We start from the raw sequence: 71,723 nt of genomic DNA, 5'->3' as shown, positions 1-71,723 counted from the left end.
GAAACTCTTACAAGTGTAAAGACCCTTGTACTGATCAGTATCGCCCAAACCCTTCAGTCCACCTGTACTTGTTTTTTTTAAATCTTTGTCCTTCACTTTCCCATTATGTTTACACTTTTCACTGTTGTATAAATGTACGCTCCTTTTTGGAACAATGCATATCCTTTTTTTGGGGGGTGGGGGATCATGCCTCTTATAACATTTCACCTGTGACCTTTGCACTCGTGATGACACCAGGCCCACAGATAGCTGCAGGTGCCTTGTTGTCACTCCAGGGTCACCTCGCATGGTGGTCAGCATGAAAAGCAAAAGGCAGTGTGTGCTTTATCATAAATAAAACAGTTTGAGGAACCACGGAGAAAAAGATTGTGGCTAATATGTATTATAATTGTGTGTGTGTGTGTGTGTGTGTGTGTGTGTGTGTGTGTGTGTGTGCGTGCGTGCATGCGTGTGTGTGTTCATTACTATCTGAATTAGTGAAGCCTTGGAGACAGAGGACCAGGAATAGGGACAGGGCTGAGATGGTGTTGAGAGTGTAGTACCATTCCTGTCCAACAACTGTCACAGGCACACACACACACACACACACACACACACACAATCATGTATGCTGAGCCTAGAATTTACATGTTTCTTTCTTTATAACTACATTCATAGGCACTTCTACAGACACATGTGCATGTGGTGCACACACTTCTATAATGACACGATGCACAGACTCCTATAATGACACAGTATGCACACTCCTATAATGATGCGGTGTACACCCTCCTATAATGATATGGTGCACACACTCTTATGATATGGTGCACCCACTCTCCTAGAATGATACGGTACACACACTCCTATAATAATATGGTGCACACACTCTCCTATAATGACATGATACACACACTCCTATAATGATACGGTGCACACACTGCTGTAATGATGTGGTGCACACACTCTCCTGTAATGATACAGTGCACACACTCCTGTAATAGTACTCCTGGTGCATACACTCCTACAATGGTGTTTGTGGTGCACACACTTGTATATAACATCTACAGTGAAAACACTGACCTGTTCATAACATCTACAGTGAAAACATTGACCTGTCCAAGACAAGAGTATGTTGAAAAGCTTTTAGTCACACCAAAACACAACTGTGTATTAATAATTCACCGTTACCGTTACCATATTTATTAATAGAATGTGATTGTATTTATTATTATTTTTGTGTTTTTTACTACTACTAAGAGCTACTGTATTTATTTCATAAAGGACATGGCAGCAAATCATAAAGAGCAACTTGGATTAACAAATAAAATTTCAAGTCTGAGAGTACAGTGATAAACCAAGAAAAGTAGACATTACATTGGCAGCTAATGCTGTTTGGTAATTACACTGATGTCAGAAGGCAGCCACAGATCAGGTGGTTCAGCTGAGCGCACAGTTGTGTAAAGGAGCATGTGGGTGAGCAGATCAGGTGTGTGAGAGGTGGATGAAACACTGTTAGAAGCTCTTAATAGTATGAGGGCCTTTCTGATGGAGTAGTTACTAACACCAGCTAATTATAGGGAGGGATGTCCTTGGGTATTCTTGAAAGAAGAGAGGGTAGAGGATATCCCAAACATTAGCCCCCCCCCCCACTCCCTGTATGTGTCTCTCTCTTGCTTTCTCTCTTTGTGTGTTATTTTTAGTTTGGCTTGGCAGGTTTCAGCCCCTTTGCTTTGCTCCCAAGCCTTACAAGGCCCAGAAAGTCTGTTGCCAAGTAACTGTTCATGTATTGACCCAAACACAGAGGACTCAGTGATCAGTTCACACTGACGTCTCCCAACGGTGATAATTAGCAGCTCATCTCCACTTTGGAACTTCAAGACCAGCACAACCTTATGATCAGAACGAGGCTTGGTGGTGTCGCTTGGTGTCAGAACATGGCTTGATGGTGTCGCTCAGTGTCAGAACAAAGCTTGATTGTGTTGCTCAGTGTCAGAATGATTCTTGGTGTTGTCGCTCGGTGTGAGAATGATCCTTGGTGTTGTCGCTCGGTGTCAGAATGAGGTTGGTGGTGTCAACCAGCATCAGAATGAAGCTTGGTGGTGTCGCACATTGTCAGAACGAGGCTTTATGGTGTTTCCATATCTCAAAATATCTGATGTATCTTGGGTGCTTGGGTGTGTGTGAAAGAGAGAGAGTGAGAAAAAAGAGAGAAAGACAAAAGAGAGAAAGAGTATTAAAGGAAGGAGGATGTGTGAGAGACATGTGGGGGCCAATGAGGAGTGACAGCTGCAGCAAGCAAACCCACACAGAGAAAACACACGTGATCATCACTAACTCAAAACACACGTGACCATCACTAACTCAAAACACACGTGACCATCACTAACTCAAAACACACATGACTGTCACTAACTCAAAACACACAGACAGGGAAGACATTAGCTCAAAACACACACGTGAGTGTCACTAACTCAAAACTCACACACGAGATAGTCACTAACTCAAAACACACAAACGGAATCATTAACTCAAAACAGAAAGCAGTGCCACTTATTTAAGTTGATAAATCAACAAATCATCATGATTTTATCATTAACACACAATACATGTATTAGTTGTGGCTTTATGTGATTTATTTGACCGGGTGGTAGACGAACACCATTAGTACAAGATATTTAGCCATGCAAATAGTACAGGAGAGATGTTGATATCGGCTTTGCTGTGCTGTGTTCAGAGGATGGAGGATGTAGTCCAAAGCCCTGAGGGTAGATTATGCATTCAGACGTGTGTAACATTACTGCATGGATATGAATATCCAAACTATTTTTCTAATAATAATTAGAAGACCAAAACAGAGCTCTATTGAACTTCTCTCTTTCTCTTTCTCTCTCACATTGGTGTACATGCCCATTCTCTAAAGGGAGGGGTGTGTGTGTGTGTGCGTGTGTGTGGGTGGGTGAGTGTTGGGTGTGGATGTGTGTGTGTGGGGGCATGTGTGGGTTTGTGTGTGTTGGGGTGTGGGTGTGGGTGTGGGTGTGTGTGTGGGTGTGCGCGCACGCATCCAGGCTTTAAAGGCTTGTGTGGACACACTCGACTCCCCAGGCATTCAGCAGAAGAGAGGGCGGGGCTTGCCGGCCATGTTTATGGCTGTCCTGTCCTTGGGCTGGTGCTGGCGTTGGGATTTTCATGGCTGCATTTCATGGTGGACATTCCTGGGACCAGCAGACAGAGAGGGACAAGACCTCTCATGCCAGACGGCCCCACTGTAAAACCCTATTAGACACACGGATGGTGTGAGGGTACAGGAGGAACACAGAGAGGCTATAAGTCACAGCCTCACATCTTTATACACATGCACATATACACACAAACAGGCAGGAGACTGATCATAGCATCTAAATACAAGACAGACACACCTGTGGTTACTCAGCTGACTTTTAATCAGCCTCTCACTGTAAATCTGTAGCATACTTAGAATGTGAAGAAACCCTCTGAAGGGAGATGATGAAATATTCTTCCAGCTAAAGTAGCATTCATGGAAATTAGTGGTAAATGGTGAAGACTAAGCCAGATTTCAAAGACATGTAGAAAAGAGGCAAAAAGCAACACAAACAACCAAACAAGTAAACCAAAACAGACATATGACTTCATTGAAAAACACTAAACATTCATGATTAAAGAAAGTAATTAATGTTTTGGTGCGAAATAAAAAAATCCTTACTTTTCACATACATTTATATAAAAATAAGGCCATGTAACGTTTAGAATCCCAAGTATCTCATCTTGAGGACAGCTCCAAAGTCAAACTAATTTATGACTTGTGAATCATGCAATGAACGTCTCTGAACCTGATACTTAAACTGTGAAGTGACCATGGGTTACTGTGGATAGTAACTATAGATGCTGAAAGTGTTTATATGAGAAAAAATGAGAAAAAAGGAGGTTTTAGATATCAGCAGGTTTTAGATATTCACAGTAGATCAAGTCATTTGGTTAATACAAACATTAATTAAAATAATTTGCATAAAACAGGTACTAATAAGGCTCGCTTGTGTTTTTGCATTCTCCAAGAAGAAGCCAACTAATTAGTACCAGTGGGTTTACACCAAGTTCTCTAAATGTGGTGAGGATGATATCACCTCTCCTTCTTTTGCAGGCTCACTGGGCCGTGTGCCAGAGAAATGCACATAGCAAAAGGAGTTCAGTGCACATTCTGAGAGCTCCCCGCCTCTGTAGTTGTTAACATACAAATGTTCATGCTATACTGTTAAAAGACAAGGATCAACTTGCTCAGAACAGATGGTGTGAACAGGTTCAAAATAGACTTATGCACATTTGATACTCATCATAAACTTGCCATGAACGGTGAGAAAATACAAAGTATGGCAGGGGTGCCAAAGCTCTGGAGGGGAAAGTTTGGTGATTGTTCTGCTCAGTCACACCTACTAAACCTGGCGATTGGATGATCAGTTGAATCAGGTGTGTTTAAGCAAGTCATTCACCAAACCACCCTAGACTCCAGATTTAGTGTGTGATCAAGTCCATGTTACTACTCACCAAGTTTTGCTGCAGTCTGGCTATCTAGGACTGGACTTTGACACCCCTATAAAACATTTTACTGTTATACCTATAAGTTATAGATTTTTAAAGTTTTGCCCAGAACTAAAAGCCCTGAGTAGGTACCTGTGAGGAATCTCTTATATTAACATTTGTGGAAACCTTTCTTATGGTGAAAGAGTGACTGGCTTTTTAATGTATGAGAAAAGTTCAATTTCAGAATCTTTATTGCATTGCAGTTTGTTAGACCTAAGAGTAAAGTTTTTGGTAGTTTAATTAAATTGGGATATAATTGCACAAAATTCTAGTGTCAAAACTACCATATCTTAAAAAAACAAATACAGACTGCAGAAGCATATGTGGGCTATTCTGTGGAACTGGAAATCCAATAGTTGTTTTCTGCACTAAATCTAAACGTCAAATGGTTTTCCCTAATTACACTAAAAACTCCAGGTTTCAGGTTTCCATTCCAACCAAGCAGAAGTGCATCCAATACAAATATCAACTGTTGAATGTTGAACCCAACTGATTAAACATGTTACATAGGTCAGTGTGGTCCTGGTTGAGATGAACACTGGCTGACACAATTCCTTTGTACATAACACTTTAAATCTCCTTAAATTCCTCTGTAGACACTTGCTCTTAGACGTCACTTTAAAAAAAATGCCCTTCTTGGCCAATGGAGACAAACGCTGACATCTGCTGGCCAAAAGTGTAAGTGAAGCTAAATAACTTGATCTACTGGTCAATAGTCTCCGTGATTTTGCTATTTTAATTCATTCAGTTTCATTCATGGCTTAAAGCTCCAACATGTGATATGCTACACCTACGATTTTCAATCTGTAGGGCACACCAAGATCTCCCAAGCGGAGGCACTCAACACTCATGTGCAAATAAGTAAACAGCAGTGAAACTGTTCTGTGGCTAAGCTTAAGCAATTATTTTCCAGCTGGAGGGTGCTAACTTCTTCTGCCTTCTTCTATAACAGGTACATTTTTTGATTATGGTCTCCCTGACAAAGCAGGCTACCCATCTACATCCTTTGCACATTTCATCTTAAAAACTGATGGTGACTGGCAAAACTTGATTATGTCACGGCCTGCTCCGCTTTCCACTGGTCACGTGGCTCGGCCTCGCCGCGTGCAGTGGAATTCAGTGTAATTGTTTTGGTTTGTAGCCACGCCCCTGCGCACACCTGCAGACGGTTTAGCGTGTACATTGTATTTACATCGACGTTGGTGTGTGCTGTGTTGTCAGTCGTCGGATATGTAAACCCAAACGTGTGTGTATTGTTAGCGTTTGTGTTTCACGTTGTTGCATGTACTACGTTTACACCGCTTATATGAATGCCCTTGTCTTCTGTGTTTCACAGTAAACGTCCATCACCGTCGAGGGAGTCTGAACGTCCTGCTCCTTGGGCCGTAACAGAGTAGGGATAACAGTGAAGATTTTTTTTTCTTTTGCAAGTAAAATGAAACACATTTTTTGAACTTGTTTATACTGTGAACAACATCAATTTCTTTGAGCTTGTCAAATATGTTAGGGCTTGTATTTACAAAAACATTTACAAAGTGTGTTTTTGGGTGGTGTGTTTTTTGGGTGGTCAAAATAATTTGACTAATGAATGATGGCACAAGGGTTGACTCCTCTGTGTGATCACTCACTGGAATCAAATCAAATCAGGTCTTACTTGTCACATCATTTTCAAAGTCTTTATTTACATCTGACTTTAGTAAAATAATACACGAAAAGGAAAAAGCAGATATCAACTACTTGTGTTGATAAACAATAAATACATAAAAAATCTAAACTATATTGGCAATGTGTGTTCAGTAGTTATTGAATGGTTCAGTAATCACAGATCTTGTTTCAATAAATTTGCCTTCTCCCATAAAATCCTGTCACGCATTTTGGACTTACGTTCACTAAAGTGGTTATATGCCAGCGTTTCGCCAGGTAAGGACTTCTGATCATCCCGAGGGATTTATAAGTTTGTTCTTCCTGTTTATTTATCTATTTTAAACCAATCTAAGTTGCTTTAGTTTTGATATTCATTTTAATTCGCCTGAACATAAGTCTTAAGCCTTGAAAGAATGACGTGCAATATATTAACTAGAGACTGTGACTTTAATATTTTTTACAATGTAGGAGTAGGCTAATTACAATTATTAATGAATTCAACAATGAAGTGGAATGTACCTTTCAAAACATATGTTCTTCATCTAATCGCAATGAACCAAGAGATTTTATTTTTTATGAACAATCAGTAATGCACTTGATTTGTGGGATGGCATTGGAATACACACAAAATATAAAAAGCATTCACACGTGTAAAAATATTTATTTCCTTTCCAAAGACTATACAGTCTATATAAAAATACAATTTTTAAAAATGTTTCGAAAAATTAGCAAAATTACATGTTAGAAAGCAGGTGCATTGACCATGCATCACAGCAGAAATGCACGAACACGCCATATTGACAGGGCTGATTCACTGATTCATGTCTGAGGGCCAGAAATGTCTCAGAACCAGAAAATTAAACTCATATGTTGGTGCCATTCCAGGTATAAATTAGGGATAATTAAAATGGATGTCTATGTAGGCGGAGGCACAACACCACCATTTGCTTCTGCACTTGTCTGTACATTTTAAATGCAGTTCAAAAGGTGTGAATGCAGGTAAACTGAATATTTGCATTTGTAGTGTGATTCCCTGCACATCCTGCACATATGGAAAAGCATGGCTGTTATTTTCTCAGCACATATGGTATTGCTTTTGGTATTGCAAAATTGTTTTGGCAAAATGTCTTTCTAACTGGCTTCGTTGATAAGCCTCCTTCCTGATGAATCAGCTCATCTTCTAATAAGCGCAGGCCATGTTGCAGTATGAGAACTCAACACTAGGTGGCCTACAAGCACTGTTCAGTTATACCAGAGAACAGAATAATGTGTTAGGCACACCAGGCGTACAGATTTAGTCCAAAAGCAACATTTAAGTACTGTAAATATGACACAAAAATATTTCGCATTTCTGAAAACGAACAAATCCCATCAACAAACCTTCCCACAAGCACGACTCTCATATGGGAGCTGTATAAAGGGGCGCTCCTGTGTCCCACTGGGCTCTATTTGAAGTTGATCTCGAAGCAGAGGCAGTTGAGGGAGTCACACTGAGGTGGCTGGCAGGTGCATGTACAGTCCCACCTGACACACTGCATGAGAGGAGATGAAGCAATGAACTCACTGGATAGAAGAAACTTCATTGGGCAGAATACATTTTTTAATTTGTATGACCTTTGTATGTGAGTATATATGCAGAAGCTCAAATATTTATGATGGCTGATATCAAAAACACCTTTCATCAGGTGATTTAAAAAGGCAATGACGCTAAAAGGGTTTGGGGTAAAGATACACATTGTACACTATCACTGCACAAACATGTAAAATTAGTAGACATGTAAGAGTAGTAGATTTTAATTTTTTTTTACTTTACCTCCGCAGAAATAAAGTAAACAAATGAATAAACTTTCCACAAGTGCTTACGCTGGGAGAGGGGCAGTAATCGAGACAAGAGTTAAGGGTAGGTGGGCGGCAGTCACATGACTGCGCACACAGGTAACAGTATTCAAACGGGGATACACTCGGGCAGCAGTCTGTACACTGAGACTTGCACTGGGCCTGTAAAGAAATATAACAGTCAAATCACGGACAAAGCGCAATTATTCACTGCTTTGCAGTTCCATTTCCGTTTAAATCATAGACCTTTACCGGGTCGGTCTGAGTCACCACAGCACCAGACGTTAATGACGCCTACCTTGAGACAGTAATGGCACCACAGTACGGCCGCAAGGAGCAACATATAGAGGCCAATCGTAATGATGACAATAGCGGGGAGAGGTAGGGAGAGAGCCCATAACGGGGCTGTCTGGAAGGGGGAGAAATGTCCAGGTAAATTACAGCTAGAGGTAGATTTATTGCACAACGAGGTCAAAAATAAAGTAATTGGAACAGTTTAATTATGCTTTTTCGACTGCTAGTAAAAAGTAAACATACAGGTGAATGTACAATATTTGACAGGGCTTTGGGATATAGACTAGTTAGCTAGCTAGCTACAAAACAGATTTGCCCTGAAATTATAGGTAGCCATGATAAAATCAAACTGGGGATTAGCTAGCTAGCAAGTTAGCTAACGCTATATTTACGAATCATTAGCCAGGTAGGGTTAGTTATCTTATCTCGTTGACTTTGGGTACGATAGCATTTAGCTTATAACGAGATCTCCCGTTTAATTGGTAGTGCTCATAGTGAAGGAGAAAATATAACCTAGCTAAGATAACTAGGTTAGTTGACAGAGCAACTAGCTAGCTTTAGATAGCTAACGGTAACTTTAGTGTTATTGGTGAGTGATCATACATACCATCGTCGTTACTCATGTATCCCTTCGTCTTTTAAACCAATTTATAGCTAACTAACTACATTAAGAATCTCTGCGTACAAAACAGAAAAAATAATCAAACAGTTAGATAGCCAGCATAGCTACGTTTCATACAATCATCTGGTGTATTCTGTTGAAACCTACATAGATAACTAGCTAGCAATGTTGTCATAGAAACAAGCTAAAATACTACTTCCTGTAAATATACGGCCCGACGAAAGGACCGATAACCGTCTCAACCATACATAACGGCTCCGCAAAATGTGATGGTAAACATCAAAACTTGTCATAAATATATTTATAATTCATTTTAGTCACAATTCATTTCAAAGATTCAAAAAATATATGTATAGTCTCAAATGATCACAATTATGTCATTGTCAATTTCCCCCTGGGATTAATAAAGTGATCAATCGATCAATCTGTCGATTAAACACTTTTATATTCTTTCAGTTCTCTTTCATAAATGTGAAGACCTTGCCATGTTTTTAACATAATCAGCTAGATAAAACAAAGCAGAAATACAAACATGCAGTCTTTTTATTAATTGATGGAAGCTAGATAAGAGGCTGCGGTTCTTCTTGGGCATGAACAGAGTAGGACACAGACAAACGCAACTGTAAACCGGTTGTGTGTGAATCTACAGCTTGGGACTGGATCAAATCATCCTATTTTAGAGAATTCATATTTTTCTTATGAGCTTTAGGTGGTGCTATTGCTCTTAGGCCCACAGACATCTAAAATAAACTGTTTCAAGGTATTTCTTAACAGCAAACAAGATCATATGGATGGCAAAATGCAATTATTCTGATGTTTTTATTAGTTGAAAGTCAGGGAGGGCTTAAGCTCACTATCTTTCCCTACCAAAACCTAATCCTAACCCTCTCTGGGAGATAATAATGCCCAAATCAATATTATTAATAAGAATGACTGTAATATTGTACCAGGCAATTAGAAAATATAGGCTATTAGCAGTTTTTCACCTTCATAGTAAAGCAGTAAAACTATTCATAGTAAAACTATTCATCAACATAAAAAAAAAATAGTTTTTAGCCAGTCCTGGTATGTGTATATCTACACAGCTGTGTTGTATCTGATTGCTCTCCAGTCCTGGTATGTGTATATCTACACAGCTGTGTTGTATCCCCAACTTTCATTTTTCTGAGTTTGTTGCAATTTTTTAAGTTCATGATACATGGTTTTAGTACTCGCTTACTAATTAAGACCATTTTTACATGCCAATATTTTTCTCCCCAAGTGTCATTCATACAAAATGTCATGATCTAAGACAGTAGTTGTTTGCAGGCCAGCTTGCAAAGGTCAGGTCATCCTGATCTTTTTTAGCCTTAAAACGGTATGAATGAAATACAGGCGGATCACATCACCGTGCATCATACCACCATGCATCACATCCCATCCCATCCCATCAAATCCCATCCCATCACCATAGAGCTTGTGGAAGGGCAGGTCATGGTCATGGTTTTTGAACTGTAGGGCTTATATGGTAACATATGGGTTATTTGTTTGGGTTACTTTTCCACTGAACCTGCATGGTCATATTCCTACTCACATGTGTGCCAGTAAAACCCAGTAACTAAAGCTTAGGTCCTTGCTTATTACTAATAACACCTGGCTGGCTTTACCTTGTCAACAGCTTTGGTATTATCCAAAGCAATTCACTAGAGTCAAACCCAGTCTGCATTTCTCAGGGGTGATGCATTGTGAACAGGTTTCTGTTCAGTTCAGAGCAGTCTAAGGCTCTGACTGGGAACAGCTTAGTCCAGAGGAAATCTGACTTTAATGAAGAGCTGCTCTCTAATCACCTGCCAACACAACACAGTCTATTATCCATGTACCATGAGTCACGCTGACATCTAAAGTTTCTTTCAGGTCTCAAATGTCACATTTTGAAATATTTGTTTTTTGTATTGTTAACTTGACACTAAAGTTAGTTTTCTCCAATGTAATCACTGCGAGAGTTGTCTGCTTTATTACTTGCAAGAGATGTAATGAGCTTTACATTGGAGAGAAGGCTTGCTGTTTTGTTTGTTGAACACCTTCAGACCATCATAATTACGGATTTGTCGTATCCAGTGGCAAGGCATTTTTATGGTAATTGGACACTGCATTAATTACATTTCTGTTTGCATTGACAGTTGTTGCTATGGCAGCAATGAAATTAGGAAACTCAAAGAAAAAGAACTCATCTACACTCTTGTAACTTTAGCACGGCATGAAATGAATGTTATGATTCATTCATGATTCATGTTTTGGCTCCTCCTAATTCAGAAACACTTTGCTTGCACATCTGATGAAGGACCTCTGTCTGAAACGTTCTGTTTCTCTGGAAACTCTGTCATATACAAGTGCATTGCAAGAGTACATAAATCATGTCACACATACTGTGTATTTATTATTATAATAAGTTATATATTGCAATGCTTGATGCTAGTTGTCTGTTCATGTGTTTAGTGAAATGCCCCATTACTGTGTCACTCGACAGCTGCCAACTTCCTGAAAAACAAGTTAGACACCATTAAGAGGAATTAACAATTTTGAGAAGAGGGAAACGGTTGTGTTTGCACAAGCATTCTGTCAGGTCTACAAAGGCATACATTAATAAACAAAGGCACAAGCTCCCATGACCTTAATGAGGGTACACAAGGCACATAACAGACACAATAGAGATGATCAAACAATTTGTCCTTCATTCCTTCTTATGTACAGTTTTTGGTCTGACTACAGAATCTACTTTCAATCGCTGACACACCAAATTCTAGCTGCTTGTTTGCTGAAAGCAGGGACTTCCTACTGACAAACCTAAGAAACCGCATACAATTAACAAGTTAGCAATAAAAAATCCATCAGAAAAATAAAAAATAAGAATAATGCCAATCTTCTTGTCTTCTACTTGTCTTCTTCTTGAGAGAGACAGCATGAGAGAGAGAGAAAGGGAGAGAGTACGAGAGAGAGCGCAAGAGAGAGAGAGAGAGGTGACAAAGCTGCTAGTCTCTTTTTTTATGTGCATCTTATAACTCATTTAAAAATCCACCACTTTAGGAACTCTATTTCAGCAATTAAGCTTTTGTACTCTGACTTTCTGTTTGCTGTGGTTTTTCCAGTCATGACTCACTGAGTTCTGTTACTAAGTTCAGTTTGTTCTTTTGTTTCATTTGACATTCTTAAACAAAAGGTTAAAATAAACCAACAAACCAACAGAAGGTTATTTCAAAAGTATTTTTCTGCCATTTAAGTGAAAGTACAGTCATTAGACATCTAAATAAGTTAGTGGTTGCTCAGTGGATAAGGTAATTGGCTGGTTGCTGGTTCAAGTCCCACCACTACCAAGTTGCCACTGTTGGGCCCCTTAGCAAGACCCCTAACCTTCAAGTTGTACTCGTCATAATTGTAAGTCGCTTTGGATAAAAGTGTCAGATAAATGTAGTGTCCTCCATTAGTTATTTTAGTGCCAAGTTAAACAAAATATATCTATTTAAACATAGAAATGTTATATAGATTTATTTGAAAACTCAAAAATAGCGATGGTATACTATGATTAGTGACGTTGTAGTCCCTGAGCTAAGCTTATTAGTAACAAAAGTAAGGGTTGATTCATGGAGTAAACATTTGTGCTGAAAGACTCTTGCTCTTAACCAGGAAGTGAGAGTAGGATAACTGATGTAACAGAGAGGAACAGATGGGCTGCACCATTACTGGGCTTGGTAGGGGTGGCCATAGTAGTCGTAGCAGATGTGGTGCTTGGGAGGGAGCCCACCATCTGCAGCAGGAATGAGGTGAAGTCTGAGGTTTTAGAGAAGGTTATTATGCTTGACTTCTGAGTAACCACATCCACCTGCAGGCTTTTGCTGGAGCTGGAGTTGGTGATGTTGGGGTTGGTGATGTTGGGGTTGGTGATGTTGGGGTTGGTGATGTTGGGGTTGGTGCTAGTGCTGTTGGTTGTGCTAGTGAGCAATGTCAGAACCGCTGCCTGGAACCACGACGCCCCAACCTTACACATCAGAGGTCCTCCTCTTTCACGCTGAGAGGGAGAGAGTCCGACAAAAGTCAGCAAGAGATAATAATTACAGGAGAGATAACCACACACACATTATGATTTGGTATCAAACTGGTTTGGGGGCACAGTTTATTTTATTAGCATTATTCCTTTGTGTATTTATCTATGTCTCTTCTGGGTAGAGAGGTCGTGTCACGGAACGCTTCCCTTACCACTGGTCACGTTGTACGGCCCGCTGTGTGCAGTGGGAATTCAGAGTTTGTCTCATTTTAACCACACCTATGTTGCTTAGCACACACCTGCACCTGGTTTAGTCTCGTTATGTCTTTAGTATTTAAACCCCTGTTGGTGTGTGCATCATTGTCGGTCGTTGTTCATGTTCTTGTTCACATTGTTCATATTAGCCATATCTGTATTCATGTCCACTGTTTATGTTATATGTGAGTGCCGTTGTCTTTTTCGTGTGTTAATATATGTCTGTCTCCGTCAAGGGAATCTGTGCATTCTGCTCCTTGCCCTGTGGCACTTGGGCCATTACAGGTCAGGGCAATTTCCATGATTTTAATGAACATCCAAATCCCCTGTCCTGGATATGCCTGAATATTTAGAGTAATTTAGAGTTACTGTAAAGCAAAATTCAACACTGAAATCTTGACTTTAGTGTTTTCCTGGAAAGCGAGCCCTACATGTCACAATGCTTAATCTCTGTTAGTAAACTCCTTATAAACTCTCAATATAAACTGGCTTTGGTAGAGATTTAAAGTAAAAAGAATGTTGTTTATGTTAATTAGAGACCTGTTCTAGTGGAAAGGCTGGTGTGCAGATGCTGGTAGATGCAGATGCACTATCACAGCTCACGATAGAAGTGTTGATTTGCTGAAGAGTTTGTTGAGCTACAGCAAGAAAGAAAACAAAGAGACTTAAATTATTTGGAAATGAACAAACAATCTTTAGTTAATTGCTAATTATATGCAAGTTATTTATTTCTCTCTCTCACCCACGCACACACACACCTGCGTGCACACACACACACACCTGCGTGCACACACACACACACCTGCGTGCACACACACACACACACACCTGTGTGCACACACACCCACACCCACCCTGTACCTCCTCCTCCTGAGCCCCAGCCAGCTGTCCAGCACTGAGTGTTCACAGCAAAGTTGTTGCTGCCCTGGTCCACGCATATGGGCTGGATGTAGTTGGACAACGTTGGTTTAACGGTCAGCTGCAGCACTGCTATGTTGTTTTGTGAAGTGTTGCTGAACGTGATGTTTGCCACTTTGATGGACACCTCGTTGGAGTTGCTGCCGTTCTGCATGAGGCGGCCCAGGATTACCGTCCAGTCAGAAGCGTTGGTGAAGCTGGAGAGAAATGCAGACTTATCAAAGCTCAGAGCTGCTGCCCATGTGTGTTGATGTGGTCCTGACCAGTGACTGTGGCTTTTGTTTGTTAATTGTTTGGTATTATCTGCATGACTTTTACCCAGAGAAGCAGTCGGCAGAGCTCATGACAAACTGGGTGGTGATCAGCGTTCCTCCACATTGGTAGTAGTGTTTTATTCCATGTGCTCTTATTTTTAATACTAGAAACCGTGCTAGATATTTGAAGGATAGTAGTGTAAAATAAAATAAAATAAAACTAGTATTGCTCAAGTAGTCTTATCCTGATTTTTATTACAGTCCTTCTTAATCAGACTAAAGTCCCTCCTGAAGCCTCTCACAGAGGTTCGAGACGACCCAGTTAGTGCTAATAATAGACAGGACTGTATGCGGATATAATATTTAGGCTCAGTCCATCAGTGTCTGAAGCAGAGCCAGGTCATTGTTCACGATATTTGCATCATAGTTGGGGTTTATGGTGACACTTGTGACAGATCTGAACACCTGATTCATGTTGTTTCCCTGCAGAGTCTCTGTACCCAGATACACAGTAACCTGAGAGGCAGTATATCTGAAAAATGAGAAGAAACATTCTTATCACCATCACCTGAGATTACGGTTATATTACAGTCATGTTTTGTGAATTATGGATTGTGAGCTGCACTGCAAAATGTGTCCTGTGTTTGGTGAGTTTATGTTATGGATGTTTCATTGTTTGCTGTGTTGTGAGCTACACTGCATAATGTGTGTCTTACTTGGTATTTGCAAAGCAGTGTGCTGCTGTCAGAACCCAGCCACTGTTGATGAGGGATCCACCGCAGAAATGGAAATTATCGGCAGTGAGACGAATGCTGACTTGCCAAGGCCAAGAACCTGCAGCAGCATTCTGTCCTCCCACTATCTTGTTGTTCAATGTAGCCACACCACACACTGAAGAAATGGCAGAAAAATTGGTGTACAGCTAGATATTTGACTCTCTCACTCGCTCTCTTTCTCTCTCTCATTTACTATATACTAAGTACACAGTACACTTATCTTGTAGTTAGATAATGTAATAGCTAGCTTGCATAAACATATTAGCATCAGGATTAGCATTTAGCAGTAGCATTAGCCTTATTAGCTGTTCTGTCTATAAGCTTGCGTTTATGGATGCGTAATAAAGAACAGTGTTACTCATTCGTATTTAGCTGTTCAGCTCATAGTTTACATGCTAAAATGTGTTACTGTGTATTTGTTTGTTGTTAGAAGCACACACAGTTCAATCCTCTTACAGTGCAGTTCACCTTTCATGAACGTGTATCTATTTGGAAAGTAACGTTACATTAAGATGGGTTGAGGAGCATATTCAGTCAATACAAGAATAAACTGACCCTGTGTGATCTCCCATTCCTCATACATTGTGGTCTTGTGTCCTTGACCACATAGAAGACGTGACTTCACAACACAAAATTATGGATGTATGTGTGGATAAACTAGTCACTATTTTTGACAAATCGTCATACCAGTCTACTTTTCTGTAAGACTCTGATAGTTTCTCTTGGTGGCAGCGTGAGTGTCCTCTTATAACTGATACGATTCTGATAATGCAGTTGACTCACGTGGGAAATTATAGCCATAGTAATAGATGCATTCCATCTTTATCTTGAGACCTGTATTTGGAAGGGCCTTATTAAATCTAAATGCCTGCATATATGCACCAACAATGCTTGCATCCTCAACAGCAATCGCAATTTCCCTTCCTCATCTCCATCCCCTGGCTTCATCTTGGTTAGCGACTACTAGCGTTGTGTCCACACCTTTATGAGCCCTATTAACACATATATCCACTTAACACAATTTCTCTTTGATTGTGTTTCCATGCTTGGATGTTTATGAAGTAAAAAAAGAAAGATCCATCATGAGATGTTGAAGTAAGGTCAAAAGTTCAACATGTGCTGTGCCCATTGGCTGAATCAGATCACCTGCATTGGCTTCATAGTTTTTAATCTAAAAAACATTTTTAGTTAGTAAAAAAAAAATTGTATTCCTGTTTTTGTTTGCTGAATTTATCAAACAAATGCAAGAGATATTTATAGATCATTTGATGTCACCCCATGTATGACCCTGTGTATCACCCCATCTATCACACCTTGCATCTTTGTAACTGCATGTATCACCCCATGTATCACTCTCTTTATCACCCCATGTATCACCCCTTGCATCTTTGTCACTCCATGTATCTCTGTCAGTTGTTTGAGGATGTTATGAACTGCATGTTCACTAATCCTTGTAGGACACCCACACCTGTAGTAGCAGGCTATGGCAAATCTTTTATAAACACTTCTAGTAACTTTTCTTCTAAGGTCCTCTACCATCTCCTTTGATTGGGTCATAGACAATTATGTTGTGCAGCATATTTACTTGGCAGGGCAGGGAGGACTTACAATTAAATGATAGGACCAACTTACTCAAACAATCTTTTCCCTAGACCTTCAATTTTAAGTACAACTGTTAAAATCATATTTTTAAAAAATATTTTAAACCATATTTTTAAAAAAATGTAAAGTAAAATGATGAGTGTGTTGTATGCTGAAAAGGTTTATTTGTATTGTTTCCACATACAAGATCAGATCACATGATAGGACCCATTCTTGCAAGAATCTGGGAAATTAAAATAATTTTCTGCAGCTGTTCACAGATATCAACATGCAGTCTCTGTTATACCATTTAAATGTGGTTGTGGCCATAATTGTCAAACACACTTTGTTTACTCTTATGGTTATGGTTTGCATATTACATATTCTGTTTTCACCACCTCTCTTTCTCTCCAAACCTTATTTACTGAATATGCTATCATCTATTATAAAGTTTATTACAGCATTTTTATTTATTTATTTTATTTTAGAAAATAAAAAGTAACTTGCCACTCAGCTGTGAGTTACACCCTGGAACAAAGAACAAAGACAATGTCTCATGAAATTAACATAAATAAATAAAATATGTTGCTGTATACTCAAGCAAGATTATGCAAGGATGAAATATAGAATATCGTTTTTTTCTGGATGTTTTCTATTGTTCTGGGGAAGAAAATCACTTTTGTCTTCACATTTCAGCTCAAATACTCAGATGATCACTGCTAGTTCAGTTCACAGGTTGTCAATGACACATTTGCTCCCTCAGCCAGCTAAAAGGTGATTATTTTTATTAGATATGTGTAATCTAACATTGTTGTGAAACCATGAACTCTTCGTTCTTCTTTTTAACATTTTTTTTGTGTTTGTGGTTATGTGTAGTTTAGCAGACTGGCTGGGCAGTGAATGACTGTGCTGGTTCTCCTCTCTGTTATACTCCTATCAGGTTATTGGCTGATTGCTGAGCTGATTAGGAACAATTTTGTTGGGAACAAAATTATTGTGGTTAATAGAACATTTTTTAAATTTGATTATTTTTTACAGCCGTATCACAAAAAAGCTCACACCTTTTGCTTCTTTTGAATAGTTATTTTGTATCAATTCCATGGATTCTGTTTTTTTTAAATGAATAAACTCACAAACATTAGATGTGTTGCTGAGAATAAGAGCAATTTGCAGTTTAACTTGACACCTCGCATATGTCGTCTTATATCTGACATTACCAATAATAAATTCAAACTTGTGTTTGCATTTAAACTTTTTAGGTGAGTAATAATTACAGTCATGTCTGAGGTCTACTTTGGCTTAGCGAGCAGGTAAAAAAACATTCAAAAGTGTAGTGATGTTTATAAACTTACCTTTGGGTAGGAAGCTGAGTAGAAACCCCACACAGAGTGTCCTGAACATCACCATCGTCACTTTGACTGAGGTAACACCATCCCTCACATCACAACTTCCTTACATATACCTGCGTATACACCTCTTGCTCTAATCAGTACCTAAGACACACCTCTCTCCCTCTCTCTGTCCCTCCTGGACTGATCTCTCATCTGTTTGTATACCACAATTCCATCCTGTTAAGGACACTTTCACTAGTTATGCACTTGCCTGTTGTAGCAGATAACAGTTAATCTTCATGAAAAATTGGACCATTTTCTTTTTTTTATACCAAATTCACTAGTGTCACGTTATGGCCCCGCCCCCTCCTCACACGTCTTCGTGCGTGTGTCTGTAGTGCCACGCCCTCTCATGTCATTCACCTGATCCTTGTTGTGTGTAATTGTCATGCGTGTAGATAAGTCTCTTGTCTTATCGTTGAGTTTGTCTGTGTTTGACCCAAGTAGTGTGTAAGTAATGAATGCTATGTCTTAGTGTTATATGTCAAGTAAAACGTCTGTTTCATCATGCCTCGTCCCTGCATCCTGCCTCTCCTCGTAACGTCACAGAAACACCGACCAAAGAAGGATGCCCGAGAAGGGCAAGAAGAAGGGAAGCGACACAAGCCCTTCGTGTTCTCCCGCTATAGGAGAGCGTGGTACGGGAGCGGAAGTGGAGCAGTCACACGGGACTATGTCTGACCATAATGACTGGTATAATGATTTCCAGTCCTCGGAGTTGGACACCGCGGACTTCTCCCTTACCACGGTGAGACCATCACTCATCCTGGCTTTGCTCCATGGGATCACAACAGAGGAGGGACCCGCTGGGTACTACGGAAACCAACCTAAATACAAGGACCAGTACTCAGAGGTGGAATCTGTAGGGTCCTGCATGGACCTTACAGAGGGCTATTCAGAGTATGGAGAGTGAGGGGAGCGCAGTGACATCACTCTGGAGTCGGACCAGGGGTCCAATCGTGAGGAGGACCCGTCAATGGAGGTGGAGTTGGTACCTCAGGGGGATCCCTCCTCCCAGACTGATGTCACAGGCTCTGAGGGTGACGAAACGCCAGCACCTAAGGCTCCGCCCAGGGCAAGTCGCTCTGGGGCAAGCAAGTAGCCTCGGGTGACTATTAGAGAGGCTGTGTCGTCGACAGAGGAGGAAACTCCTCCCCCGAGGACGAGGAGCACCAGAGCGTATGCGCTTACGCCTAAACCTCGGGAAGGTAAAAAGGCAGCGGCACCGGAGCCTGCCAAATTAAACACAAACAGCAAAACATGTTTCAATATATTATATAGATTTATTTGAACAGTCAAAAATAGAGATATTATAAATAATCATGTTTTAGTCCCTGAGCTAAGCTCTATACTAACAAAAGTAAGGGTTGATGCTTTATTTACATGACTTTACTTTGAGTGTACACATGTGTGCTAAAAGGCTCTTGCTCTTAACCCAACATGTGGATGATGGCAGGAAGTGAGAGTAGGATGACTGATGTAACAGAGAGGAACAGATGGGCTGCACCATTACTGGGCTTGGTAGTGGTGGCCATAGTAGTCGTAACAGATGTGATGTTTTGGAGGGAGCCCACCGTCTTCAGCAGGAATGGGGTGAAGTCTGAAGTTTTAGAGAAAGTCATTATGCTTGACTTCTGAGTAACCACATCCACCTGCAGGCTTCTGTTGGAGCTGGAGTTGGTGATGTTGGGGTTGGTGCTAGTGCTGTTGGCTGTGCTAGTGAGCAAAGTCAGAACCGCTGCCTGGAACCACGACGCCCCAACCTTACACATCAGAGGTCCTCCTCTTTCACTCTGAGAGGGAGAGAGTCCGACAAAAGAGATAATAATTACAGGACAGATTACCACACACAGATTGACTTTGCATAAACAAACTGGTTTTGGAGCACATTTTATAAGCTTTATTCCAAAGAGCATTTATTTTTATTTCTGTGGTCCTTGTAGAGGAAATGTGTTTTTCATTTGCTGGGTAAATGAAATAGAACAGTGTGTACTAGGTACCAGATAAAAACATCTATGTCTCTTCTGGGTAAAGAGGTCTGAGCAATTTTCATTAGTGGAATAAACATCCAAATCCTGTGTCACAGGTATTCCTTGTTATTTAGAATAATTTATTGTTAAGTAAAATCAAACACTGTCAGTGGTTTCCTGTCTCATGTCCTTGTTTCATTTTATCCGTTCCTGTTCTGGTCCTTGTTTTGGGTTTCGCTGTTTCATTAGTTTCACTTGTTTCTTGTTTCCCGCTACTTAGCCCTCATTACCCTGTGTATTTATATCCTGTGTTTCACTAGTCTTGTCGCTGGTCATTGTTGGTCCCTGCCTTGGCTCTGTCCTAGCCTATATCATGTTCTCTCACGCTTCCATGTTGTACATTTTTATTTAGCTTGTTCAGTTATTTTCCTGGATTTTGTGTTACTTTCTGTTCTATCATGTTTCCTGGAGCTGTGCATGTTGGTAATGTGACCCTGGACTGTCTGCCTTATTATCGGTCCATGTTACACACTATAAAACTATCCCCAGGAGATGCTGGCAGCTCAGTGGTTAAGGTGCTTGATTTGTAATTAGAAGATTGGCAGTTCAAGCCCCACAGTTGGGCCCTTGTATAAGCCCCTTAAACCTCAAGTTGTAGAAACATTTACATCTTAAAATTAAACTTGATTTGTGTTTTCCTGGAAAGCAAGACCTAAATATCACAATGCTTAGACCCTGTTGGTAAACCCCTTATAAGATCTCAATATAAACTGTTTTAAAAATAAAAAGAATGTTATTTAGGTTAGAGACCTGTTCTAGTGGAAAGGCTGGTGTGCAGATGCTGGTAGATGCAGATGCACTATCACAGCTCACGATAGAAGTGTTGATTTGCTGAAGAGTTTGTTGAGCTACAGCAAGAAAGAAAACAAAGAGACTTAAATTATTTGGAAATGAACAAACATTCTTTAGTTAATTGCTAATTATATGGAAGTTATTTATTTCTCTCACCCACACACACCTGCGTGCACACACCCACCCACCCACCCTGTACCTCCTCCTCCTGAGCCCCAGCCAGCTGTCCAGCACTGAGTGTTCACAGCAAAGTTGTTGCTGCCCTGGTCCACACATATGGGCTGGATGTAGTTGGACAGCGTTGGTTTAACGGTCAGCTGCAGCACTGCTATGTTGTTTTGTGAAGTGTTGCTGAACGTGATGTTTGCCACTTTGATGGACACCTCGTTGGAGTTGCTGCCGTTCTGCATGAGGCGGCCCAGGATTACCGTCCAGTCAGAAGCGTTGGTGGAGCTGGAGAGAAATGCAGACTTATCAAAGCTCAGAGCTGCTGCCCATGTGTGTTGATGTGGTCCTGACCACTGACTGTGGCATTTGTTTGTTAATTGTTTGGTATTATCTGCCCATGACTTTTACCCAGAGAAGCAGTCAGCAGAGCTCATGACAAACTGGGCAGCGATCAGCGTTCCTCCGCAGACATGGGTACCATTACGCTGAACACTTGCCATCCACGGCCACATGCCAGCAGACGCCAAGCCAGTGCCCGCTCCCGAAAGGTCATTCAGGTTGGCATTGCCACATACCACAGCTGCAGAAAGAGAAGAAATGAAGGCAACTGAAGACTGACAGGAGAGTGTAGTTCATCCATGAAGCAGTACTTGTAGCAACAGTAGTGGTAATGTGGGCAGTTGTGGTAATGTTTGTAGTACTTGTAGTGGTGACAATAACAGTGACAGGATCCACAGCCACAGGTTGTATCTTGCATATACTCTGCACTCCACAGGCAAAATATGCCACACTGCTACTGATAAAAGCCTTAGTTTTGATTGTGTGTTGTGGACGGTCTTACGTGGAGCGGTGGTCATGGTGGTTGTGGTCACAACAGTGGTGGCAGGAGGCAGGTTACTGCAGGACACATTCAGGTCTGCGTTGGTGCCACTGGACGTGTACGTGACGAAGCCTGGCTGGTTGCTGGTGATCACCTGGTTGATCCAGTTCTGGTACTGAGACACTCTGGTGAATGCACCAGGGTCATTTGCCTGAGCACAGCCTTGATCTTTACCAAAGCTCACAATCCCAGCCTGGATCCAAATAGAACCTTGTTTGATGACTAGTGCACCTCCAGAATCACCCTGTGTAGTGCAGTGAGATTTTCATGTTCTCCAAATGAACACGTTGTTAAACAGAAAAAGTACTAAAATCAAGCAGAATAAGGTAACATTACATTACAGGGGTCTTTGTTTCCTGGTAAAGCTCCAGCACAAATCATGTTTCCTGTGATTCCTCCACCATATAAGCAGAAACATTGCCTGTTTCCAATAATTGGGACTTGTACTTCCTGTAGGTACCCAGGAGATGGAAGACTTGCTGTAACACATTAAACATTAAATTGGATATCATGGAAATTGGTAGCAGTGTTTTATTCCATGTGCTCTAATTACTAATACTAGAAACCCTGCCATATCATACTGAAGAATCATAGTGTAAAAGCAAATAAAATAATACTTCTCTTACACAAGTAGTCTTATCCTGCTTTTTATAACAGTCTTTCCTAATCAGACTAAAGTGCTTCCTGAAGCCTCTCACAGAGGTTAGAGACTGTCTACCCAGTTAGTGTTAATAGTAGCACACTTCATCCAGAAAATCTTCATAAACCAAAAGTACCTATCTATATTTATAATGCTGACAACTGTAAAATCAATTTGTATTATATAATTTATCTCTTGGTAGAGTCTCTTGGTAGAGCAGGTTCAAGTTAAACAAAGAACTCAGGGTCAATGCCCAGGTTGCACACACATTATCATACAGATTAAATATATGTAAGTCACTCTGGATAAGAGTGTATGCTGATGTAATATAATGTAAATATTAGGCTCAGTTGTTTTATGTAATAGTTATGGCTTGTCATGGCAAAAGAAAGCAAGAGAGGCTCCTTTTCATTGTTCATTTCATAATGTCCTATTAGTGAACTTCCATAACAGACAGGACTGTATGTGGATATAAGATTTAGGATCAGTCCATCAGTGTCTGTTCATCAGGATGGAACTGATGCACCTATACTGATCCCACATCAGTACTCTCAGCTTGATGAGTTTGATAGTTTACACTTGGAGCTTAATTAGACAACCTTTACTGTTTCTCACCCCCAGTGGCGATGTTCCCCCAGCCAGTGACCCAGGACAGGGTTCCATTGAAGAAGGTGCTACCAGAGGCAGCCAGACAGATAGGAGTGATGTAGGGGGTGAAGGTCACTGTGGAAGACAGCTGAAGCAGGGCCAGGTCATTGTTCACGGTATTTGCATCATAGTTGGGGTGTATGGTCACACTTGTGACAGATCTGAACACCTGATTCATGTTGGTTCCATGCAGAGTCTCTGTACCCAGATACACAGTAACTTGAGAAGCAGTATATCTGAAAAATTAGTAGAAACATTCTTGTATCACCTTCAACTGATTTTACGGTTACATTACAGTCATGTTTTGTGAATTATGAATTGTGAGCTGCACTGCATAAAGTGTTCTATGTTTGGTGAGTTTATGTTATGGATGTTTCATTGTCATGTTTATGTTTATTTCATTGTTTGTTGTGTTGTGAGCTGCATAATGTGTGTCTTACTTGGTATTTGCAAAGCAGTGTGCCGCTGTCAGAACCCAGCCACTGTTGATGAGGGATCCACCGCAGAAATGGAAATTATAGTCAGTGAGACGAATGCTGACTTGCCAAGGCCAAGAACCTGCAGTAGCATTCTGTCCTCCCACTATCTTGTTGTTCAAATTAGCCACACCACACACTAAGGAAGAAATAACAGAAAAACTGTTGTCCAGTTTTGACCTCTCTCTCTCTCTCTCTCTCTCTCTCTCTCTCTCTCTCTCTCTCTCTCTCTCTCTCTCTCTCGTTTACGATATACTAGGACCACAGTACCCTTATCTTGGAGTTAGATAATGTAATAGCTAGTTTGCATAAACATTAGCATCACAATTAGCATCTAACTGCAGTAGCATTAGCCTTATTAGTTTATCTATCTATAAACTTGTGTTTATGGATGCATAATAACAAATTGTGTTACTGATTGGTAAGTAGCTGTTCATAGTTTGTGTTACTGTGTATTTGTTTGCTTTTAGAAGTTCAACCTTCTGTCAGTGCAGTTAATGTGGTTGTGCCCATACATTGTCATACACCTTCGCTGGGTTTGCTTTCATGGTTACATTTTGCATATTGAATATGTTGCTTTTACCTGCCTCTCTTTCTCTCCAGACTTTATTTACTGAATGCTGTACCATCTATTATAAAGTCTATTACAGCATTTTTATTTATTTATTTTATTTCAGAAAATAAAACTTAACTTACCATTCAGCTGTGAGTCACACCCTGGAACACAAAACAATGTCCCATGAAGTTAACATTTTTTAAAATTTATTTGGCTGTTTACTCAAGCAGGATTATGCAAGGATGAAACAATGTATGTGAGAATATTTAATAAATAATAAATCATTTTTCCAGGGTATGTTTTCTATTGTTCTTGGAAAAATAACGTTTTTGGTCACATTTCAGCTCAAGTACTCATATAGAATGAACACTTCCAGTGCAGTTCAGAGGTTCTCAATGACATATTTGTTCTCTAAGATACATAAAAGGTGCTTATTTTTATTAGGTATATGTAATTGTAGTGAACATAGATAGACTACACCTTCGTAAAGGTTGGTGCCAGGCCAGGGCCCCGTCTGGCCACCAGAGGGAGGCCTCGAGTCAGGCACACCACTAATCAGGCTTAACATCCAACAACTGGGGTAGGCCTTATATAAGCCCAGTGACGCAGTCATTCAGTGCTGGCTCTTTGCCAAGGTTCTGAGCCAAGTGCCTAGCTGGTAACTTCAGGTATTGAGGTTTGTGAGCTCTTGTGCTACACCTCACTTCTTGTCTGTGAGGGTGTTTGTGTTTTTAATATGTCCCCTTTCCAGTTTTCCCTTTCAAGTCTGTCTCTCTCCTGAGGCTTCCCTTAGCCATTCAAGTTCCTCCCCATTTTCTGATTTTGTTTGGGAAGTTTTAGTTTGGTTTTCCCCAGTGCATCAGGGTTGCTGTTTCTTCCTGTGGCATCCTTTGTTCTTACTTTTTCCATGCTCGGTGTGCTGTATAGTTTTTTCCTTTTGTTTTACCTGATCCAAGATCTAATTGTTCTGCACACGGGCCCACCATTGTTAGAGCGTGGTTGCTGATCCAGTAGGCTGTTGGTGTCATCACCTAGTTGACCTGGGTTTGAGCCCACCTTATGGAAAGACCCAGCTCAACCGTTAGAGCTGGAACAAGTAAAGGTGGCTGACTAATCAAGCGGTGACTGTTGGTCAGTGTGAGCAGGCCTGGCAACAGACCCTCTCTCAGGTGCAGGCCCTGACAGACTTCCTGACATGAACACCAGTGCCTTTGGCTGCCCCTAGTTAGGAGGCAGCTGGGGCTGCAGCAGCAGCAGAGCCAGCCCAAATCCTGCCCACCTCCCGTTTGGAGCCATTGCTACGTGCCCCTGAGTGCTATACCGGTGAGGCAGGAGGTTGTAGGGGGTTCCTCCGTCAATGCTCACTGGCTTCCGAGCAGCAGCCATCTCGGTTCTCCACAGAGTGAGCAAAGGTGATGTACATCATCTGCCTTCTGACTGGGTGGGCTCTGGCACAGGCCACCCCTGGGAGCACCAAACTGATGTAAGCTCCACTGCAGCAGAATTCGCTGCTGCCGTTAAGTAGACTTTCAACCATCTTTAATGTATGTCAGAGGAAAAGAGCAGTGGCTCATTATGAATGCCGCACTGTGGTGGCCAAGAGTGGATGGAACCCTGCTTTCCTTTTCCTCAGCGAGGACCTTAAAGACGAACTGGTCCACCGTGATACTCCTGCTTCTTGATGACCTGATCGATCTGGTCTTGCATGTTGAAAATCGCATGCGGCAGAGGCGCAGAACACGGGGACCAGAGAAGAGTCGAGGCTTTTGTGGAGCTCCGTGCACCCTGTTTATGTGCATGACATACAGGGGGAGTCTGGATCCAATGCAGCTCGGACACACCTGCCTTTCCCAAAGTAGACTGGCTGAGCTAGTTGGTGCTGTCATGTGGTTTAACGTGTCAGACCTCCTGCCTGCAGCCACCCAAACCCTGGTCTGGGGCTGGCCGCAATCCCAACGGTCTGGATCTGCCTCCTGACCTTAGGGAAGCATTTGGCAGACAGAAGGCCAAACTTCCCACTTGTTCTCCCTTTCAGGGCCTGAATGTCAGGCAATGCAGGAATATATCCCGGAAGCCTTAGCCCTAGGATTCATCCGGCCATCTGCCTCCCTGGCTGGTGTGTTTTATTTTTTGTTTTCTCGGGAAGACAGTGGGTTATGCCCCTGTATAGGCTACTGGTGCCTTAACAAGGTGACTGTCAAGGACTGTTATCTGTTGCCCCTCATGACCACAGCATTTGAGGTGCTGCAGCAGGCCTCCATTTTTACCAAATTGGACCTGCACATCGCCTACAACCTAGTCAGAATCCGAGAGGGAGACGAATGGAAGACGGCGTTCATCACGCCCTCTGGACACTACAAATACCTGGTTATGCAATTTAGGTTGATGAACGCACTTGCCGTCTTCCAGCGGTACATCGAGGTCCTAAGAGAAGCCCTTGATGGATGCATGTTTGTCTACTTGGACGACGTCCTAATATACAGACAAACGGTAGACGAACATGTCACCGTCTGATCAAGGCCCCTATGCTGCAGCTCCCTCATGCTGCGCTTCCATTTGTCATCAAGGTGGATGCATCTGAGGTTGGCATTGGTGCAGTTCTTTCCCAATGGTCTGGAGAGGACAAGAAACTGTATTGCTGTGCCTACTTGTCTTGATGTCTGTCCCCAGCAGAACGGAACTACGACGGGTGCGACTGCGAATTACTGGCGGTCAAGCTTGCGCTCGAGGAATGGAGGCACTGGCTGGAGGGGGCAAAACGCCCCTTCCTGGTTTGGACGGACCACAAAAGCTTTGGCTTACATAAAGCAGGCCAAGCGACTTAACCAGGTACTGCACCAACACCCCCTAGCGGGCCCGCCAGTGGGCCCAAACTAGCATACTCTAAGAATATTTGATGTTAATAAAAGTAATTTAAGTACAGTACATTTATCAACATAACACTTCTTGGGACTAATACAAGTACCTGATTACTTATTTTTGAGCCATCTACATGCATGTTTGCCAGAAATCGCACACTGAAGACACTGTATTTTTCGGGTAAATTTCCACAACAACGTGCCTGCCCATTTAAGTGGCCTTTTAAAACATTCTTCAGGTATAAGAAGTTCAGATTTTGTCATAAATTCAATTACAATCAAAGCAACTGCGTGAGATGTTTAAATGGTATATAGAGTGTTAGTAAAGTTTTTTTATTTGCGTGCTCACTTCTGTGCATAAAATCGCATTTGGTTCCTTCGTAAGCTTTGGTTAACTGAAAATGCATGTTACTGACGTAAAAGTGTTCCTGAATAGAGCATTAGACCCCCCTTTTCTATTTTATATTGATTTCTATTGGCCATTGCAGTGCCATTGTCTTAGAGTGACAGCAGTTCTCACCTATGTGGGAAGGGGGAGGGAGGGTGATTAGCATTTATGCTGGTGTAACTTTAATAAAACTTTCCAGTGAAATTTGTTAGAGAAGTGAATAATCATTCATGAAACTGTGGCCAATAAGAATAAATTGCAATTGAATTTAATCACAAAGTTAAAGGTTCCCTGACCTCATTAATTTATGAAATAGACTACAGTGGATAAAGTTCCCTTTTAAAATTTTACTCATTCATTTTTTGACAATCCAAATTTTTTAGGAATTTTTTTTCTACATTCATTTTCAATTATGCTCTTACGTACAGAATGTCTACTTCACATGGTTTCTATTTGAAAGGTAAGCAAAATGACCAGTGAGCTCAGTGTGTTTTTTCATAGTCAGGCATTATAATATTTCTGAATGTGGATTTGACAACATTAGATGTGCTGCTGAGAATAAGACCAATATGTAGTTTAAGTTGACACCTTGCATATGTCAGCTTATATCTGACATTACCAATAATAAACTCAAGAACTCATCTTTGTTTGCATTCAAACTGGTTAGGTGAGTTCTACATTCAGTCATGTTTGAGAGCAGGTAAATAAACATTCAAAAGTGTAGTGATGTTTATAAACTTACCTTTGGGTAGGAAGCTGAGTAGAAACCCCACAAAGAGTGTCCTGAACATCACCATTGTCACTTTGACTGAAGTTTGTCACTTACATCACTGACTCCTTACGTACACCTGTAAAAACCCTCCTCTCCACAGCTACTCTCTCTCTCTCTCTCTCTCTCTCTCTCTCTCTCTCTCTCTCTCTCTCTCTCTCTCTCTCTCTCTCTCTCTCTCTCTCTCTCTCTCTCTCTCTCTCGGACTAAATAACTGTTTCTAAACATTTTTGTCTATTTTTGGGAATATCTTAATGATGTTTTAGCATCATATTCCATTTATATATTTATTTATATATCAAAACTAATAAAAGGTTAAAATTCCTTACCACCGGACTGCCAAGAGAGCAGACACAACAGTAATGAAATAATCAAACAAGTTCTCCCTGATTCTTCCCATCACTGGACTCAAAATCAAAGAACATTCTTTTGCCATAGCGTCACAGTACATTGCTGTTTATGTGCAAATGGCAAATTATGTGACTTAAATTGGTTAAAGGAAGATTCTCATTTGTTATTTTTGCATCCATGTGATTTTAGGTCCTGAATTTCATCCATGTGCAATAACACTGGCTATAAATTATTTTTCAGTGATTTTGCACACTATAAAACCAACCACCCCATTTTCCCACATGGTTAAGTAAACAAACAGTCTTTACTATTTGAGTCATACTTGTCATTTAGTCAGAACTGACCCAATGATTCCATTTCTGCCCCTGGGGTCCCTCAGGTTCAGTGGTGAGCAACAATTTTTGGTGCCTGAAATGCCAGTTTATGTGCACACTGAAGTCTATTTTCTAAACAGTTAAGCCTTTAACTCTTAACTCTTTAATCTCTTAAATGTTTTTTAAACAAACAAGTTGGCCTATCTTAATGGAATGCAAAGAACTATCCTTATACAGCCTCACTTACCTCTACATTCTCCATTAATTACCAATAAACTTCATTAGCTCCGCATTGTCCAATGGTGTAGTTAAGGACCTTTTATGGATTGTTAGACTGTCACCTCATGTCTTTTTAGTCTCAAGCTTTGTCACCTGATACTGCAGCTGTAGAGCACTGAGCCAATTTTACTACAGTCCAGTGGATGAGACTTAAAATTTGACAGTATTTTTAATGAGACCCAAAGACTTTTAGTGTGAGGAACAATGATGTTTTGTCTGATGTCTGAGAAATGATGTTGAGGTCTGAGGATGACCTAAAACCCAGACAGCACTGATTTTATTAATAGTCCATTAATTACTTTTAAAAGCAAGTCAAATAAAATATAAAAGTTATCTTGAAAGGAAGAAGTGGAAAGTGAAGAGTTGCCAAAGAAATAATGTACTCCTTTTTCTGAATTAGAAATAACAAATTAAAATGTATTTATTTAATATGTCATTTACACATGCTACTGTGTGCCTGTTACTGAATGATCCCCGTCCTACTGATCACATGGTACAGCCTGCCACGTGCATTGGGAGTTCCTCATTGTTTATTGTGACTTGCCATATTTGTAACCACGCCTACTTGTTGGCACACACCTGCACCTAATTCATTGTCATTTGTATGTGAGTTTAAAAAATGTCAGGAAAACTTGAGCAACCTGAGAACAACGCCAAAAAAAATGCCGAGATGATATGAGGAAGAATCCTCTGTGACTATGAGTAGAAATATGACTGGCAACAATTACAAGGACATTCTGTTGTAGAGTCTAATTATAGAGAGTCTGAGAGGCTTCTGTACATCACTTGTAGAACAGGTAGTGAAAGGTGCTAGTAAGCCTAAGATCATGCGCTTGATCCTTGGGGAACACAGACTGTTTTATTAATAAATAGGTAAGTATAAATGTACATAAGATAGAACAAACTATTAGGGTCTGGTGTGTTTTACTTTACACAAGGAGGAGGACTGCTGAAATCGGTGTTACTGTAACGATAAGCGGTGAAGAGGCAGACGCATGTGCACAGAAGAGCGAGATTTATTAAGGGCAAATCCAGAGTCATAGTCGTTATAGCAGTCTAGGGTCATAGAGCCAACACGGAGAGTATCGCAATACATGATCAAACAAAGTGCACGAAGACAAACGGGAAACAGGCTATAACAAAGATTAGGAAACACAAAGGCACTGAGTACAAACTAAATACATGCATATACGGGCTTTGAAGGCATTCACCAAACAAATAAACACAATGAACAGCACAGATACAGGCAACACGACAGGGTTTAAATACATGAACTCAACAAGGTAGAAACGAGGGACAGGCGTAAGCAATCAAATGAGGGGCGGAGAAAATGAAACTATGGAATGGAACTGAAATACACAAGATAGGGAAAACATGGACGATGGGAGGGACTAATCGTGACAGTTTCTGTACTACTGACCTATTAAAAAATGTGTCACTGTATTGTTCAGTCAATTTGTTAACTCCCGGGTCCATATATTGTCAAATTGAATATGTTATGCTAAAATTAAAACATAAATGTACATCAGTAAAAACTAGTGAAAGTCAAATTGAGAAGTTATTGTACTGATTTTTGGACTTCATCTCTGCCTCTCCCTTATGTACGTTATTGTTTGATTCACATCATGGTTCTGATCTTTGCCTGTCTGTTGACAACTGTAATGGCCCAAGTGCCACAGGGTGAGGAGCAGGACACACAGGCTCTTTTGACATACACAAACATTTATTATATATACACGATTGATGAACATATCAGCACTCACAGAAAACCAGGTAGGTGAACACAGACAACAGGTTACAAACATAACACGTGACACTACCGTGAGTCGAACATGAACACAGCCAAACATGAACAAAGACTGACAACTCTGTACTCTACTGCAATGGTTTAAATACATACAAACATTAGACACAGAAGCCGGTGCAGGTGTGCAAATATGGGCGTGGTCACAAATGAAAAGACAAACTCCCACAGCTCATGGTGGGCCATACCATGAGAGCATTGGGACTGGGAGCAGTTCCTGACAACAACAATCTTGACCAGCCCCTTGGTTAATAAAGCCCTGTGTGTCTAGGTTCATGATCGTCTTGTCAGTATCTTTCACTTTATAATAACATATACCTGAGAAGTAAATATCAAGACAATCTTAAATTTATTTACCTTTTGCATTTAAAATTCACGCAATGCTCCTTTTTTTTTTTAACAGGTTCTTTTATTTATACTTGCCAGCCATATTCATCACAAGCTGAGTGTGCAACATCAATAAGAATTTTTAAGTTTAATCTTATGAGTCCTGCCTCAAAACAGTTTTATGGTAAAATGGGACAGCAATATAGGCAAACATACAGGTTGCCATACAGGTGTTAATGTAGAAGTACATTGTCTACCAAAGATTCTGTAAAAGCAAAATCAAAAGCCAGAACCTCCAGCCAAACATATGTAGAGTTTGCTCAGGACAAAACTCCTTAGGGGGATGCTCTACTGCCTACAAGGTGATGAAAGTAGACCAATTTAAGGAGTTGGTATTTTTGTAGGAATTCAAGGCTTGTGTCCCAGAAAGCGTTAATCTAAATGAACAAATGGTTACCTCTGTTGTTGACACTGCTGTTCTGGCAGATTAATTTCTGCTCAATCACAAACTAGCTTTTCATGCTGCTAAAGCTGCCAAACCGTCATCTGTCTCGATTATTCTGGACTTTTTTTCGGCAGCCTTTGACACAGTAAACTACAACATTTTTCTGTATGTTCTCTCCAGCCTTGGTGTGACTTTGTGGCTCTGCATGGAAATGGTTTGAGGTTTTCTGGAGGGACGACCCTATCAGGTAACATTGAGAGGATCCACATGCAACTTATTTAGACTCTCCACCGGTGTCCCCCCGGTCTCAGTATTAGGTCCACTTCTCTTTGTATACTCGTTTTCTTGGTCATTCTTAAATCATGTTTCAAATCTGACTCAGTCTTGCAGGTTTCTCCTTTGTAACATATGAAAGATTCAGCCCTTTCTCACGCAGGAAGCTATCCAGGTACTTGTGCGGTCTCTTGTAATTTCAAAGCTAGACTACTGCAACCCACTACTTGCTGGTCTTTCTATAAGAGCCAATAGACCTGTACAACTTGTCCAGAATGAAGCAGCATGACTGGTCTTCAATCTTCTGATGCTTGCCTACAAAGCTAAAAATGGACCAGCCCCTCCATACATGATGACAATGGTCAAAGCCCGATTCGTACCTCGATTACTTTGGACCTCAAGTACAGCTCGGCTTGAAGTACCATGCTTCAAGTCTCATGGAAGACAAGCATCAAGATTATTCTCTGTCCTGGCTCCTAGATTGTGGAACAAACTTCTCCTTACTGTCTGGACAGTAGAGTCCCTAGCAGTCTTCAAATGCAAACTGAAGACCTATCTATTTGTAGAATACTTAAATGACCACTGACCCTGCTCCTATGTTGACTAACTGAAACTACAGTACTTATTGCAGGGTATTGTGTATTGCACTGATGCTCCTGTGTTGAAGCTCTAGTACTTATACTTACTGAAGGTCTAGTACTTATTGTTTATTGCACTGATTGATGTCTGAGAGAGAACTTATGTAGTTTGCACTTTTAGGCATTAGCACCAATCCCTGTATTTTAACAGCATTCTAGTTTCTTGGTATCTTGGATTCTAACCTACTGTACTGGCTAGGATGTATTCTATGAGGAAATGACAAAGCACTTTTGTAAGTTTTGCAATACAGATTCCTCCAGCCATCACCCTGAGATTCTTCATCGTTACTGGCCCCTTTTGATGCTCTGATTGAACCCATTGTTTTAGACTTGAATGTTTCATTGTCTCCTTTGGATGAGCACCAATGCCCAGTTCATATTCTGAGAGACTGGTTCTACACAATTGTTTATTCTAGAGGCTGTTCTCCCTTTGTCTGACACCTGATGTGGTTCAGATGTGTTGGTTCAGGGCTTAGACCTTAGGATTCTTAGGGTTCCCTTCTATAATATTTACCTATGTTCCAGTTTGGTTACTGGCAGGGTCAGGAATGCTATTCATGCTCAGTTATCCATAAAGGGAATATCCTTTATTTCATGCGAAGTATTATTGCTGTTCTATAGCATGTATTGAGCAATTCCCTGCTGTATATATCTGGCTATTTTCCTTGCCTGTTTCGTGTTGGCAATCGGTTGATTATTCGGCTATAAATAAATCTCGGCTATCTACAAGCATCTGGCCTGTTTTAAGATGTCACACAAGGTCACAGGCTTGTACATTTGCTGATTATAAATTACTGATATAAAGTACCTATCTATCTCTTTTTTTGTGTACTGGCCCCTCAATAATTAAGTGCACTGAAAGTAAGCTGATGATTTCAGTTCTTGTTTAACCAAAAGCAGAACCCTGTGATGACTGGGGTTCTGCTTTCACTGAGCCTTGGCTGAGATGAGCTCTTTAATGTTTAACAGCATGATGGCACGTTGTCCCAGTGTTTATTTGATGTTGTGAACAAGGCTAACTTAAACATTCATTCAGTAGTATGGTTGAGATATCATGTAAAAAGTACCCCTTGTGAGTCTGATGCTGAATGCGAGTGGAGGACATTGTCATTCTGAAGCCCTACAGACTACGTGTGTCACAGTATTGTCTGTCTTGTCATGTTTGCCAAATAGCAGGAAAACCAAACCAGGTAATCCCACCTGCTCTGCTAAAGCCCATCCCAGTGTTTGGGGAGCCCTTTGAGAAAGTCATTATTGATTGTGTGGGTTTTGGATCATGTAAGTACATTCTGTGAGTTTTTGTATATAGTATATGCACACAGGTCCCTTAATACTTCACAATATTGCATCTCATTATGATATGAAGTCTGCTCAGCAATTCTTCCAGGAGGGAAATAAAGTCCTGGTGTTGTTGCTGTTGTCTGGTTCTGCCCTTTGTGTAAAGGTCTATATGTAGTAGAGTGACACAGATTATGTGATACAATTGCAAGACACCGTCTTGCCACATTAATTTGCATAAACGCTGTGTCTCTGGTGGTGCCTCTGATGCCTGTGCCGTCTGTCGTGTTCCCCAGCAGAATATTCCCCTTAGCTTGATGGACTAACATTAGGTAGCATATGTCTTCCCACTGATTCTTTGTCCAATTGTGAGTCCCGTACAGTGCTCCCCTCCATGTTGACCCACCTGTCTGAGTCAGCCCAACTCAATATTATACAATTAGTAGATACAAATCCCATATTATTTTCTGACACACCCTCTCAAACCACTGTTCTCAAACATGACAATGAGATTGGTGATAATACACCAGTGAAACAGAATGCTTACCGCGCTAATCCAACTAAGCACTTAATCATGAAAAAAGAAGCCAGGTATCTTATGGAAAATGCATTCATTGTCCCTACTTCCAGTCTGTGGTGTTCCCCTTGTTTGCTAGTTTTCGAGCAAGGTGGAACCTATTGTTTTTGTGCTGATTACAGCAATGTTAATTCGCTAACTAAGGCTGACTCTTTCCTTCTTCTCAGGATGGAAGACTGCATAGGAAAGGTGCAATTTGTAACAAAGCTCAATTTGTTTAAGGGCTATTGGTAGGTTCCCCTTATACAATGTGTTTCTGAAATTTCTGATTTTACAACCCCCAGTGTTTTTCTGCAATATAGTTATATTTTTCACATTAAAAAACTTTTGGATTAAATTTCTAATAAGTACAGTATTGGCTAATTGTGGAGGGTCTTGATGCCTACTTTGATGATGCTGTGGTGTATACATGTACATGGAGAGACCACATGTGCACCTTGGATGAGGTGTTCTCATGGTTTCAGGGAGCCAGGTTGACTCTGAATCTGGCCAAGTATGAGCTTGGTCATGTCAGAGTGACCTACCTTAGGGTAACGGTACCTTTACCCCTGTGGATGTGAAAATCACTTTGGGTAAAAGCATCAGCTAAATGCCATAAAACTGTAAAGTCCTTCCTGTAATACTGTAATACAAAACATTATGAAAAAAAATCCAACAACACACAATTAAACTGGATAAATTAATGTCAGTGGTGTCACGTGAAAATAAACCAGTACGAAATAAAGGGGAAAATAAAAAACAAAAGAAAATGGTACCAGTGTGGACACAAAACAGCAGCGCCACAGGAGGAGTAAAGGCAGTGAACTTAGAAAGAGCCATGCAGTGTTGCACACAGCCAGGCCTACAAATGCCAGGGTACAATGTGTAGATTCCTCAACAACGAGATGCAGCTATTCAGTTTCTGCAGCACAAAGACAAGCCAACTACACTATAAAACAAGTCAAAGTAAACACGGATTTAACACCAAGAACTCACACTATTAGCAGAAACAATAAGGATACATTACAATTGTTTGGAAAACAAATCACAAAAAGGCACAGTGTCTCATCCAAACTTGTATAGAGACATGTATTTTTCACACTTTGATGTATTGTTTTTTACTGTTTGATGGATTGATTTGTGTAGTGTGAATCCCAGCTAACAAAATAACATTATTAGAATGTTCCCCTAACATTTCATTTTAGTTGTAGGAATGCTGCTTTGCAATGTTCCCTAAAAGTGAAAATGTGCAGTTTTCTTCATGTATGCCGAATGTTTTTAAAAATGTTCACAGAATGTTACCTCAACCTTATTTCCTCCTGGAATTTAACAATCTAGGAATGTTTTTAGAATGTTCTGAGAATATTAATAGATTGTTTTTATATGATTTTCTTAAAGTTTTTATGTCATTGGCAAGTTAGCATGTTTTCTTGACATTCCCAGAATGTTACCTCAACGTACCTCTTGCGAGTGGAGGATAAAGTGCCTTACCCTTGATCCCATGTGGAACATACTTTAAGGTAACTTACGGTGAAGGTACTTTAAGGTGACGGCCTAAAATGGTCATAGAATGCATCATAGATAATACCTTTTGAGTACAATTTTGCCTGTGTAAAGGGCAAGCTGTCTTAGCTCAGTGTCTTTCCTATAGTTAATAACATACAGGTCACCTGGCTTCCTGGCAAAAGGGTCTGGTATGAATGGCCTCAAAGCAAGAAGCTGGGAACTGATCTCCCTTATTTGGAGCTGCCTTAAATTTGTTAGCTAGTTAGCCATATAAGATTACATTAGCTAAATGTTGTCCAACACTAGCACAAACCTTGGTTTTACTAGCATTACTAGTTCATTGGTAATATAAATGAAAAAGTACCACAAATACACAATTTGGCTAGATATCTAGGTAGCCCGCCATCTTAGCAAGCTACTAAGCATTATGTAGATTTTCCACCAAAGTTCTCTGAAATGGATTTTGGAAAAGAGATCTTATTGAATTTGGGGGCACCTGAAATACCATGTTTTGAGTAACTCTACTCCAACACTGACTGACTCTGTTTGGGGGCGATAAATGCAGTGCCCTTTAGGCATCAGAGTGAAGGACTAAATTTGATATGATTGATCTTGGGCAGATCTAGTGTCAGCAATGGCCCAAAATATTTTATATATCACATGCTATTGTGCATTTTTAATGTGCAATGAACTACCTGTAATTTATTCATTATTCCTGTATACTGCTCAGAGAAATTGAACATCAATATCAGTCAGTCAGCAGTGTCTATCTGTCTCTCATCGTACTTTGGGCATGCAGGCAGGGGTGAGTTTTTATGGTTACAGGGAACAACAGCAATGATCGTGTAATTTAACATATTTTACATTACATTTGGGATGTAAGTCTTTATAGTTACCTGGTATCTCTTTTTATATATTTTGTTATGAATGAATATATATTCATTCATAACAGAATATTAATATATTAATTCATAACAAAATATTAAAAAGAGATACCGGGTAACCATCCATATGACACTGCATATGTCAATAGCAGCCTTCTTTGTCTCTCCAGAACTGGAACTAGCCCAGGGGCGTGTTTATGGTCTGTCTATGCATAGTTTCCCTGTGACGTTACATTATTATTGGATCGCCCACCTGGAGGACAAAACGAAGGCAAATTCTCTACTGCCCACCAATTATATTTACGAGGTTTGTTTACCTCAAACACCGTCATTAGCAAAAAGTTGATGGTGTCAATCCAGGAAAAAATGAACAACCCAGGATTGTCTTCTCATTGGTTGCTGCACACAGTTGAGCACTGAATCTTTTGTGGTAAACGTATACCTGCACTACACTTAGTTTACTTAGTGACTTTATTTCTATGAAGCAACACGCAACAAATCTCACGAGGTGGGAAAAACAAGAAATAGAATTCTTCTGTAAAACTCTCTATAATTTATTCCCAAGTATACAGCTCAGACTAATTTATCGTCAGTCTCAGTCAGTCAGCGGTGTCTGTCTCTCTCTCCTCGTGAGCAGTGTCTATCTCTCTCTCATCATACCATGGGCACGCAGGCCTCCTGGTTTACTCCATCTGGTTAAACTGTCTCATTGCACTCTCTTATTGTGAAGTATTGCCATAGTTTCTCTGTGTGTGCTGAGTGTTACCTGTGTTTGTCTTCCTGGTTTACAGTCTGTTTTGTCTCCCAGATTTTGCCTTTGACTCATCCCATATCGGTATGTTCATCTAGTTTGACTGTTTACTGGTATTTTACTTTTTAAGCTGTTTTCCAGGTTTGTTCTCTAGCAAGACCCATTTATGATTTGTTTACTCTCTCTGGGTTTTTGACCTGTTTCTGTTTTTTGATGCTCCCTAATAAACCTGAACTGCTCATGTGGTCTTATCACTAATAATCCTGAACCGTTTGATTTTACCTGCAAGTGTCTGACCTCCATCTTTTGCATAACAATAAAATATCTCAGTTTTCACAATTAAAAAAAGAGTACAAAGGACAAAATCCATGTTTTGTGGAAGCAAACATGTGCACATATGCAGTGTTGTCTAAAATAAATCAGGTTTATGTAGAGAAGGCTTCTGCAGGCTTCAGTGTAAAGCCTCAGAAGGCCTCTGTGTCAGGTCTTGGACTAAGGCCAGGACATCACGAGATGGACTGAAAGAGACAATGTTATTGTGATGAACACCAGGTGGTTTGAATGAGATCACTGTTTTGTTTTTTTGTTTTTTTATTTTAAATAATAACACTCTTTATGTTTGGAGATAATGAAGAACAGGATAGTTGTATAAATGAAGTGATCAAATGTTTTGGGGTATCTTAAGGTCAAGAGGCTTTTTTGTATTGAGCTTTATTAGTATTGAGTAAGATCTCTGTTTTTAAAATACTTCAAAGAGTTCTTTGGCTAAGCAAGGTTCATTATCTTACCATGAGTGCAGGGTGATACTGACCTGCAACTTTATCTTGTAGGTGTTTGGTGGTGTGTCTTGAGGTCATCTTTGTTTAAAAAAAGGAAAATCTTCCAAAGGGATATAATGGTGTCAAGCTTCAATTTGCATAGTGGTGGATCTCAGTTTGCATATAATGATATAATGGTAGAGATGTCAAACATTGGTATGTAAAAGAAGGTGGGGCAATTACATAATCACTTCTGAAAACTGTACAAAAATTTGTGTTCCTTGTGTGATTGTCAGACATTCTCTGGACAATGACTCATTTGTACGTTATGTTGACCTGCTGTTAATAAACATGGGACTTGCTATTCTCTTCAATTAATGCTCGAGTCTGCATGTTTATTTCTCTATTTGAGTGTACTTAATATTAATGTAATTTGGGAAAAATTAAGGAATCCCAGCAGCAAAAGGCCTCTGAATTTTGAAGTCAGGTGGCGGCACCATCAGTTTGTTTTTGTCAGATGATCTGAGGGCCCTTGAGGGTACATGCCTGGTGATCATACTGCTGAGATATAGAGGGGCAATACCATGTAAACACTACATGGTAAGCAGTAGTATTTTAAAGTCAATACTGGATAACACAGGTAAACATAACAAAAAATAACATTCAATTAGTGTCCTCTGTTTTTATTAGATGCTTTTTGAAATGCATGTTACAAGTGAACAATTCATGGAAAAAATGAACCAATTCAGTTGTTAATTAAGAACAGGCTACAAGAACAGAATGTAGGATTCACCATTACGCTGATAGGTGTCTAGCTAACTTTCTAGCTCAATTCAGGTTCTTTGTCAAATATTACTAAGACCTATTATTTTTGTGGATTTCCAACCAAATTACTCTCCTTAAGTTATTTAAACCATTCAACTGATATATAGGCATCTATAATATTATTGATAATGATATGCCATCAATATGATAATTATATGCTACATAGCATAGAGAAGGCATCAAACCATTAGTTATTTTAGTGCCAAGATAAACACAAACAACAAAACCTGTTTCAAAATGTTACATAGATTTATTGGAACACTCAAAAATAGAGATGGTATAATATAAATAATGATGTTGTAGTCCCTGAGCTAAGCTTTGTACTAACAAAAGTAAGGGATGATACTTTATTTTCATGACTTGACTATGAGTGTATACATGTGTGCTGAAAGACTCTTGCTCTTAACCCAACACTTGGATGATAGCAGGAAGTGAGAGTAGGATGACTGATGTAACAGAGAGGAACAGATAGGTATCACCATTTCTGGGTTTGGCAGTGATGACCGTAGTAGTCATAGCAGATGCAGGGTTACTGGCACTGGTGACGGTCAAAACAGATGTTGTGTTAAGGAGAGAATGCACCGTCTTCAGCAGGAATGAGGTGAAGTCTGAGGTTTTGGAGAAAGTCATTATTGATTTCTGAGTAACCACATCCACCTGCAGGCTTTTGCTGGAGCTGGAGTTGGTGCTGTTGGAGTTGGTGCTGTTGGAGTTGGTGCTGTTGGAGTTGGTGCTGTTGGGGTTGGTGATGTTGGGGTTGGTGATGTTGGGGTTGGCTGTGCTAGTGAGCAAAGTCAGGACCGCTGCCTGGAACCACGACGCCCCAACCTTACACATCAGAGGTCCTCCTCTTTCACTCTGAGAGGGAGAGAGTCCAAGAGACAAAAGTCAGTAAGAGATAATAATTACAGGACAGATTACCACACACACATTATGACTTTGGATAACAAAACTGGTTTTGGCACTCATTTTATAAACTTTATTCCAATGAGCATTTGGTCCCTGTAGAGGAAATGTGTTTTTCATTTGCTGGGTAAATGAAACAGAACAGTGTGTACTAGGTACCAGATAAAAACATCTATGTCTCTTCTGGGTAAAGAGGTCCGAGCAATTTCCATCTTTGCAATAAACATCCAAATCCCGTGTCACAGGTATTCCTTGTTATTTAGAATAATTTATTGTTAAGTAAAATCAAACACTGTCAGTGGTTTCCTGTCTCATGTCCTTGTTTCATTTTCTCCGTTCCTGTTCTGGTCCTTGTTTTGGGTTTCGCTGTTTCATTAGTTTCACTTGTTTCTTGTTTCCCTCTACTTAGCCCTCATTACCCTGTGTATTTATATCCTGTGTTTCACTAGTCTTGTCGCTGGTCATTGTTGGTCCCTGCCTTGGCTCTGTCCTAGCTTATATCATGTTCTCTCACTCTTCCATGTTGTACATTTTTATTTAGCTTGTTCAGTTATTTTCCTGGATTTTGTGTTACTTTCTGTTCTATCATGTTTCCTGGAGTTGTGCATGTTGGTAATGTGACCCTGGACCATTATTTTGACCCTGTTATTGGATTGGCCCTTAAGAAATCTCACTCTTCTCAGTGCATGCGTCTGCCATGTTACACACTGTAAAACAATGATCAAAAAACATTTTAAAATCGTAAAATTAGACTCCATTTTTTGTTCCCCTGGAAAGCAAGACTTAAATATCACAATGCTTAGTCTCTATTGGTAAAATTGTAATGGTCAGTAATTTGTGTACTCTTCCTTTAAGTAAAATGTGTGTGCATGTATGCCGTGCAGAAGAGGGTTTTTGCTTTGTGCTGTACACGGCAGAGACTACTGGACCTATAGCTCTTTTTTGTCTTTTCCATTTCTCTAAGTAACGCGTTTAAAAGCTCTGGATGTTTTCTACAGTTCATGTATGAACATTTTGCAAGATTCCAAGAGCAGGCTTATATCACGTAGTGAATAAACCAGCAAGATTACTGTAAAACTAAGTTGAGTCTGACTCACATCTCCTCCACGTGCTTCAAAGGTCTCTCTCTTCTAGTTCCAAAGCTCTCTGCTAATTTGGGTTGGAGTATAACTTAAATAGGACTAACTCCAAGCGTTACAACGTCCTTGTAAGCTCTTGATTTAAACTGGCTTTTAGAAATAAAAAGAATGTTGTTTATGTTAAGTAGACACCTGTTCTAGTGGAAAGGCTTGTGTGCAGATGCTGGTAGATGCAGATGCACTATCACAGCTCACGATAGAAGTGTTGATTTGCTGAAGAGTTTGTTGAGCTACAGCAAGAAAGAAAACAAAGAGACTTAAATTATTTGGAAATGAACAAACACTAGTTAGTTTATTGCTAATTATATGCTAATTATTATTTCTCTCTCTCACCCACACCCACACACACACCCACACACCCACCCACCCACACACACACACCTGTGTGCACACACACCCACACCCACCCACACCCACACCCACCCTGTACCTCCTCCTCCTGAGCCCCAGCCAGCTGCCCAGCACTGAGTGTTCACAGCAAAGTTGTTGCTGCCCTGGTCCACACATATGGGCTGGATGTAGTTGGACAGCGTTGGTTTAACGGTCAGCTGCAGCACTGCTATGTTGTTTTGTGAAGTGTTGCTGAACGTGATGTTTGCCACTTTGATGGACACCTCGTTGGAGTTGCTGCCGTTCTGCATGAGGCGGCCCAGGATCACGGTCCAGTCAGAAGCGTTGGTGGAGCTGGAGAGAAATGTAGGACAATCAAAGCTCAGAGCTGCTGCCCATGTGTGTTGATGTGGTCCTGACCACTGACTGTGGCTTTTGTTTGTTAATTGTTTGGTATTATCTGCCCATGACTTTTACCCAGAGAAGCAGTCAGCAGAGCTCATGACAAACTGGGCAGCGATCAGCGTTCCTCCGCAGACATGGGTACCATTACGCTGAACACTTGCCATCCACGGCCACATGCCAGCAGACGCCAAGCCAGTGCCCGCTCCCGAAAGGTCATTCAGGTTGGCATTGCCACATACCACAGCTGCAGAAAGAGAAGAAATGAAGGCAACTGAAGACTGACAGGAGAGTGTAGTTCATCCATGAAGCAGTACTTGTAGCAACAGTAGTGGTAATGTGGGCAGTTGTGGTAATGTTTGTAGTACTTGTAGTGGTGACAATAACAGTGACAGGATCCACAGCCACAGGTTGTATCTTACATATACTCTGCACTCCACAGGCAAAATATGCCACACTGCTACTGATAAAAGCCTTAGTTTTGATTGTGTGTTGTGGACGGTCTTACGTGGAGCGGTGGTCATGGTGGTTGTGGTCACAACAGTGGTGGCAGGAGGCAGGTTACTGCAGGACACATTCAGGTCTGCATTAGTTCCATTAGACGTGTACGTGACGAAGCCTGGCTGGTTGCTGGTGATCACCTGGTTGATCCATTTCTGGTACTGAGACACTCTGGTGTACACACCAGGGTAATTTGCCTGAGCACAACCATTACCAAAGCTCACAATCCCAGCCTGGATCCAAATAGAACCTTGTTTGATGACTAGTGGACCTCCAGAATCACCCTGTGTAGTGCAGAGAGATTTTCATGTTCTCCAAAATGAACACATTGTTAAACAGAAAAAGTACTAAAATCAAGCAGAATATGGTAAAATTACCTGACACGAGTCTTTCCCTCCTGGTAAAGCTCCAGCACAAATCATGTTGCCTGTGATTCCTCCACCATATAAGCAGAAACATTGCCTGTTTCCAATAATTGGGACTTGCACTTCCTGTAGGTACCCAGGAGATGGAAGACTTGCTGTAACACACATTAAACATTAAATTAGATATCATGAAAATTGGTATTAGTATTTTTTCCCATGTAGCTTCATTACTAATACTAGTAAGTGTCCTGGATTTTGAGGGATCGTAGCGTAAAAGCAAATAAAATAAAACTGGGCCTACTCAAAGTAGTATCCTGCTTTTTATTACAGTCCTTCCTAATCAGACTGAAGTCCTTCGTGAAGCCTCTCACAGAGGTTAGAGACTGTCTACCCAGTTAATGTTAATAGTAGCACACTTCATCCAGAAAATCTTCATACCATAAACCAAAAGTACTAATTATAAACAATAAGTATAAAACTGACAACTGTAGAATAAATCGATATTATATTTTTATCTCCTGCATAGCAGGTGCTAGCAACACAAAGAACATAGGTCCAGTGCCCAGGGTGCACACACAGTATCATACTGATAAAATATATGTAAGTCACTCTGGATAAGAGTGTATGCTGATGTAATGTAATATAATGTAAATATTAGGCTCAGTTGTTTTATGTAATAGTTATGGCTTGTCAGGGGAAAGGAAAGTGAGAGAGGCTCCTTTTCATTGTTCATCTCAATGTCCTATTAGTGAACTTCCATTTACATTACATTTATGGCATTTAGCTGATGCTTTTATCCAAAGCAACTTATAATTATGACTGAATACAACTTGAGTAATTGAGGGTTAAGGGCCTTGCTCAGGGGCTCAACAGTGGCAACCAGCAACCTTCTAATTACAACTCAAGTACCATAACCACTGAGCTACCACTTCCATAACAGAGAGGTGCTGTATGTGGATATAAGATTTAGGATCAGTCCATCAGTGTCTGTTCATCAGGATGTAACTGATGCTCCTGTTCTGATCCCACATCAGTATTCTCAGTTTAATGAGTTTGATAGTTTACATATGGAGCTTAATAAGACAACCTTTACTGTTTCTCACCTCCAGAGCCGATGTTCCCCCAGCCAGTGACCCAGGACAGGGTTCCATTGAAGAAGGTGCTACCAGAGGCAGCCAGACAGATAGGAGTGACGTAGGGGGTGAAGGTCACTGTGGAAGACAGCTGAAGCAGGGCCATGTCATTGTCATTGGTATCTGAATTGTAGTTGGGGTTTATGGTGACACTTGTGACAGATCTGAACACCTGATTCATGTTGGTTCCTTCCAGAGTCTCTGTACCCAGATACACAGTAACCTGAGAGGCAGTATATCTGAAAAATGAGTAGAAACATTCTTATATCACCTTCACCTGGTTTTACAGTTGCATTACAGTCATGTTTTGTGAATTATAGATTGTGAGCTACATAATTTGTGTCTTACTTGGTATTTGCAAAGCAGTGTGCCGCTGTCAGAACCCAGCCACTGTTGATGAGGGATCCACCGCAGAAATGGAAATTATAGGCATGATGAATGCTGACTTGCCAAGGCCAAGAACCTGCAGCAGCATTCTGTCCTCCCACTATCTTGTTGTTCAAAGGAGCCACACCACACACTGAAGAAATGGCAGACAAATGGTTGTCTAGCTAGATGTTTGACTCTCTGTCTGAGCTAATTTACATGCTATGCATATATGATCGTATTAATCCATGTTTAAGAGGAATGAGAAGAAATATTTGTATACAGCTTCAAGAGAAGGTTTGTGAACCCCAGAAGTATTACAGGGATTTCTGCATAATCTAGCAGTCCATTAGCACTCAGTAGCTGAAATATTTGCGTCCCACTGCCCAAAACACTTTTTCTATAGAAAAAAGGAAATATACAGATACAGTTTCAGTTCAGTTCAGTCATAATTGTAAGTGACTTTGGATAAAAGTGTCAGATAAATCCTATAAATATATATTTTAAACACTTTTAAACAAGTAATGTTCCTAGAATTTTACCTTATTAATCTTTTAAAACACTTCTTTAATACAGACAGGGTAAAGTGAAATGTTCTGATTGTTATCTTAAATACCATTTAAATGTTCTTCTGCTCATACATCGTCATACACTGTTAACTTTTTTCACATCTTGCTTTCTCCCCAAATCTTATTTACTGAATTGTGTGCCATCTATTATAAAGTCTATAACAGCATCTTTATTTTATTTCATAAAAGAAAAAGTAGAATGAGCACTTCCAGTGCAGTTCAGTGGTTCTCAATGACATTTGTTCCCTAAGCCACCTAAAAGGTGCCTATTGTTATTAGGTATATGTAATTGTAGTGAGCACAGATTACACCTTATTCCTCTGATAACATCTTCATCTCCTGCCCACAGACAGGAACCAGTAACTTACCACTCAGCTGTGAGTCGCACCCTGGAACACAGAACAAAGACAAGGTCCCATGAATTTAACATTTTATTTATTTATTTTGATGTATACTCAAGCAGGATTATGCAAGGATGAAAAGATGCATATGAGAATATTTAATATATAATAAATCTTTTTTTCTGGGTATGTTTTCTATTGTTCTTGGAAAAATAACGTTTTTGGTCACATTTCAGCTCAAGTACTCGGATAGAATGAACACTTCCAGTGCATTTCAGTGGTTCTCAATGACATATTTGTTCCCTAAGCCACATAAAAGGTGTTTATTGTTATTAGGTATATGTAATTGTAGTGAACATAGATTACACCTTATTCCTCTGATAACATTTGGTTTGGTATGGTTGAGCCATCTTCATCTCCTGCCCACAGACAGGAACCAGGACCCCTCTGGCTCCACGACGCCTATCAACAACAGTCATAAAAGGGCACTAATGGCTTGCCATCCCTGCCTGACCATCTGACTTTCTTCTCCCTTCTTCCAGGACATCCTGAATGTCATAAATCCAGGGTGGAATGCAAGAACCTTCTCCCATCCTGTTTATCCTTCTGGAACTATGTCCTTAATTTCCATCAGACTCTAATTTACCAGGACAATCAAACTTCTCTATGCACATCCCAAGGACAAAGACACTTCCACATGAATGTATTTGTAAAAGCTCTCAATATGTATAATAAATACATTCTTTCATATGTCCATTGTGCCATATGGCAAGGAGAAATGTTGATATGTTTCTTTTCCCACAAATATAAGCTCGACAAAATAATAACAGTTCAATGTTGAGTTCACTATGACCTCCAGTGGTAATAAGTTCAAATAATGTCTGAATATTTTTGGTATAATCCTCAAATTGTGGTATTTGTTTATATTATTTTTGGTAATTTGTACATGATAATGAAAAAATAATTAATTTTACTCATAATTATATTCATTACAGTTGACTTCCTTAGGCTTGTTGTAAACAAAACTGCTAACCACTTCTAACTATTTATTGGAAATCATATCTGAACCAAATAGACAGAATATAATAAAGTTCAAGTAGAAAGAAATTGTTATGAATTTTCTTCTATGCAGATGAAAACATCAGGAGAATTGGGAGTGTTGTTTCACGGTTGTACAGCTGCAGCAATCAGTTCAGGATCTTTTATGATGTCTCTGAACCGCTTGTGACTTCCTGCTTGTAGAGCTGTAAGCAAGGGCCTACAGACTGCAGGATGACACAAGCTTCTTCAACTTTTCCTGCAGTTCAGAAAAAGTTGGCAGCAGGAAACCATTTTTTTTTGTTTTTGTTTTACAAACTGAATTTCGCTACCATGGCTGTTGACATCCTCCTGTGAGGATCCTCTGTGCATACTGGTTCATATGAGGCCAGGGGTGCTGTCCTTCCATAGCATCCGCTACTGTTCAGCAATGAGCTGAAACCAATGGTTCTACCACTGAGCCCGCTGCTATACACATGACTACGTGTGATTGGTCTAACAAAGTCACGTAAGATGTTATTGATTGGTGAACAGAACTATCCAAGATGTGTTTAAATGAAGCATAGAAAAGCGTAGAAGTAAAAATTGTTTAAAAATGTAACGGGAGGAACAGAGATGAATGTAATATAGTAAAAGGACAATTATGACCTCACAAATGTACTCAAGAGTATAAAGTATCCTCTAGTAAATTATCTCTTAAAAGTATAGTTTGTTCAATGTTAATTAAATAAATGTAAAAGTGTAAATGTTGCCCATTACTGACCACCTCTGCAAGGATGTAAAACAAAAGCTATTCGGAACGCCAATATGTGTCTTGTATGTAAGAATGCTGGTGTAACTTTAATAAAACTTTCCAGTAAAGTTTGGTAGAGAAGTGAAACTGTGGCCAATAAGAATAAATGAATAATATTAAATTAATTTCAATCACAAAGTTAAAGGTTCTCTGGCCCCATTAATTTATGAAATAGACTACAGTGGATAAAGTTCCCTTTAAAATTTTACTCATTCATTTTTTGACAATCAATTTTTTAGGAAATTGATTTTGTTCTGTTTTTTCTACATTTATTTTCAATGATGCTCTTACATACATCCTGTCTACTTTAAATGGTTCCTGTTTGACAACTGAACAAACTGACAGTCAGAATGACCAATGAGCTCAGCGTGTTTTCATAGTCATTATATTTCTACTTATGGATTTGACAACATTACATGTTTTACTGAGAATAAGACCAATTTGCAGTTTAACTTGACACCTTGTATATGTCGGCTTATATCTGACATTATATATCTGACCAGTAATATACTCTCTGCATATAAACTGGTTAGTTTAGTTCTATTTTTAGTCATGTTTGAAGTCCACTTTGGTTTAGAGAGCAGGTAAATAAACATTCAAAAGTGTACTGATGTTTGCCTGAGGCAACACCATCCCTCACATCACAACGTCCTTACATATACCTACACAGACAAAAGGAAACACACACACAACTACACTTACTCCCTAAGTAGAAAGCACAGATCAAACCCACACCCTAAACAAAATGACAGTCACTCCCTTCTTACCAGTGAATACACAACATAAGGAACAAAGTGGAGTATATACAAATATACAATGGCAAAACTACTAAGGCAAACACAAGTGCAAAGTCAAAACTGGAAGCAAGATCATACACTAGGTCAAATATCATACACTATTAAACAAACGTCTCAAAACAAATATCACTGACTTCCTCTCTCTAGCTTCTTCTTATTATTAATCCTTGAGGCAGGTGGAGTCCTGCCTTATGATATGCTGAAAACATGAAGCACTGTACTGAAATGTGGAACTGGACCTGTAATGGAACATAATCAGACTCCACCCCCCCCCCCCCCAAATGAACACAGAACATAACCCCCCACACATAAGAGTAAACATCTAGCATCTAGAATTCACAAAACAAAAACATCCAATTAGCACCTTGATAGAGCATTTATAGGGTTTAGGCGGTATGGGTGTTGTCTGATGGGTGGACGGGATCCTACCTCTATATAATGTTGTAGCACAGAAATGGGGACATCAGAAAACCAAGAGGGGAATTTATTTATAAGTGCAGTTAAGTTAACCTGAGCTGCAAGGAGAATGCCAGACAACTTTTGCAGAAGAGCTTGCAATGCGAGGGAATTGGGGAGACAGGCACAAAGTAAGCAGTTCTGGCCAAGATGCAGGTCATCTTGCTCAGGTGAATACTCACTGGTTACTGTGGTGGTAGCTACTGGAACAGAAACATCTGAGGGGGTCTGTATGGTCAAAACTTTATCTGAGTTAGGTGAGTGCTGGTAGTCTATATATGGCTTTAACAGGTTTATATGACATAGACGTGATTTGTGTCAACGGTCCAGGGTGGCTAATACATAATTAGTGGGAGATACCTTTGATTACACAACATACAGGCCAGAAAATCATGTACTAAGAGAACCTGAAAAGGGGCAAAAAGGCAAGTACACAATCTCCTACTTCAAATGAACTCGAGACTGCTTTGGCAGAACATTCGTTTTTGCTAGCCTAATCACAGATGGCGCACAACCTCTATTGAAGTTTATCAATGAAGTCACTTACAGGTGAATACAAAACTGAGGGACGATCAGACAACCATTGTTTGTTCAGTAATTTAAGCAGACCTCGCATTTATCGACCAAAAGTAGGGAGTTTGGGCTAAAGCCAATAGATTCCTGCACTGTATCCCAAATGGCAAACAATAACAAGGGCACTCCCTCATCCCAATCTTTATCAAAATCATGACAGTATGTTTTTAACATGTTCTTGAAGGTCTGATGGAACCTTTCTAGGGCTCCATGGGACACTGAATAGTAAGTGCTAGACACCTGATGCTGAATTTTTAATTTGCCAACTACTTGTACAAACAGGGTCAACATGAAATTAGAACATGGTGCAAAACTTAATGCTTAAACTATAGCTTTAGATTTAAGGGGAATGGCCTCAGGGAACCTGATAGCAGCACACATAAGTGTAAGGAGGCAGCTATTTCCAGACCAGGTTTTGACCATCACAATCTAATAACAATCTCCCAAAAGGCTCACTGACAATGCAGAAGGGATCACTTAAATTTACAGCATTTTAGCTGACACTTTTATCCAAAGCAACTTACAATTATGATTAAGTACAACTTGAGGGTTAAGGACCTTGCGCAGGGGCACAACAGTGGCAATTTGGCAGTTGTGGCACTTCCGATTACAGAAACCTTCCAATTACAAGTCAAGTACCTTAACCACTGAGCTACCACTGCTCACTTAATTAGGTTTTCCAACCATTTGACAAGTGTGATAAGAACAACAGTAATTAACTATGTCGCCATTTACAAAGGGCCAAAGGAAATGTGACAAAATGTGCTGTACAGTTTTCCTACTGCCTAGATGTCCAGATATCGGATGTCCATGAGCCAAATACAAAGCATGAGACCTAAATGGGGTTGGGATAACTATTTGGTAGACCAGGTCCTCATTAATACACCATCTTGAATGGAGTAGTGCTGTTGCTGAGTGGGGGTGCCTGTTTCCCTTCAAAGCAGTGCGTAAGGGATTGGGCTGCCCTTTGTGCAGACATCAACGCAGCTCAGCCTATAGGCTCTGTTGAAATGGGAGTAGATAGAACAGGCTTATCAATAGCGGTACACACATTGTCGGTGTCGGATGCTGAGATAGCAGGCTTAATGACAGAGGGATCACTCATAAATGTGTCAGCCAATGACACAGTATTCCCAAATTTCCGAGCTTCAGCATGCATTAACACACAAGCAGGAAATACTGCCTGTTCAACGGCAACGGGACTCTCATCAAGGGGGCTTGAAACTACTTCAGGTAACGGGATACATTTCCACCCGCAGTGTGATGTCCTAATATAAAGGACACCCCATTCACTGGCAAAGCTGAACTTACAGCTACTCTAACCATGCTCTCAGTTCTAAGCAAAATGTTATGCAGCCGGAGTACTCCTAGTTCAACACCTTGCACTAACACGTCACTACCACAACTGATTTGAAAAGAGCAGTCTCCAACATAAACACGCCAGGACCCATATCACGTAAACCTGTGATGGTCTGTTTGTCTTCATCTGCTTCAAAAAGAGAAAGACTTATCTGTAGATGCAGTACTTACAGTACTTTTTATAACGGCACCATTTTTTTTCTTATGCACCTGTATTGCTAAGCAGGCATTCTTGCGCATAAGCACAGGACAATTAGTTATAATGTGTCCATGCTCATGGCAGTAGAAGCACTCACGTGTTTCCACAGAAACAGCTGAAATGGGGGCATCAGATTTCAGGGAGCTCACAGGAGTCCTTGAGTGAATTGCTTCACTATGGGAAACAGGTGCATTAAAAACAGTTCTGTGAGTCAAATTCATCAGGAAGTGTAGCAGCAGTGGATAGATTACACACTTTTTGTTCATTTAAATACAATATTTTTAGGAAGACAATTCTTGAATTCTTCAACCAGTATGAGCTCTTCAAATTGGTCTAATGTGGTAATGTTACAAGCAGCATGCCACTTCTCTTTTCCCTGGCAAATTCCACAAATGTCTGGTTGGGGTTTTTCTTTAAGCATCTGAAATTGTGTCTATATGCTTCTGGTACGAGTTCATAAGCTTGGAGAGCAGTTGCTTTCACAATGTGGTAATCTAGGCTCTGCTGAAATGATAGGGAGGAACACACATCTTGGGCTTTACCAACTAGCTTACACTGCAGTAAGAGAGACCATACTTTTGTGGTAATAAAAAAAAGAGTGTTTACAGGGAAAAGAGGCCTAACATTGCATAATGTTAATAATTAATATTAATAACATAAAACATAAGGGAGTATAGAGATTCTGTGTCCTTTCAAACACAGGGATTTAGGAGCAACATTTATTGGTGGCCTGTACGGGGACCTTTGGCTGTGGACCCACAATGTTATCAGCACCAACTGATGGATGACCTAAAAACTGCATTGCTCCGAGTGTGATGGTTTAAAATGTTCAAAAGCATGCTGAAATCAAACAGTCTATCAACAATCTCAGAAGGTATGATAAGACAAAAGTCTCCATCAACTTAGTTACAGCCTTTGAAGAACGGCAGGGCACAGCAGGGCATCAATTGGACACTGGAGATATAAAAGATATCTTGTCACAGACAGTTGTGAAAGTAAGGATGAAAAATATTCTCAATGGCACAAATGGAGAACCACATCAAGAATGGATGGGATGATACTCCATTCGACCCACACAGAAACAAGACGTGGGATGTATCAGATAAGAATTCCCACCAAAGATGGATCCCAGTCAGCTAGAAAACATGGAACTGAAGCCAGGAACATGTGTCAATGAGAACATCAACACCCTTCAATGAAAGTGGCTGGAGGAAACAGGGTCATCAAGGAATCAAACTGAAACCAGTCAAAGACTCTTTCAAATGATGCTCAAGAAACGCCTGCCTCAAGAAGTGCAAGATGCATTGGAAGAAGTTGTAGGTTTAACTGAAAAAGAAAAGAAAAAGAGGATGGAACAAATAGTTGCTATTATAACTGCTGTAATAGTTAAGCAAAAAATTGAGACCCCAGTAGTGCCCCATCCAAGTGACACCATCGCAACAAGTCCTAACACAAACAATACTCCACAGAATATAAAAGCAGTGCCAACTACAACTGCTATAATGGCTCAAATGTAATGTTTGTGTGAATAGTGGAGGAAAAGGATGAGGTAGAATACAAGGAGGAATGCAAAGGCCTGTGAACATGTCACCTAATTGTGTTTACCAGCATAGGATGGATATCAATAAATTCACCAGTAATAGATTTTTATGACTACAGCTGGTGAGCAGTCATCCGGACTCCAACCTACATTGACAACACAGTAAGGGTGGATGCTGTACTGCCTCCAAGGCGATGAAAATAGACCAATTTAAGGAGTTGGTATTTTTGGAGAAATTCGAGGCTTGTGTCCCAGAAAGGTTTGTAGTTAATCTAAATGAACAAATGGTTATGTCCATTGTTGACACTGCTGTTCTGGCAGACTAACTTCTGCTCAAGCACAACCTAGCTTTTCATGCTGATAAAGCTGCCAAACCGTCATCTTTCTTGATTCTTCTGGACTGTTCCTCTCTGTCCTCTCAAGCCTTGGTGTGACTGGCTCTGCATGGAAATGGCTTCAGTCCAATCTGGAGGGACGGTCCTATCAGGTAACATGGAGAGGATCCCCATGCAATGCATGTAGACTCTCCACCATTGTCCCCCAAGGCTCAGTATTAGGCCTATCTCTTGTAATCTTCTCTTTGTATACTTGTTGTCTTGGTGACAAAATATCTTCTCATGGCTTCTCCTACCACTGTTATGCTGATGACACCCAATTATTTCTTTCTTTCCCACCCTCCAACTCGTAGCTCTCCTGACATATCTTAGCATGCTTGACTGAATTTGTGTCATGCATGCCCACAAATTGAAGCTCAACCCCGGTAAAACCAAGCTTCTGTACATCCCAGGAACTCCCAGACCTTTCCTTCAAGAACTCCATGGTATCACCATCTGTAGCTGCTCATAGCCTGGGCAAAACTTTGGACAACCAATGATTCAAATCTGACCTGATCTTGCAGATTTCTGCTTTAACATATGAAGGATTTGGCCCTTTCTCTCACAGGAAGCTGCCCAGCTGCTTGTGCAGTCTATTGTAGTCACTTCTAGGCATCAGCATTGATCCCTGTATTTTAACAGCATTCTAGTTTCTTGGCATCTTGGACTCTAACCTACTGTATTTACATTTATGGCATTGAGCTGATGCTTTTATCCAAAGCGACTTACAATTATGACTGAGTACAACTTGAGCAATTGAGGGTTAAGGGTCTTTCTCAGGGGCCCAACAGTGGCAACTTGGCAGTGGTGGGTTTTGAACCAATAACCTTCCAATTGCTCTCATCAGTACCTAAGACACACCCCTTTCCCTCTCGCTGTTCTTCCTGGACTGATCCCTCATTGCATACCAATGCTGACTGATTGCATACCAAAATTCTGACTTATGTTCTTGCCTGTTGTAGAATATTACTTCTGCCTTCATGAAAAATTGGACTTTTTTTTTTCATACCAAATTCACCAGATGCATCCGTTTTTCTATTCTGGTGATTTTCTGGTAATTTTAATGACCTGTTTGAACATGATATTTCCTAAAGTGTGTCACTAAATAAATAAATAAATAAATAAATAAATGATATACTGGCTTTTATTTGAACCAAGTATTTTTGTCACAGGCTGTGTCTGTGCTGCTCCACAGCCATTGGCACTCGGGTCAGCAGATTTGTTACAATTTAAATACAAGTATATATGTTACATCAAAACTGATAGCAGGCCAACTAACAAAACTAATACAAGATTAACATTCATTATCACCAGAATGCCAAGAGTTCAAACATAACAGTAATGAAATAATAAAACCAGCTCTTCCTGATTCTTCCCATCACTGCTGGACTGGTTTAAAAGGATCTCCATCTTTGGTTCCCAATTAAACATTCCTTTACTGTAACCCAACATCTTAATAAAATAATGATCCATTAGTGTGATTTAAATTGGTCCAGGGAAGATTATCCTGTGCTTATCATATCCATGTGGTTTAAGTCCTGAACTTCCTGCTTATGGAATATGTTGAGGACCGGCTTTAAATTATTTTTCAAAACATTTTTTCAGAGATTTTGCACATTTCACCATAGCCAGGGTCAGTACTTTAAAACCAATCAAGCTATTTTTACAGATTTGCAGTTAGTTTAAACCAGGGTTCTCAGCTCAGTCTTTCTGACCCAACAAACAAGCAACAGTTTTGTTTTAATCCATCTTAGATACACCTGTACCAGGTATTCATCATTCTTAATGGCTTTAGCATGGCATGCAGGGGGTGGGGTAGAACATAAATGTGGCCTGTCTTTGGGTTATGAGAACTTAGATGATATGATAACTGAGAGATGTCACCATGCACTCACCAGAAATGGAAGGCATTAACATAAATACCATTAGTTGCTGACATACATAGGCTACAATAAATGAAGAAGCAGTGCACGTGGAATCCCACCCTTCCACCCTCCTCTACAATATTTTTAACAAAACATCCATAGATATAAAACCAAACGAGCTATTTGAACACTAACATACATCCCAGATGTAATAATGCGGATGTAACTTTAATAGAACTTCCAGAGACAGTTTTGGTGGAGAAGTGAATATTCAGTCATGAAATTATGGCTAATAAGATTTAATACATTACCATCACAAAGTTAAAGGTGTCCTGACCTTATTAATTTATAAAAATAGACTACAGAGGACAAAGATCCCTTTAAATATTTACACATTAATTCATTTAAAAAAAGTTTTTTTTAGGGAATTGATTTAATTTAGTTGTCTACTTTAAACGGTTCCTATTTGACAAGTGAACAAACTGACAGTCAAAATGACCAGTGAGCTCAGTGTGTTTTTTCATAGTCAGGCATTATAATATTTCTGTATGTGGATTTGATGACATTAGATGTGCTGCTGAGAATAAGACCAACATGTAGTTTAAGTTGACACCTTGCATGTCTCAGCTTATATCTGACATTACCAATAATAAACTCATGTTTGTTTGCAGTCAAACTGGTTAGGTGAGTTCTTCATTCAGTCATGTTTGAGAGCAGGTAAATAAACATTCAAAAGTGTAGTGATGTTTATAAACTTACCTTTGGGTAGGAAGCTGAGTAGAAACCCCACACAGAGTGTCCTGAACATCACCATTGTCACTTTGACTGAGGTAACACCATCCCTCACATCACAACTTCCTTACATATACCTGCGTATACACCTCTTGCTCTAATCAGTACCTAAGACACACCTCTCTCCCTCTCTCTGTCCCTCCTGGATTGTTTCTAAATGGTTTGTCTATTCATTTTGTTTTTTTGCAATATCTTTATGATGTTTTAGCATGATAAGGAAATAAATTTAGGAATTATTATTAAATAAATAAATGCTATGCTGACTTTCATTTGAAAAAAAAAAGCACAGAAGTATACACATTATATTAAAACTAAAAATCAATATCAAAACAAAAAAAAAGTAGAGGTTGGAGTTGATTAAAAAAAATTAATCTAATTAATTAGAAGCTTTGTAATTAATCAAAATTAATCACATTTTAATCACATTTCAATATTTAACATGAGGAATATTAATTCAAGTTTGGATGATGAATGAATCAATCAATGAACATAAGCTTAAACTTCAAAATCTTGTTTATTTTCCCACCAGTCTACTACACAGACCAATAGATGAGTGCAGAAAACACAGAAAAACAGTTCAGAACACTGGAAATTCTGACCAAAAATGCCAAAGTACTGATTGACTTCAACTGCACCCATTATAAATAAAATAAAATGGATAAAATATTGTCCACCATCATTTAAAATGGCATTAAAAAAAACATCCTCTGACTTCAGTTCTTCTTATTCTTCCAATATCCTGAGCAAAACTCCCAAAATTAAACAACATGGAGCATGTCAATCTGAGCAACATTTAGTTAAGACAGTAACACAAACCCATTGGCCTTATGATAACATCTACTGCTTCCTCAGCCAGTTACTGAGACAAACTAGCCTTTCAACAGTTTCAGAGGTCAATGCTGCCCTCTTCTTCGGAACTATGTTACCAGCAAGTGAGAGAGGTCTCAAGGAACAGAAGTGGCAGGACTGGCCAGATATTTTCAGGCCAGGGCAGGACATTGTCTTTCTGGACAGCAGTTTGTAACTTGCATCAGCTGACGCAATTTGCAGTGTCTCTTGTAACTCTATCTTCGACCACAGAGAGCAGTCTACAGTCCACAGCAATCCATCTCACCAGTGAATTGGTCAATTTGTCTGACGTGGACTTTGACATTTTGTTTCTGAATGTGAACCCCGACATGTGGTCGAGTGTTGACTGGCGACACTGTTTGCTCGTACTAGGTATACTATCACATTTAGCAGCTAAGTTAACATTACTGACCTGCGTGCTAGCCCCAACATGTTTTGCATTGAGGTGGTAACGAAGGGTGAAAGTGCTCCTGTGATAAGCACACTCTTTCCTGCATAAAGTGCAAATAACATTTTTGTTTATACTTCCATCTGCAAGGTTCTTGTATTTAAATTTCCCATCCACCAGCATAGCTTCTTCCGTCATCTCCATCATGCTCATCACATTGTACGTCAATATAATCTGTATGCCTGGAACTCGTGCACTGAGAAACATTTCACAGTGCAAAAGTGTGATTAAAATGCGTTACATTTTTTTATTTCATTATTTTCCCTGTAATTAATTAATGGAAATTAACGTGTTAAAGTCCCACCCCTAAAAAAAAGGATTAACAAGATTGTTACCACAATGCCAAGAAAAATTAAAAGTTGTATAGTGGAAATGAACAGACTGTAACAGACCAAAGTACTTCAATGATATCCAGTGTATTGTACAACAGACAACAGTGTGATATATACCTGCAGATATACCTCTTGCTCCAGTCAGTACCTGTCATGAATGGCCACTCTCTTGGTATCCCTGTTGTGATGGTTTTCCTGTTTTCTGTTTTCCTGCACTCCCTGGTTCCATGCTTTAGTTTCATTTTCTCCACCCCTTGTTTGATTTTCAACACCTGTCCCTCGTTGAGTTCGTGTATTTAAACCAAGTCTTGTTCCCTGTGTTTGTGCTGGTCTTTGACTTATTGTATGTGGTTAGTTCATTGTGTTTGTGCTGGTCTTTGACTTATTGTATGTGGTTAGTTCATTGTGTCTGCATGTTTATGCTTATGGTGGTTTCTTTGTGTTCAGCTAGACTCTTTGTTTTCTAGTTTGTTATAGCCTGCTCCCCTGTTTGCTTCAATGTGTTTAGTTTTAGCCTCTGTGTTTTGTTACTTGTGTTCTAGCCCTCATCCCGTTTTAATTATATATCCCCATGCTTGCCGTAGTGGCTCTTTGACCCTGGACTGCTTTAATGACACTGACTCTGGATTTGCCCCAATTAAAATCTGATCTGTTATGTACCTGCCTGTTGTAGCATATCAGTTATGCCTTCATGAAAAATTGGAGTCTTCTTTTTTCATACCAAACTCATCAGATGCATTTTTTTTCTCTCTTCTGGTGGTTTTTCTGGTAATTTTAATGACCTGTTTGAACATATTTCCTAAAGTGTTACTAAATAAACTATATACTGGCTCTTATTTGGACCAAGTATTTGTCATGGCCTGTGTGTTCTGCTCCACGCCCATTGGCACTCAGGCTAGCAGATTCATTACAATTTTATTTAAATACAAATATATATGTTACAGCAAAACTGATAGCAGACCAACTAATAAAAGATTAACATTCATTGCCACCAGAATGCCAAGAGACCAAGCACAACAGTAATGAAATAATAAAACCAGCTCTTCCTGATTCTTTCCATCACTGCTGGACTGGTTTAAAAGGATCTCCATCTTCTGTTCCCAATTAAACATTCATTTACTGTAACCCATCATCTTTATTAGTGTGATTTAAATAGGGCCAGGGAAGATTATCCTGTGCTTATCGCAACCATGTGGTTTAAGTCCTGAATTTCCTGCTTGTGGAATAAGCTCTGAGCACTGGCTATAAATTATTTTTCAAAACATTTTTTTCTGAGATTTTGCACATTTCACCATAGCCATGGCCAGTGCTTTAAAACAAATCAAACTATTTTTGCAGAAGGTTAATTAAACAAATAGTTTGTATTGTTGGAGTCATGCTTGTCATTTAGAAATAACTGACCTGATCATTCTGTTTCTGTCCCTGGGTCCCTCTGATTCAGCATTGGGCAACAATTTGTGATGTCTGAAAAGCCAGTTTATGTGCACATGGAGGTCAAATTTTGTAAACTGTAGAATTTTAATGCTTTAACCTCTAAAGAGATTTTTAAACAAACAATTTGGTTGATTTACATATTCTCGCTCACCTCTACACTCTCCATCCAGGGAGGCTGAGGAGGAGAAAATAAACACCAAGAGAAAAGGTCACTGTTTATATACACACATGTAGACACAATCTGGTAATAAACTGATATTGGTAAATATAAGAAGTAATTGGTACATTGCAAACATTGATAGAGATAAGGAAAATAAATAAATGACATTTTTTTAAGTGGATCCAAGTACATTTAGCTGACGCTTTTATCCAAAACAACTTACAATTCTGATTGAGTACAGCTTGAACAATTGAGGGTTAAGGGCCTTGCTCAGGGGGCCGGCAGTGGTGGATCTTGAATAAGCAACCTTCCAATTACTGGTCAAGTACCTTAACACCTTAGCTACCACTGCCCAGTAGTTGTCTCCTAAAGTGGACGAGGACTGTTCTATCTGATATCAGGCATAGATTTTAGATTCCCTAGTGTTACGGCTAGCTCAACAAGACTGCAAGATTAAGGGAGAGAATATCAAGTTAATGAAATAATCTAGAAGTTTATTTAAAATAAGGTATAAACGTGTCTAGGCCAAAAGGTAAAACTAACTTCTGATTGGAGATGAGAGCAAGATTCAAACAGGACACAAGAAACAGCACATGCTCAGATACCACATGGGAAATACAGGAACTCTGGGAAGAGAGGAATAAACAGGATTAAGAACATCACAAAATTCCATACAGGATTAACATAGGAATAAGAACCCCACACAGGGCCATACAAGATTAACACAGGATTAAGAACCCCACACAGTGCCATACAAGATTAACACAGGATTAAGAACCCCACACAGTTCCATACAGGATTAACACAGGACTAAGAATATCACACAGTGCCATACTGGATTAACACAGGAATAAGAACCCCACACAGTGCCATACAGGATTAACACAGGAATAAGAACGCTACACAGTGTCATACTGGATTAACACAGGACTAAGAACATCACACAGTGTCGTACTGGATTAACACAGGACTAAGAACATCACACAGTGCCATACAGGATTAAGAACCTCACACAGGACCATAAAGGATTAACACAGGATTAAGAACCCCTCACAGTGCCATACAGCACTTGCCTACCAATCTCAGTAAAAGGTTTGTTGTGCATTCTCTGACCATTTAAAAGGAAGGCAAATCAGTCAGTCATGACCAGTGTAGTAAAGTTCTTGCAAAAGCCTCAATAATATCCCACCATGACCAAAAGTTGTCACAATCCTCTGCAATCTCTAGGCACAGAAAAGTTTTGGATAGGTTAAACTTTTGCATTTACTGGTCTTACCTGTCCATCACCCACTATCTCTTGCTTTCAGCTCAAGTCCTCGAGACACATCTAAAAGAGAAGACATCAAGCTAAGTTAAGCACTATCCAACTCAAAGCTATTCCTATTTTCACTAGCATCTTTTTGACCCAGACTACTGTACTGTACTACCATCTATCACGCCCACAGATCGGAGTGACACTGGCACTGTCCCACTGTCATCTGTTGCTATAGTTTCCTGTCTCCTCCCCTTTAGCTCCAGCTGATCCTCGTTTAGCCTTCATTAGTATGTCTATTTAAACCCTGTCTCTTTGTCTTTTGTTTGCTAGTCATTGTTTTGGTATATCCATCTTGAGTGCTCCTGGTCCTGTGTACTTTCTCCCTGTGTTCCATGGTCAGTTCCACTCTCTGTCTATGTTGTTTTCCCTGTTGATGTTCGGCCGTCTCTCTGTGTTCTTGTCTACGTTGTTTTCCCTGTACACTGGGCTTCTTCAGCTCTCTTTTCTTGTCAGGTGTTCTCCCATAGCTTTGCTTCTGTTTAACTTTCTCTGCCCCTTTTTTATATATGCAGGTGTTGTCTGGTTTTCCTTTGCGTTCTAATTACCTGTGTGTTTGTCTCGGTTGTTGTTTGTTTATCTTCTGTGTATTCCCCGCTTGTCCTACTTTCATACCTCATTGTTGTTCTCTGTTAGTCTTTCCTTATTGTTTATTTCTTTTGTTACCTACTTCTCATCCTCACCCTATTAGCCTGTCATTCTTCTGTTAGCCTGTTTGTTCTTCATTCTATTCTGTATTATTAGTCTGTTTCTGTTATTTAACTTATTACTTATTTGTTTATTCTATTTGATCCATCCTGTTCATTATGGCTTCCCTATTTAGTTCAGTTTCTTCTCACGTCCAAGGCGTCGGCACTTCGCAAGTGTGTTTGCTCTTTACCTCCCCATCGTTACGCTATCATCCTCAGAACTACTTGCGGATACAACCAAACTACATCCAACCCTACTATCAGTAGCATGTAGGTCACCTCTCAACTAGCCAGAGGAGGACATGGGGGTCGTCACACCTAGATATGTTTAAATTGACAGCAAAATGGAAAGGAATTTGTCCCTGGATCCCCTAAGTAGCAGTTTATCTTCTCCAACTGTATAAATTGTATTAGGTCACTGAACCATATAGATGCTTTAGGAGTGTCTGTCAACCTCCAGTGCAATAATATACTCCAGTGAATAAACTCATAAAAACTAAGGGCAATGCTAGCAGTACCTGACTCGTAATCAGAAGGTTGCCAGTTCAAATCTTTTCTTCATTTTAAGATGTTTACTGTCAGTGACACCAAATATGGCTGGTACTAAATTAGGCTGAAAATCAGTATTAAGTGCTTCTGATATAATTTTGAAGACCACAGACCAGTAAATTACCAGAGCAGGGAACGACCAAAACATATGGATCAAGTTGTCCGGTATCCGGTTGACCTATCACAGTGTGTACCTGAGTTAGATTATATTTTTGTCTAAATGGGCCTAATGTAGAACCTTGAACTGTATTCTGTTTAGTTTTGCGCAAGAGGTGCTATCGTTCACTCTCTGTAGAGTGCAGCTCCTCTCTAGGTCACTCTCCAGTCTGCCCTGATCTTCACATGTCTGGATCTGGGACACTCCTGAAGCAAATTGTACCAGCGGTGAATCTTGTTTTTTTTTGTATGTTTTTTGTTTAATACACCGGCAAATTTTTAACTAGCCTGGTCTCACCTGAGGTTTTCTTCTCCTTCCAAACCATTAGATTAGCTATTTATCACATACCTCTTGTTAGGCTTTATTGCCTAGATGAGGTTGAAAAAATAGGCTACAAATAGCGTATCATTTTTAAAAAACCATAACTTTTTCAACCATCCATATGACACTGCATATGTCAATAGCAGCCTTCTTTGTCTCTCCAGAACTGGAACTAGCCCAGGGGCGTGTTTATGGTCTGTCTATGCATAGTTTCCCTGTGACGTCACATTATTATTGGATCGCCCACCTGGAGAACAAAACGAAGGCAAATTCTCTACTGCCCACCAATTATATTTACGAGGTTTGTTTACCTATTTCTAAGAAGCAACATGCAACAAATCTCACGAGGTGGGAAAAACAAGAAATAGTATTCTTCTGTAAAACTCTCTATAATTTATTCCCAAGTATACAGCTCAGACTAATTTATTGTCAGTCTCAGTCAGTCAGCGGTGTCTGTCTCTCTCTACTCGTGAGCAGAGTGTCTATCTCTCTCTCATCATACCATGGGCACGCAGGCCTCCTGGTTTATTCCATCTGGTTAACCTGTCTCATTGCACTCTCTTATTGGGAAGTATTGCCATAGTTTCTCTGTGTGTGCTGAGTGTTACCTTTGTTTGTCTTCCTGGTTTACAGTCTGTTTTGTCTCCCAGACTTTTGCCTTTGACTCATCCCATATTGGTATGTTCATCTAGTTTGACTGTTTACTGGTATTTTACTTTTTAAGCTGTTTTCCAGGTTTGCTCTCTAGCAAGACCCATTTATGATGTGTTTACCATTTATGATGTGTCTTATCACTAATAAACCTGAACTGCTCGATCTTATCACTACTATATTTGAACCACTCCATCTTATCACTAATAAACCTGAACCATGTGGTCTTATCACTAATAAACTTGAACCATGCCATCTTATCACTACTAAACCTGAACCATGTGGTCTTATCACTAATAAACTTGAACCACTACATCTTATCACTAATAAACCTGAACCTCTCCATTTAATCACTAATAAACCTGAACCATGTGGACTTATCACTAATAATCCTGAACCGTTTGATTTTATCTGCGAGTGTCTGACCTCCATCTTTTGCATAACAATAAAATACCTCAGTTTTCACAATTAAAAAAAAGAGTACAAAGGACAAAATCCATGTTTTGTGGAAGCAAACATGTGCACATATGCAGTGTTGTCTAAAATAAATCAGGTTTATGTAGAGAAGGCTTCTGCAGGCTTCAGTGTAAAGCCTCAGAAGGCCTCTGTGTCAGGTCTTGGACTAAGGCCAGGACATCACGAGATGGACTGAAAGAGACAATGTTATTGTGATGAACACCAGGTGGTTTGAATGAGATCACTGTTTTGTTTTTTTGTTTTTTTATTTTAAATAATAACACTCTTTATGTTTGGAGATAATGAAGAACAGGATAGTTGTATAAATGAAGTGATCAAATGTTTTGGGGTATCTTAAGGTCAAGAGGCCTTTTTGTATTGAGCTTTATTAGTATTGAGTAAGATCTCTGTTTTTAAAATACTTCAAAGAGTTCTTTGGCTAAGCAAGGTTCGTTATCTTACCATGAGCGCAGGGTGATACTGACCTGCAACTTTATCTTGTAGGTCTTTGGTGGTGTGACTTGAGGTGATCTTTGTTTAAAAAAAGGAAAATCTTCCAATGGGATATAATGGTGTCAAGCTTCAATTTGCATAGTGATGGATCTCAGTTTGCATATAATGAATAATGTATGGTTTGGATATAATGGTGGAGATATCAAACATTGGTATGTAAAAGAAGGTGGGGCGATTACATAATCACTTCTGAAAACTGTATAAAAATTTGTGTTCCTTGTGTGATTGTCAGACATTCTCTGGACAATGACTCATTTATACGTTATGTTTACCTGCTGCTAATAAACATGGGACTTGCTATTCTCTTCAATTAATGCTTGAGTCTGCATGTTTATTTCTCTATTTGAGTGTACTTAATATTAATGTAATTTGGGAAAAATTAAGGAATCCCAGCAGCAAAAGGCCTCTGAATTTTGAAGTCAGGTGGCGGCACCATCAGTTTGTTTTTGTCAGATGATCTGAGGGCCCTTGAGGGTACATGCCTGGTGATCATACTGCTGAGATATAGAGGGGCAATACCATGTAAACACTACATGGTAAGCAGTAGTATTTTAAAGTCAATACTGGATAACACAGGTAAACATAACAAAAAATAACATTCAATTAGTGTCCTCTGTTTTTATTAGATGCTTTTTGAAATGCATGTTACAAGTGAACAATTCATGGAAAAAATGAACCAATTCAGTTGTTAATTAAGAACAGGCTACAAGAACAGAATGTAGGATTCACCATTACGCTGATAGGTGTCTAGCTAACTTTCTAGCTCAATTCAGGTTCTTTGTCAAATATTACTAAGACCTATTATTTTTGTGGATTTCCAACCAAATTACTCTCCTTAAGTTATTTAAACCATTCCATTGATATATAGGCATCTATAATATTACTGATAATGATATGCCATCAATATGATAATTATATGCTACATAGCATAGAGAAGGCATCAAACCATTAGTTATTTTAGTGCCAAGATAAACACAAACAACAAAACCTGTTTCAAAATGTTACATAGATTTATTGGAACACTCAAAAATAGAGATGGTATAATATAAATAATGATGTTGTAGTCCCTGAGCTAAGCTTTGTACTAACAAAAGTAAGGGATGATACTTTATTTTCATGACTTTACTATGAGTGTACACATGTGTGCTGAAAGACTCTTGCTCTTAACCCAACACTTGGATGATAGCAGGAAGTGAGAGTAGGATGACTGATGTAACAGAGAGGAACAGATGGGTATCACCATTTCTGGGTTTGGCAGTGATGACCGTAGTAGTCATAGCAGATGCAGGGTTACTGGCACTGGTGACGGTCAAAACAGATGTTGTGTTAAGGAGAGAATGCACCGTCTTCAGCAGGAATTAGGTGAAGTCTGAGGTTTTAGAGAAAGTCATTATTGACTTCTGAGTAACCACATCCACCTGCAGGCTTTTGCTGGAGCTGGAGTTGGTGCTGTTGTAGTTGGTGATGTTGGGGTTGATGATGTTGGAGTTGGTGATGTTGGAGTTGGTGATGTTGGGGTTGATGATGTTGGAGTTGGTGATGTTGGGGTTGATGATGTTGGGGTTGATGATGTTGGGGTTGATGATGTTGGAGTTGGTGATGTTGGGGTTGGTGCTCTTGGGGTTGGTGCTATTGGGGTTGGTGATGTCGGAGTTGGTGATGTTGGAGTTGGTGATGTTGGAGTTGGTGATGTCGGAGTTAGTGATGTTGGGGTTGGTGATGTTGGAGTTGATGCTGTTGGAGTTGGTGATGTTGGGGTTAGTGATGTTGGGGTTGGTGATGTTGGAGTTGGTGATGTTGGAGTTGGTGATGTTCGGTTTGGTGATGTCAGAGTTAGTGATGTTGGGGTTGGTGATGTTGGAGTTGGTGCTGTTGGAGTTGGTGATGTTGGGGTTGGTGATGTTGGGGTTGGTGCTAGTGCTGTTGGCTGTGCTAGTGAGCAAAGTCAGAACCGCTGCCTGGAACCACGACGCCCCAACCTTACACATCAGAGGTCCTCCTCTTTCACTCTGAGAGGGAGAGAGTCCGAGAGACAAAAGTCAGTAAGAGATAATAATTACAGGACAGATTACCACACACAGATTATGACTTTGCATAAACAAACTGGTTTTGGAGCACATTTTATAAGCTTTATTCCAAAGAGCATTTATTTTTATTTCTGTGGTCCTTGTAGAGGAAATGTGTTTTTCATTTGCTGGGTAAATGAAATAGAACAGTGTGTACTAGGTACCAGATAAAAACATCTATGTCTCTTCTGGGTAAAGAGGTCTGAGCAATTTTCATTAGTGGAATAAACATCCAAATCCTGTGTCACAGGTATTCCTTGTTATTTAGAATAATTTATTGTTAAGTAAAATCAAACACTGTCAGTGGTTTCCTGTCTCATGTCCTTGTTTCATTTTATCCGTTCCTGTTCTGGTCCTTGTTTTGGGTTTCGCTGTTTCATTAGTTTCACTTGTTTCTTGTTTCCCGCTACTTAGCCCTCATTACCCTGTGTATTTATATCCTGTGTTTCACTAGTCTTGTCGCTGGTCATTGTTGGTCCCTGCCTTGGCTCTGTCCTAGCCTATATCATGTTCTCTCTCTCTTCCATGTTGTACATTTTTATTTAGCTTGTTCAGTTATTTTCCTGGATTTTGTGTTACTTTCTGTTCTATCATGTTTCCTGGAGCTGTGCATGTTGGTAATGTGACCCTGGACCATTATTTTGACCCTGTTATTGGATTGGCCCTTAATAAATCTCACTCTTCTCAGTGCATGCATCTGCCATGTTATCAGTCCATGTTACACACTGTAAAACAATGATCAAAAAACATTTTAAAATCGTAAAATTAGACTCCATTTTTTGCTCCCCTGGAAAGCAAGACTTAAATATCACAATGCTTAGTCTCTATTGGTAAAATTGTAATGGTCAGTAATTTGTGTACTGTTCCTTTAAGTTGCATTTACGTAAAATGTGTGTGCATGTATGCCATGCAGATGAGGGTTTTTGCTTTGTGCTGTACACGGCAGAGACTACTGGACCTATAACTCTTTTTTGTCCTTCTTTCCATTTCTCTAACGCATCTGAAAGCTCTGGATGTTTTCTACAGTTCATGTATGAACATTTTGCAAGATTCCAAGAGCAGGCTTATATCACGTAGTGAATAAACTGGCAAGGTCACTGTAAAACTAAGTTGAGTCTGACTCACATCTCCTCCACGTGCTTCAGAGGTCTCTCTCTTCTAGTTCCAAAGCTCTCTGCTAATTTGGGTTGGAGTATAACTTAAATAGGACTAACTCCAAGCGTTACAACGTCCTTGTAAGCTCTTGATTTAAACTGGCTTTTAGAAATAAAAAGAATGTTGTTTATGTTAAGTAGACACCTGTTCTAGTGGAAAGGCTTGTGTGCAGATGCTGGTAGATGCAGATGCACTATCACAGCTCACGACAGAAGTGTTGATTTGCTGAAGAGTTTGTTGAGCTACAGCAAGAAAGAAAACAAAGAGATTTAAATTATTTGGAAATGAACAAACACTAGTTAGTTAATTGCTAATTATATGCTAATTATTATTTCTCTCTCTCACCCACACCCACACACACACCCACACACCCACCCACACACACACACACACCTGCGTGCACACACACCCACACCCCACCCTGTACCTCCTCCTCCTGAGCCCCAGCCAGCTGCCCAGCACTGAGTGTTCACAGCAAAGTTGTTGCTGCCCTGGTCCACACATATGGGCTGGATGTAGTTGGACAGCGTTGGTTTAACGGTCAGCTGCAGCACTGCTATGTTGTTTTGTGAAGTGTTGCTGAACGTGATGTTTGCCACTTTGATGGACACCTCTTTGGAATTGCTGCCGTTCTGCATGAGGTGGCCCAGGATCACAGTCCAGTCAGAAGCATTGGTGGAGCTGGAGAGAAATGTAGAACAATCAAAGCTCAGAGCTGCTGCCCATGTGTGTTGATGTGGTCCTGACCAGTGACTGTGGCATTTGTTTGTTAATTGTTTGGTATTATCTGCCCATGACTTTTACCCAGAGAAGCAGTCAGCAGAGCTCATGATCAGCGTTCCTCCGCAGACATGGGTACCATTACGCTGAACACTTGCCATCCACGGCCACATGCCAGCAGACGCCAAGCCAGTGCCCGCTCCCGAAAGGTCATTCAGGTTGGCATTGCCACATACCACAGCTGCAGAAAGAGAAGAAATGAAGGCAACTGAAGACTGACAGGAGAGTGTAGTTCATCCATGAAGCAGTACTTGTAGCAACAGTAGTGGTAATGTGGGCAGTTGTGGTAATGTTTGTAGTACTTGTAGTGGTGACAATAACAGTGACAGGATCCACAGCCACAGGTTGTATCTTACATATACTCTGCACTCCACAGGCAAAATATGCCACACTGCTACTGATAAAAGCCTTAGTTTTGATTGTGTGTTGTGGACGGTCTTACGTGGAGCGGTGGTCATGGTGGTTGTGGTCACAACAGTGGTGGCAGGAGGCAGGTTACTGCAGGACACATTCAGGTCTGCATTAGTTCCATTAGACGTGTACGTGACGAAGCCTGGCTGGTTGCTGGTGATCACCTGGTTGATCCATTTCTGGTACTGAGACACTCTGGTGTACACACCAGGGTAATTTGCCTGAGCACAACCATTACCAAAGCTCACAATCCCAGCCTGGATCCAAATAGAACCTTGTTTGATGACTAGTGGACCTCCAGAATCACCCTGTGTAGTGCAGTGAGATTTTCATGTTCTCCAAAATGAACACATTGTTAAACAGAAAAAGTACTAAAATCAAGCAGAATATGGTAAAATTACCTGACAGGAGTCTTTGCCTCCTGGTATAGCTCCAGCACAAATCATGTTTCCTGTGATTCCTCCACCATATAAGCAGAAACATTGCCTGTTTCCAATAATTGGGACTTGCACTTCCTGTAGGTACCCAGGAGATGGAAGACTTACTGTAACACATTAAACATTAAATTAGATATCATGAAAATTGGTATTAGTATTTTTTCCCATGTAGCTTCATTACTAATACTAGAAAGTGTCCTGGATTTTGAGGGATCGTAGCGTGTCTGGATGACGTACTGAGGGCGTTTTTTTCTCTATCACCTTCTCTAATCCTAATTAGGTTGTACACACTACACAGGTCCACTCAGTGAAGCACCAGGCTCCCCTCAACTGTTGGAGTGCTGCGGGGGCTAAGAGGCTAAGAGTACTGAAGTCCTTCCTGAAGCCTCTCACAGAGGCTAGAGACTGTCTACCCGGTTAATGTTAATAGTAGCACACTTCATCCAGCAAATCTTCATACCATAAACCAAAAGTACTAATTATAAACAATAAGTATAAAACTGACAACTGTAGAATAAATCGATATTATATTTTTATCTCCTGCATAGCAGGTGCTAGCAACACAAAGAACATAGGTCCAGTGCCCAGGGTGCACACACAGTATCATACTGATAAAATATATGTAAGTCACTCTGGATAAGAGTGTATGCTGATGTAATGTAATATAATGTAAATATTAGGCTCAGTTGTTTTATGTAATAGTTATGGCTTGTCAGGGGAAAGGAAAGTGAGAGAGGCTCCTTTTCATTGTTCATCTCAATGTCCTATTAGTGAACTTCCATTTACATTACATTTATGGCATTTAGCTGATGCTTTTATCCAAAGCAACTTATAATTATGACTGAGTACAGCTTGAGTAATTGAGGGTTAAGGGCCTTGCTCAGGGGCTCAACAGTGGCAACCAGCAACCTTCTAATTACAACTCAAGTACCATAACCACTGAGCTACCACTTCCATAACAGAGAGGTGCTGTATGTGGATATAAGATTTAGGATCAGTCCATCAGTGTCTGTTCATCAGGATGTAACTGATGCTCCTGTTCTGATCCCACATTAGTGTTCTCAGTTTAATGAGTTTGATAGTTTACATATGGAGCTTAATAAGACAACCTTTACTGTTTCTCACCTCCAGAGCCGATGTTTCCCCAGCCAGTGACCCAGGACAGGGTTCCATTGAAGAAGGTGCTACCAGAGGCAGCCAGAGAGATAGGAGTGACGTAGGGGGTGAAGGTCACTGTGGAAGACAGCTGAAGCAGGGCCATGTCATTGTCATTGGTATCTGAATTGTAGTTGGGGTTTATGGTGACACTTGTGACAGATCTGAACACCTGATTCATGTTGGTTCCTTCCAGAGTCTCTGTACCCAGATACACAGTAATCTGAGAGGCAGTATATCTGAAAAATGAGTAGAAACATTCTTATATCACCTTCACCTGATATTATGGTTATGTTTTCTGAATTATGAGTTGTACTGCATAATGTGTTCTGTGTTTGGTGAGTTTATGTTATGTATGTTTCATTGTCATGTTTATGTTTTTTTCATTGTTTATGTTGCATTGTGAGCTGTACTACATAATGTGTGTTTTACTTGGTATTTGTGGCATCCAGGCCCAGGAGCACAGTGGCAGTTATTGCCCTTTGGCCTTCGTTTCCAAAACCTTTGATTCGGTGGTTCAAGGCATGCCGGCCTGCTTACGCGCCATGGCTGACTCGGCCCTGCTGGTCACTGACACAGAGAAATTGGCACTGTCTCATCCCATGGTTCTTCACACTTCACATCAAGTCATTAATATTCTGAATAACATTCAAACACAGCACATGACGGCACAGCGACGTTCGGCTATGAGGCCATCCTCTGCGCCACTCAGAATTTAACCATTAAATCATACTTGACCCTGAGTTCACCTGCTAATCTTTTGCAATCAATTTTGACATCACTAAATCATTCTGATGACTCTGTGCACCATGACTGCATAGAGGCTATCCTTGAGTCCTCAAGCATGTGCTGTGATCTCTCTAGCACACCGCTCGAAGGCAGCTATCACATTTTTGTAGATGGCTCATGTTTTAAACTGTCTGACTCTGAATTTTCCTGTGGTTATTCTGTCTGCTCTCTGCCCAACCTCATTTGGGAGGCTTACTCTCTCCCTTACAGGTCTAATCAAAGTAGCTGAACTAATGGCATTGACCAGGGCCTGTCATCTATTCCAGGATCAGGTTGTTACCATATACACTGATTCCCATTATGCATTTGGAGTCGCTCATGACTTCGATTTGGCACTCCAGGGGGTTCTGCACCTCAGACGGTAAGCCCATTTCTAATTCAGGACTACTGTCTGCACTTTTGTCTGCATGTACACTACCAGCTCGGCTGGCTGTCATAAAGGTCAGGGGTCATGACACAACCTCTGGATCTGTCACAGCCTCTCGCAATGCCTTAGTGGATGAGGTTGCATGTTGGGCAGCTGTTAATGCCCCCTCATGCCCATATGCTGTATCCTCCACATGTGAAGCTGTTTTCATGGTTTCTCATTGTTTGGTACTGACTGATATCGATCTGTTTTTCTTACAAGCTCAGGGTACAAGACAGGACTGCTCTCACTGGGCTGATCAAGGACGTAGGCCTGATAAAGATGGTCGGATCCATGACCCGGAGGGCCGTATTGCCCTTCCTAAATCTGTTTTGCCATTTCTTTTGCGTCATTTTCATGGGATTTTACATGTTGCTCAAAGGGGGGTGACGGCTAACATTCAAAAACAGTTTTGTATACCGGAAACTCCTCCTAGATAGCTGAGTAACCTGTGCTAGAAGCAACCAGGGTAACACACAAGCCAAACATGATGCTTTGCCGGCTCCTGAATATCACTTTTAATATCTACAGATAGACGTTACGCATATGCCACCTTGTGATTAGTTGAAGTACCTGCTGGTGATTGTAGACAGATTTTCCAAGTCGACTGAGGCGTCTCCCTGTAAGACACCCGCACTGTGGTTAAAATCCTAGCCAAGGAGATAATACCCAGGTATGGGTTATCTCAGGTAATAGATTTAAAATAACGACCCTGTTTCATTTCTAAGGTAAATCAGAAACTATGCACCTACCTAATTATTGACTGGAAGTGTCACATCCCTTATTATCCTCAGTCATCTGGCATTGTTGAGAGAATGAATCGTATCTTGAAATAAAGGTTAACAAAGGCTGTGATGGAAACAGGAAAGAAGTGAACAGATCTACTGCCAGCAGTGTTGTGTGAGATCAGAATGATGCCCAGTGCCACCACCAAATTGTCAGCATTTGAGGTAATTTTTGGTAGGCCATTTACCACCCCAGTGGTCAGAGGTAACCCAGGTGTTTCTCATTCAGGTGACATGGACATGATCTTGGCGGACTACACGCAAATGTTGATTGAGAAATTGAACAGTGTGCATGGAAATGTCTCTTGCACTCTCCCTCTTCCCACAGACAAGCCTACTCATCCATTTATTGCAGGTGACACTGTTTTGGTCAAATCATTGAATTAATGTACCATCTTGTGTACCAATAACATCCTTTTGCAGACTCTTTGGTCTTTTCTCTGCTTGTTTTCCTGATAAGCGCATGTAAAACCTTACTGTAGGAATAATGGGCCCCATTCATGTGATAATATTGGCATTGTTTTCAGTCTCGAGAGGTACAAAAGGGGGGATAGTGGGCTTTCAGAGTCATCAACAACAGTGTAATGGTAAATTAGCTTGTGTGGTCTCCCTGGTAGCAGCAGGAGAGGTGGAGCCAGGGAGGGACTGTCTGGTGTGTCAATCATTCCATAC

General features: G+C 40.2%; 4 protein-coding genes and 2 long non-coding RNA genes across 6 annotated transcripts in view; 1 reads left to right on the top strand and 5 right to left on the bottom strand.

Annotated features, from left to right (window-relative positions):
• Positions 1-6,352, top strand: part of LOC118240977 — a 20,465-nt gene extending 14,113 nt beyond the window's left edge. Inside the window, exon 2 of the long non-coding RNA XR_004775749.1 lies at positions 5,912-6,352. This is a non-coding gene — a long non-coding RNA (uncharacterized LOC118240977). The remainder of the gene's footprint in view (positions 1-5,911) is intronic.
• A 71-nt stretch (positions 6,353-6,423) lies between these two features.
• Positions 6,424-9,160, bottom strand: LOC118240974. Its single transcript, XR_004775747.1, has 4 exons — positions 8,957-9,160; positions 8,354-8,464; positions 8,083-8,217; positions 6,424-7,751 (listed from the first exon to the last, which is right to left on the bottom strand). It is a non-coding gene; the product is annotated as an uncharacterized LOC118240974 (long non-coding RNA).
• A 3,463-nt stretch (positions 9,161-12,623) lies between these two features.
• On the bottom strand, positions 12,624-15,775 carry LOC118241062 (tryptase gamma-like). The gene is made up of 5 exons (XM_035524481.1): positions 15,748-15,775; positions 15,133-15,307; positions 14,106-14,359; positions 13,785-13,882; positions 12,624-13,013 (listed from the first exon to the last, which is right to left on the bottom strand). Exons 1-5 carry the CDS (start codon positions 15,773-15,775, stop codon positions 12,624-12,626), a joined length of 945 nt encoding a protein of 314 aa, XP_035380374.1.
• A 3,385-nt stretch (positions 15,776-19,160) lies between these two features.
• Positions 19,161-25,891, bottom strand: LOC113569252 (transmembrane protease serine 9-like). The gene is made up of 11 exons (XM_035524479.1): positions 25,720-25,891; positions 24,495-24,515; positions 23,763-23,937; positions 23,290-23,558; positions 22,371-22,513; positions 21,996-22,278; positions 21,563-21,734; positions 21,186-21,439; positions 20,945-21,042; positions 19,678-19,957; positions 19,161-19,396 (listed from the first exon to the last, which is right to left on the bottom strand). Exons 1-11 carry the CDS (start codon positions 25,889-25,891, stop codon positions 19,161-19,163), a joined length of 2,103 nt encoding a protein of 700 aa, XP_035380372.1.
• Positions 25,892-39,760: 13,869 nt separating this feature from the next.
• LOC113568521 (transmembrane protease serine 9-like) lies at positions 39,761-46,820 on the bottom strand. Its single transcript, XM_035524478.1, has 10 exons — positions 46,781-46,820; positions 45,438-45,458; positions 44,483-44,681; positions 44,105-44,373; positions 43,014-43,156; positions 42,644-42,920; positions 42,211-42,382; positions 41,834-42,087; positions 41,536-41,633; positions 39,761-40,216 (listed from the first exon to the last, which is right to left on the bottom strand). Exons 1-10 carry the CDS (start codon positions 46,818-46,820, stop codon positions 39,761-39,763), a joined length of 1,929 nt encoding a protein of 642 aa, XP_035380371.1.
• A 17,605-nt stretch (positions 46,821-64,425) lies between these two features.
• Positions 64,426-71,723, bottom strand: part of LOC118241060 (transmembrane protease serine 9-like) — an 8,275-nt gene continuing 977 nt past the window's right edge. Inside the window, exons 2-8 of the mRNA XM_035524473.1 lie at positions 69,042-69,310; positions 67,881-68,023; positions 67,511-67,787; positions 67,093-67,249; positions 66,716-66,969; positions 66,433-66,530; positions 64,426-65,076 (exon numbers count right to left, since the gene is read on the bottom strand). Of these exons, the coding sequence (XP_035380366.1) occupies positions 64,426-65,076; positions 66,433-66,530; positions 66,716-66,969; positions 67,093-67,249; positions 67,511-67,787; positions 67,881-68,023; positions 69,042-69,310 (1,849 nt within the window). The remainder of the gene's footprint in view (positions 65,077-66,432; positions 66,531-66,715; positions 66,970-67,092; positions 67,250-67,510; positions 67,788-67,880; positions 68,024-69,041; positions 69,311-71,723) is intronic.

This window comes from Electrophorus electricus, chromosome 1 (genome assembly GCF_013358815.1).
Source record: "Electrophorus electricus isolate fEleEle1 chromosome 1, fEleEle1.pri, whole genome shotgun sequence".
NCBI classification, from domain to species: domain Eukaryota; kingdom Metazoa; phylum Chordata; class Actinopteri; order Gymnotiformes; family Gymnotidae; genus Electrophorus; species Electrophorus electricus.
This window is presented reverse-complemented; position numbering and strand designations above follow the sequence as displayed.

What these genes read in the sequence shown, in the direction of transcription:
- LOC118241062 (XM_035524481.1), bottom strand. Translation starts at nt 15,775, where the DNA reads ATGTATGAGGAATGGGAGATCACACAGG. An exon ending in CACTGCTTTGCAAATACCAA is followed by an intron (nt 14,360 to 15,132) that starts GTAAGACACACA and finishes ATTTCTCTCCAG; the next exon opens with CTTCACCAACGCTTCTGACT. An exon ending in CTGGGGCTCAGGAGGAGGAG is followed by an intron (nt 13,883 to 14,105) that starts GTACAGGGTGGG and finishes TTCTTGCTGTAG; the next exon opens with CTCAACAAACTCTTCAGCAA.
- LOC113569252 (XM_035524479.1), bottom strand. Translation starts at nt 25,891, where the DNA reads ATGGTTGAAAGTCTACTTAACGGCAGCAGCGAATTCTGCTGCAGTGGA. An exon ending in TGGCTGCTGCTCGGAAGCCA is followed by an intron (nt 24,516 to 25,719) that starts GTGAGCATTGAC and finishes TTTGTGTTCCAG; the next exon opens with GGTGTGACTCACAGCTGAAT. An exon ending in GGCCACCACTACCAAGCCCA is followed by an intron (nt 19,397 to 19,677) that starts GTAATGGTGCAG and finishes TTAATTTGGCAG; the next exon opens with GCTCCGGTGCCGCTGCCTTT.
- LOC113568521 (XM_035524478.1), bottom strand. Translation starts at nt 46,820, where the DNA reads ATGCACAGAGGATCCTCACAGGAGGATGTCAACAGCCATG. An exon ending in GGAGGATGTCAACAGCCATG is followed by an intron (nt 45,459 to 46,780) that starts GTAGCGAAATTC and finishes TCTGTGTTCCAG; the next exon opens with GGTGCGACTCACAGCTGAGT. An exon ending in GAGGGAAAGACTCGTGTCAG is followed by an intron (nt 42,921 to 43,013) that starts GTAATTTTACCA and finishes TGCACTACACAG; the next exon opens with GGTGATTCTGGAGGTCCACT.